Source organism: Nothoprocta perdicaria, unplaced genomic scaffold, assembly GCF_003342845.1.
Source record: "Nothoprocta perdicaria isolate Ctin4 unplaced genomic scaffold, notPer1 scaffold_55, whole genome shotgun sequence".
Lineage (NCBI taxonomy): Eukaryota > Metazoa > Chordata > Aves > Tinamiformes > Tinamidae > Nothoprocta > Nothoprocta perdicaria.
Window position 1 is genome coordinate 2,806,444 of NW_020455810.1, and position 70,023 is coordinate 2,876,466.

At 39.8% G+C, this 70,023-nt stretch overlaps 2 protein-coding genes across 2 annotated transcripts in view; both read right to left on the reverse strand.

Annotated features, from left to right (window-relative positions):
* ROPN1L (rhophilin associated tail protein 1 like) overlaps nucleotides 1-4,359 on the reverse strand; it is a 4,452-nt gene extending 93 nt beyond the window's left edge. The window contains exons 1-6 of the mRNA XM_026048548.1: nucleotides 4,300-4,359; nucleotides 3,963-4,129; nucleotides 2,205-2,328; nucleotides 1,873-2,034; nucleotides 733-908; nucleotides 1-16 (exon numbers count right to left, since the gene is read on the reverse strand). The exon at nucleotides 1-16 is cut by the window's left edge and continues 93 nt beyond it. Of these exons, the coding sequence (XP_025904333.1) occupies nucleotides 1-16; nucleotides 733-908; nucleotides 1,873-2,034; nucleotides 2,205-2,328; nucleotides 3,963-4,093 (609 nt within the window). The 5' untranslated portion in view covers nucleotides 4,094-4,129; nucleotides 4,300-4,359. The remainder of the gene's footprint in view (nucleotides 17-732; nucleotides 909-1,872; nucleotides 2,035-2,204; nucleotides 2,329-3,962; nucleotides 4,130-4,299) is intronic.
* Nucleotides 4,360-9,371: 5,012 nt separating this feature from the next.
* On the reverse strand, nucleotides 9,372-50,714 carry MARCH6 (membrane associated ring-CH-type finger 6). The gene is made up of 26 exons (XM_026048537.1): nucleotides 50,666-50,714; nucleotides 46,183-46,279; nucleotides 45,378-45,451; nucleotides 38,651-38,794; nucleotides 36,321-36,393; nucleotides 34,206-34,374; nucleotides 32,818-33,004; nucleotides 32,442-32,503; nucleotides 30,525-30,557; nucleotides 29,135-29,186; nucleotides 28,125-28,183; nucleotides 27,477-27,557; nucleotides 26,241-26,309; nucleotides 26,058-26,132; nucleotides 25,369-25,503; nucleotides 24,782-24,901; nucleotides 23,964-24,064; nucleotides 23,371-23,508; nucleotides 22,038-22,239; nucleotides 19,089-19,158; nucleotides 17,744-17,925; nucleotides 16,292-16,426; nucleotides 14,914-15,003; nucleotides 13,987-14,119; nucleotides 12,813-12,948; nucleotides 9,372-10,365 (listed from the first exon to the last, which is right to left on the reverse strand). Exons 1-26 carry the CDS (start codon nucleotides 50,682-50,684, stop codon nucleotides 10,275-10,277), a joined length of 2,727 nt encoding a protein of 908 aa, XP_025904322.1. The 5' UTR covers nucleotides 50,685-50,714; the 3' UTR covers nucleotides 9,372-10,274.
* Nucleotides 50,715-70,023: the final 19,309 nt, after the last annotated feature.

Genomic DNA, 70,023 nt, shown 5'->3' on the forward strand with positions numbered 1-70,023 from the left:
GCCCTCCTGCCGGTCCCTGCGCGCGGCACGGCCAGGGCTGGGCACCGCGCTGCACCAGCCTCCCCCAGCCCTTCCCCAACAGGGCAGCAGAAGCTGCTCCCCCAGGCAGTGCCTCCTTGCTGGCAGGAGGGCTGGGAAATACCCAGTTTTCCACCACCCTTGAAACTACTCCCTGCTACTGCTTCCACCAGGCCAGCCTCGTTACAGAAGTAAACTTTGGTAAACCTTCAAGTGACTCTCTAAAATACAACATACTCCAAAGGAGTATATTGGTATCAACTAAAAGTGGACTAAAAGCACAGATTCAGTATAAAATAAATGTTGACTGTTTGGAAACTTGTCCTAACCCCTCCATCCACCTCCAAGCAGGGTAACCTCATAACTGTGCCCCAGGCTTCAGGGACAGCTTGGTGATCAATCCCCCAAGCCATCTGCCCCTTAAACTACTAGCAACTCTGTGATACCATATTAGAATAATGACCTTGCAAGCAAGGTAAAAGCAAACACGCTGGAAATATCCTGATCACTCCTCAATGAGGTTGAGTTACATCAATAAAGGAGGAGCTGTCAAGGTCAGTTAATGTCCAGCCTTTGTCCCTTACACCAAAGGCCACCAAACACCAACACCATGCCAGAAAGGTGAATATACTATAGGTAATGCCACCAAACTTGAAGGGATGTAGAATTTAGTGATCTACCTATTAAAAAAAAGATGTCTAATTTTGTACTTACGCGTGTTCCTTAATGGTGGCAAGGAAAGCTTCAATCTTGTCCTCGGGTATATCCCCATCTATGCCAGCCAAATACGAGTAGAGGAAGGAGAAGGTCTCGAATGCGATGCGAGCGGGGCCACCGTCAGGGTCCACTGTTAAGATCTCGCAGGCGTATTTCATGGAGCTCAGCAAGGACTGCACGGAGAGAAACAGCATCAGGGCCCTGAGCAGCACAGGAGAAAACCAGCATCAGAGCCCTGAGCACCTTCTAGAAATCAGCACAAAACAGAGACTTGTAGCTACTCAAAACTGGTGCGGATGGAATGAAGGTTTTACTCCAAATTTACCCCCAAGTGCAGGTCCAGGGATGGGAACAATCAGGAAGTTCTACTAGAGATCAGAGTAAAAACAAGCTGAATCCTACACTATTTACAGACTGCAAGGGCTAGTCCAAGTGCCATCTCCAACACAGCTCCACTGCGATTTGTACACTATTGTTTGATCTTCAGGAATGCTGATATTTACCACCTTCCCCACCTGAAGTTAAGTTCCATTTTAGCAGTTAGCAGAAAAAGCACTGTGGGAGTGGGTGGTAGAATTGAGAAATTGGTAGTTTAAATGGATAAAAACAAACAAATGCAGTGATTACACTGCCAGGCTGGCCCCACATTTGGGATACCAAAGATTCTCAGTACAATATTTAACGTATATTTTTGTCTCCTTACTCCTTTTTTCCCCCCACTGTAAAAGTCACAAAAACCGTTATTTCACATTTGTACGAACATCGGCTTAGTGTAAGAATATTGTAGAAGTTCTCATTCTGTAGTAAAACTGCTCTCTTGCAACTTTATTGCTCTCACTAAAAGAAGAAAACATAGATTTAGTAACTAACTGCTTCTATGAGAACGTGGTCAGCTAAACAGTCAATTAATACTCGATGCTTTCATTTCTCACTCAGTTCTTCTCCACAGGCGCATCGATGCCATGAGCATCACTCCATCGTGATGAGGACATCATGAGAGCACAAGGCAGCCAAACACAGACATGAATTCACCTCTACACTACCTGACCTCAAGCTCCCTTTCTGTTAATTATTCTGTGGTCTATTAAATACAAGGTCTTTTACTTCTGTAAATGGGGGCCGCTGGTGTGGACATACCCCACCGAGAACACTGCACCCGAGCGCCAGGATTTTCATCCATTCCACCTCGTCGCTGAAGTCGTCCAGCTGCAGAATGGTGCCCAGCTGCTCCTCGGGCAAGCACAAGCGCTTCCATTTCTCCTTGAGCTCTGCAATGTTCACCAAGACTTTTGGTGCAAGCTTTGAATAAAATCACAGGGCCATGTTCAGAACCTTGAGAACCAGAATGAAGCTTAATACACAGCCCTTCTCCCAAATATATCAGATACCCGACAGACAGCGCTTGGGACCCAAGGATGTTTTTTGTCTAAGAAAAGCAACAATAGCTCTTGATAAAGGCTGCTTTGTACCTGTTTGTGTAAGACTTTAAGGAGTCCTAGGGTCAAACCCGTGTCTGTTTTCTGCGTTGCTACAGGCATCTCAATCCTCTCCTTCACGGGAAGGGGTTCGCCCTTTGACAACGCTGAGAAGTAACTAAGTAAAAGGAAACAGCCACACACGTCAGTGCCCACGGTAATTTGAGCTGCACAGAAGCCCTTACAATCCTATAAGCAAAGCTGTGTGCTCCTGAACAGAAGCAGCAGCAGCACATCTGCTTGCTGGAGTTCCCATCCCACCCTGTGCCTAAATCTCATGCTTTAGTGGAAACCAAAATCTTTAAGTTTTACCTTTTTCCGATACTTCAGTAACTCTTAAGGTACTGAACTTGCATTGTGCACGACACTCTCTTCCTTGGCAAAGCCAGAGGGTGATTTATTAACACTGGAGCGTGCGTGGAAAGGTAAAGGGCAAACTTTTCCCAGGACACTGCCCAGCACCCCGAGGCTGACAAACACGGCACCCACAAGCTGCCTGAAAAGCACAACCTCAGTTGTGCACTTTTTGAGAAGTGTAGGTAACAACTTACACTTCAGCACTTGCGTAAATATTTTTGGTATTGCTTTCCACAGTAAAATAAAATCTAACAAACACAGAAGAACTGGACTTGGAACCGCATCCTTTTAACTACAGGGCTCTCTACCATCTCTGTCATAGTCAGCAATAATCTGAAATTGAATGACTGAGGCAGATAAAGGAGGAAAAGAGGAGAAAAACCAGAAAATTGCAAGTAAAACTTGGCTTTCATTCAGCCAAAGGCAGGCCTGGCTTCAATCCCATACTGTGCAAATAGGACCAGGAAACAGCACTGCAGAACTTAAGTATATATATAAAAAAACACATGATGTATATGCAGCTGTATGAATCCTGGGCTGGTTTTTCAGCCTGACCACTTTCCTGGTCTCATTACTCTCATTGCCAAACGCCACAGCATGAGACCCAACCAAGCCGCTTAGGCAGCACTAACAAGGCCCATGAAACCACAACCTCCTCCCACTTTATCTGGTTCCCAAACCCAGGCCTTAGGAAAGAGCATCTGAGGCAGAATGAGTTCCAGAAGGAGGAGGGCACAAGGAGCAAGAGTCACCCATGGACCTGCTGAGGGCATACTGGAAATCTTGCCTGCTTTAACCTGTTGCTCATGCCGTGCTCGAGCCAAAAAGCTCATCCACGGCTCCCTCGGCCACGCAAACTGCACGACGAGGAAAACTGAGTGCGAGCAGTGCAGGCAAAACCAACACATCAGTGGGTAAGAGACATACAGGGTCTTAAAACAGCTGCCTCATCTACCCGGGGATATTCTTCCTTGTGGATGCCATCTAAAAGCCGTAACGGGCTCTTTTTCCATTTCATTGACGTTTCAGGAGAGTGTTCCAGGGAGCAAACAAACCCCCAAAGTTTTCTAATTCTTAACGCCTGCTAGCTCATCTCCACCACTTTCTTTAAATTCTGAGAAATTTCACATGAGGAAAAAAAAATGCTCTTCAAGACAGTAATTAAAGAAAACTTCATGGAACTGAAACTGTGCACAGATATGCCAGATCTGAACCTCACTGGCAAGGCAAATCAAGTGTACTGTTTTTGACTTGCTAACAGGCTGCATTCATGCACAGAGCGGGTATGTGATATACGAATTTGTGGAACACCTCTGTCAGCTCAGCTGCACTACAGCCACAGGCAGCAAGGGGTTTTTGTGCCCATCCACATCCTTAGGAGAAGGCTACACTTACCCAGCTGCCCACTGCAAAACATCCCGAGGCTGAGTCCTAATGGCAGCTTTGGTAAATTGCTTCAAAATATCCGGTAGCTCGGGGGGGATTTTGATCTGCTGAGCACAAAACATGGTGTCTGGAAGAGGCATCGTCCTTTTGAGTTCGGTTACACTGACCTGCAGGAACTAACAGTAAAACAGCAGTTGATAGATGGAGAATGCAAATAAAGTTAAGGCTGTTTCTAAGATCCTCCCATATTCAACTACTGGGGCTAGTGAACACTTGGATAACCTCAGAAGGATGGACAGACAGACAGACAGACAGATAAGCTCTGAAGTTTAAGAGCCTAAAGTACCTTGCCCGGTGTTTCCACTAAGTGGAGCTGGACTCCAACAGTTGCTCTGAACAGGTGAACTAGGCTGGTTTTAGCTCCGGACTCAAAGATTTTCTGCACAGAAAATAGACAGGTAAAGGTGACCCCTTCTATGTAATGCAATACACCCTCATAACAAAACCACAGCAAGGGGACGCTTCACCTTCACAATTCCGTATTTACACATGCTGTAATCACGCTCACCTTGCTCATGAAGCTCTTTGGGAAAGTCTGACCTCTAACGTATTGGTTGCAAGGAATCCTTTTCCCCAAGGTGCAAAAGAAGGGGGATTATATCAGTGTGTCCGTTATCGTTCGGCCCTTATCCCACTGCAGCACCCAAGCGAGTGGGAATCCAAGCGCCTTCCTCGTGGCTTTGAGCGCAAACGGGAACCCTTTGGCTAAGGCTCTGCTCAAAGCACTGACAGTGATGATTCAAGGTCACAGCCTTAGCCAAAGGGCTGCAGCTGAAGGAGAGAAGTCGGGGTTTTAGGACAGCCTAGAGGGCGGAAAAAGCTTATAAAAAGAATATATGTAGATAAATATATTTATATATATATATACACATACATACACACAGATGTTTGTGGGTGCATGCACAGATGTGCATTTGGCATACTCAAAGCATATACAGATTTCATAAAGCACTCAAAGAATATAATCTAAAAATGAAGACAAAAGAAAGAGAGATCTTGGGTGCAGCAAGCACCAAGAAACTACGGAAACAGAAACCGGACAGGGTGCAGACCTGAAGCCGCCGAGCTGCGCGTGGGGCAGCGCAAATCCGCGCAAATCCCCGGAGCGCCCGGCAGGGCCGCTGGCACCGGCCTCGCAGCGCAGGGCGCCCGCGCCGCCAACGGCCTCTGGGGCACCGGCGCCGCCAACGGCCGCCGTGTCTCTGGGCAACATGTTGCCAACGGCCGTGGCCTCCAGGGCGCCGGCGCCGCCAACGGCCGCCGCGTCTCCGGGCAACAGGGCGCGCAACACAGCGCAGCGGAGCGGCTGAGGCGGCGCTGGTGCCATAGCCGGGAGCCGGGCCGGAGCGCGGGGCAGGCCGGCGCTCGCACCGTCCCGTGCGGACGGACAGCCCAAACCAGCCCGCTACCCCCACCTGCTCCACAGGCACCAGGCCTTCCCCGATGCGGAGCTCGAGGCCAAACAGTGCAAGGATCAGGCGTGTATAAAGCTGCCAGGCCATGACATGGGATACAGCAGCATGTAAGGGGAGATATTTTCTATGAATATTTCATTACAAACCATATTATTATTGAAGTGGGTTTAGATACACCAGGAATTGGGGATCTAAAGGCTAAAGCTGTCCTACAAGTATACAAAATAATTAGAAAACATACGACCAATTCATCACACGCAACTCCAGAACATTGCTTGGTCTATAGACGGGTCACTAAAGTAATCTTTTTGTAATTGCGTGTATTAAATAACACCCCCCTACAGCCCAGTCTCTCACAACCAACCGCCCAACTCTTTGCGGCCCCTCTCCTCCCTGCCCCAGGCTGGCGGAGGGTGATGCTTAACTCTGAGGCGGAATGGGACACGAACGACCAACAGATGCATTACCAAAGCTGCAGGCATCTTTACTGCTCTGCAACCTGAACCAGCTGCACGGGACTTCTTCTATAGGTCTCTTCTCTTTCTTGCCTATGCCTGCAATTATGCTGTTTTAAGGTTGGCATGCTGGGATATTGATATCTTGATATCAAGATATTGGTATCTTCTTCTACTTCAGGAAACAGTTATTTTTAGCTAAAAGTAAGATGCTCTCTTAGTGTGATTATATTAAAACATCTCCCTAAAGAGGACTATAACTCATGCATGTATAATGGAAAAGGGAGGAGAAAGACACCAAAATGTGTTTGAACAAGGAGTGCTCGAGTAAAACGACAGCAGTAGGCGGCAGCTGGGGCAGACGGCCTGGCTTCAAGGGCCGGTGGTGTGACAGGCGTTGTTAGGAATACACAGGTTAACGGCTGGTTGTTTAAGGAAACATGGGATTACTTTTCACTCTGTGGGTTCCAACATACAAGCTGTGTGTTCGTAATGAAATGCCGAGCTGTGCAGGGTCCCGTTCGGGAGCAACGAGGAAGTCTGTTCCCTTGAGGTAAAACTGAGACTGTTGTTTTTCCAGGAATGGAATCCTTCCTGGAAAACTAAGTAAATTAGCACAAATCACAGGAACAAGGCTTAGCCTACTCCATCTCTTATCTGATGTCAAACATCTCTAAACAGACAAAATTTCTCATACAGAAAAAAAGCCCGGCTTGTGCAGCTTTAACATCAGCCACTACTCAACAGGTAGGTGACAACAGCATGTAAGCTTTTAAATAGAAAAACTAATACATATGCATTTGTGCCATAAGCTTCTAACTACTCCATCCCTCAGCATTACAAGGAATTTAAAACATTCACTTTAATCTGGACTAATATTTGATAGTTAGAAATATCTCCCTCTGAAAGTTTCCTTTAAGTAAACCTTGATGACAACATATTATTTCTCAATTTATGGTAACTTCTAAACACAGAATTAAAATCAGAAACATTGCATGTATTCAGCTTTTTAGTTACAGCAAACGGAATTAAGAACTATAGTAGCAGAACTGAGAACTCAAACTTACCTCATCTATTTCAGAAGAGCTTCCATTCTTGTTTCCAAAATCACCTAACACTACCAAGATTCAGTTGCCTGTTTAATGTGTTTATTGCTTGTACCATGGTTTCCCCTGCGAGCCCCAGTCCCTGCAAAAGCACCGACTCAGTGGGAGAGAAGCTGCAGTCCCAACGTGTCTGTGGTGAGGTACAAGGGAACAAAACGATGGTGACCAGCAGCTGAGGCCATGGAGGCAGCAAACCACTGCCAATTCTTTGGAGGCAAGGAACCCTCCAAATGTGGTTCTGTGATTCTGTGAACCCGTACAGTTGCCTGGTGAATACTGCAGTTTGTGCAGGTTTTTATGAGGATCTTTGCTCAAACTTAGAGGAGGAACCAAAGAAATGCGCTCAGCTGAAAAATGATGCCAATACCACAGCTGATGTTGGAGTTGGCATCTTACTGTGGAAGTCAGTGACAGAAATTACTCACAAGCTCTTGAAGGACCCGCAGCAATGAGAACAAATAACTTAGACTTGACCCAATGGAGAAGGGGGAGTCAGAAGAACACAGAATTTTAACTCTTTTTAATCAACATAAAGTATTTGTGTAAGAACCAACAGGATTAGATATGCTGCGAAGAGGATCCCTCTCCAAGATCTACGGTTAGCACCGATATCAGTAAAAGCCACCTAGGGCATTTCCCCTCCTTTGAGGAGCAGCATGGAGCCACTGCAGGCTGCATCACTCCGGCACACACGGGTACCAAGGAGCGGGTCAGCTGCCTTAAGACACATTTGCCGTGGAGTTCCCATGCCAGAGGCCACACAGCACAACAACGCAGGCTATTCCAGTTTAAAACAATAAAAAGCAGCATTCGTTCATTCTTGTTCTATACATCCTTCAGCTTCTTTTTGAGACAAGCTTACCAGTTAGGAGATGAGGAGAGGGGATTTTTACAGTGGATAGTTCAGCAGCAAACTTAACTTCATCTGGGATCTGTAAAACAAGTGCAAAGGTAAGTACAACGGTTTATCTCTCCTCTAATAATGAGAACTGGTTTCAAATCAATGGAACGTGAACCTCAGTTCTTTTAACATAGCTTAGGTGATCTAACCCCAATCAGTTTCGTTCTATGTTACGATTTGTAAACTAACAGTAATAAGAAACAGCACGATGGCTTTTTCTTAATAAATTTTAATATTAAGACCAGTTTGTTTGGATAAAAACACAAAGTTACAAGAAAATGCACTACTGCAAATTCTACATGAAGCAAGGTAGTGCTGGGCAATATCTGAGGGTAAGACTGTTTTGGACTATATATTTTTTTTTAAATCAAAGATGTATGTAGAGGACAGAATCTTGGTATAAATAAGGATGTTTTATCAATGAACTTAAATCTTGTGAAAAAATATTTGTCCCACAATATACAGCACTATAAATATTCAAATGCAAAATATATGCACATCAAAAATATCAGGTGTGAATTCTCAATTTAGCCTTTAGCCAGTAACAGTGAGCTAGAGAGAAACATTTTGGCTATTCTTCCATGACTTCATTTTCGCGGAAGTTTCCTATGGATTACTCCAAAGCATCGCATTTATAGCTGAAAACGCTCAGGAAACCAGCAGTTCCGTAAAACGGCAGTTTCCAGCCTCCTGAGAGCGATGGTCCCGTCCTCCTGCCACTGATTCCGAGTGCGTTTGGGAGGTGCTCATTGCCCAGGAACGCGGGAGAGGAGCCAGGGAAGCACACGGCCCCGGCCACGGCCGCGCGGGCCGGACCCTCGGCTACCGAGCCGTGTATGGGACGTGCAGGGCAGGAGAGCGCCCTGAGCAGCAGCAAGGCCGGGGGCAGCTCCATCTGGCTGCTCATGACTCCAAAGGATACTCTGGATACTCTACTTGGATACTCATAGTTCCCCCATGCAATCCTAGGGGACGTAATGCATGCTAAGCATACGGTTTGACCTCCTTAAAGCCCTGTGTTACTGCCATGTATTTTTCTTAAAATACGTCTACATTAAAAAAAAACCAAAAAGAAATCTATCTACATATCAAAATATTACAATTTATTTAGCTTGATTTGGTGGCTCTTCTTGGACTGCATCAGTGAAAATGGATCGTCAAATATTTCCTTTCTTGTTTAATAGCATATAGAGATTTCCTTTCCCCCTTCCACAAGCAAATACATGCCCCGCTTAACTTTTTCAGGGTTACTTACATTAAAAAAAAAAAAAAAAAAAAAAACCACCATGGTAACTTGTTTTGAAAGAAATCGGCATTTTGTTGTTCTTTAACATAACTGTGTAATATAAAATTTATATAATAATTTGAAGCTTTGGTAACAAAGAAAAAAAAAAAAACCTTCCAGCTCTTGAGTTAGGGAACGGGTCATGAAATATGACTTAAAATCTGCTTTGTTTCTGTGTAGACACATCATCCTGTCCACTGAAGCCCTGAAAAATTCTACTTTAGATCGGAAATGGGCTATACTTTAAGTTGAGAACCTGTTCAACCTTTCTCGGCCTGCCTCGATCCTTGCTACGCTTCCATCACGGACCATTAGCCAGTTTTCACTTATGTTTTAGTATAGGAACTCCTGAGTCCCAGAGCCACAAACCCCCTCCCAAACAAGCAAAAAAACCAACTGGGCCTCCACAAGTACAGTCTGAATTCTCGGAAGAGGAAATATTTCTTGATTTAACAGTAACTGTACAGTATTACAAACTCAGACACATGAAAAACAATCAGGCAATAGAAAATGTACAACAGCTTTGGTGTTATACAAAATAATAAAAAAGACTTGACAGCAAGATACATAATTCATTATGTTCTTACCACAGCCACTTCACTGCGTACTGTCAGACAGTTATTTCTGACTTAGATTCTCTGCGTGGCCTTTCTACTCAAGAAAAATCATACTGTATTACTGTAATAAGAACTGTTATGAACACCATAAAGTAATCTCCAATTTTTATAAAAACATCTCGCCTCTTTGCACTATTGCTTTGTGGCACATTGTCAACAGAACAGCAGTCCAAAATAAAGTGACAACTAGATTTAATAAATTAATATACTTTTTTAAAGATGTACAATGCACATTCTTTTTAATCCAAGGTTTTAGGATGTCAGGATACTTCTATTTACACATATACAGACCTCAGAGAGCATCGATAACATCAGAAATCGCAGATAAAGGAACAGAGCCTTAACTGCTCTCTGGATGCTACAAAGAGAAGCCAAAAACACTGCCGAGAGTATTATTGGGAGATATCCAAAGACTGACGACAAGTCTATGAAAAAGGAGATGTAAAGGCAAAGGAAAGGTCGAGATGTTTCCCACGACCATTCTATTCTTGCGAGGCCTGCGGAGGGGCCGGCGCCGGGCCCTGTTTGCCAGCCTTGCGCTCGTAATTCACCAGGCGCTGCCCAACGAGATACCTGCGGGGACAGCAGAAACAGCCAGCGATGAGCAAAGCCACTGCAACCCTGCAGCACAAAGCCACCCTACTCTCCCTCTATGGCATGGGCAGCTTTTGCATTTCATTAAAACTTGTTAATCTACATATGAGGCACTTAAAGATGATTGTCTTCAACTACCTTATTTATTTATCTATTTATTTATATTTTCCTCTACTTCTAAGCAGCTCAGAATGAAATAAGAGGCATTGCAAGTTTACGTCTACAATCTTAGCTCCAGGGTCATGCAATGCAGATACATGTAACAGGAATAAAAATACGAAAAATGAATGGGCACGTTCACATATCTGTATTTGCACTTCCAGCTCCTGATTTGGGAAAACGTCCCTACAAAAGCACCACCTTAGGCTGAAGGGATTTTCAATGCTGATGGCAACATTGTTACATTAAGACAGATACATTCAGACTAAAACAAGAAAAGAGCCATTTAACTGTTCTCCAAAGAATATGTCACCTGAAACCTATTTCCTTTAGGTATTTCTTTACCACCACTCATTTTTTCACTTTATTGTGACCGAAACAGCTGTTACATATTTTGGTACATTTTGACTGTCACAGAACTCATACAAACTTTTGATGTTTTGAGATCTGATACATGAACAATATAATTAAGTATATTTTTTTAGACAATATATCTAGACTAGGCAGCACAACTGTGTTTACTTGCTCACTGCAATGACTATTAACTTACATTATAAGGTACAAACATCATTATAAAGATACAATAATCTTTAATAACTTCATTTAATATCAAAGTAAATTTCATCTATGAAATACACACACACAAAAACCACAGCTCTATTTATAATTTAAAAGCTGTACTTTACACAAGAAAAAACTCTGAAATATTAATGGCAGAGCAATTCAAGCTACACCCCACCTGAAAGATACTGACATTTAAGCTCAGCAGCCCCTTGCAAAGATAAGGACCAGCTACACTTACTATGGCATGTACAGAGTATTTTATAAAGGCAGGAGGGGAACAGCATTTAAATCAACTGAGAGTAAAAGGTGCTGAAATACCAAATGTGGTAGTTAGGTTGTAATTTTAGTCACAAATCCAGTATTTCTGAGTTCTCCAAGTTGCTCTATTTGCACACATTTAATTTATTGATACCTTTCTAGCATTAAAGGCAGGTAGAAGAAAGACTAAGAGGAGCCAACCTTAGGGTTAAGGTTTGATTCCTTTCAGATACCATAAAGAAAAACCATCCTAGGGTGGCTCAGGGTATGAATGCAACATATTCCTTTCCGATGGAAAAGGAATACTAGCAGCTGGCGTTTGAGGTGAGCTTTCCCAAAGAAGCCCCACAGCAGGGCATCTGTGCACTGCAATATAGAGGAAGAAGCATAAAAGGCAGCAGTAAAAAAGCCCTCTGTAATGTATTAAAATATGAGAAGTATGAGAATTCATAGTTCCTGTATTAGCAAATTGAGCCACCTGGGCTTGCTGAAGCATCTGAAACATTGAAGCTCTTGCTGTTTTCAGCTTTGAAAAACATTCATATAACCAGATGCATTTAAAAAACAAAAAGCAAACACAGATGCATAGAGAGGAGTAAGATAAGAATCTGGCAAAGGGCTTTTTTTTCCAGAATAAGGGAGAGAAAAAACATATTGAGTAGTTTAATCAGTTTGCTGCATTCATACCTAAAAGACTAAGTCTCATGTATTCCGGCATGCTTTGGGATATCTGAAACAGGATAAACTTCAAGCAGCAAAGCCTTTGTTTTACAGGGTTGGGAAACAGCAAGCATAACCCCCTACCACACACCCCACCTTAGGGACTAATCACCATAACCAGAAAAACACCAGGAAAACAAACACTTCTCAGGGAGCACATCTGAAAAAATGCAGACTAATAATTATTAAAAACAAAGAAAATGGTTACAAATATAGAAATGACAAGTCAGACCTATTCAACTGGCCCATGCCTCCCCTCCTCCCCGCCCTGCCTTTTTAAGAGGTCTATGAAAGCAGAATTTGGAAAAAAAAATATACAGAGAAGGCTGTATAATCGAAGATGAACAGCAGATCAACATGAGATTTTACCTTCCAATATGTAACATGTTGTTATATTCACTTGTCCTTCAAGACTATAGAACAGGGGGGACAAAAGGGTAACCAGCTTCACTTGTGGCAGAGGTTTAAGTCAGGCATAAGCAAAAATCTACCACCTATAAAGACAGCTGGTCCTTGTGCTTATCTGCCTGAGCAGACAAACCAAGTGTCCGCCCAAAACGGTTTATAGCTGCCTCTAACGGTCACTTGTCCAGCAAGCTTCTTACACTCCCTTTCAGTGCTAAGTCTATAGCACCTGAATCACTCAACCTGTGGGGCTGTTACCAGAATTTGTAAGTTAAAAAAAAAAAAAGTATATAAAAAAGTATATATATGTACACACTCACTTGTCATTCTTAATATGTTCATAAAGGCGCTTGAACTGGCGGACTTGGAAGGAAAGGATGCCCATCAAAACCACCACCATGAGCAGGAAAGGGTAAATCCGACGCTGAACGAGGTTTTGCATTTCAGCAGTAACTCCTGCAAAACAGGACAGGACTATCGTATAACCTAAAAGCATTAACAACAGCACATGCATTTCTGCTTCTGCCCCTTCCAGCTTTTACAATACTGTATTCGCAGTAGCAGGGCAGTTAAGTTTATATATTTATGTAATTCCAATCAACATGACAGCTGTTTCTTTTTTGCACCTTGAGCATTAGAGCTCAAAGCCTTCCATTAACACAGTGAAAATCCACACTGCCTCTCAGCTCTGCTTGCTTATGCACTCCGGGTCACAAAAGGTGGACACTAGAGGTCTGCATTCAGGTGGGAGGCTGGGGAATGAAAAGGAACTTACTAAACACCCTATCAGGACTAAAAGGTTCATCAAAAAAAAGCTGTTAACAGCCTAGCACAGCTGTACTCCTTCTGATAGAATTCCAGGAATTAATACCATTTTTATTTCATTCAATTATGAGGCAACAGAAAAGCAAAAATAAAGTCTGTAACTGAATGTTTACAATTCAACTTTTTAGAAAAATACATACAATCTATATTTATATACTATAAAAACATATATCTATAATATATAACAATATAACATATAATATCTATAATATATAAAATAAAAATATAAATCATATATAAATGGAAATATTTTTAATACTGAATGAAAATCACAAATTAGAGCTAATGTTTTCACCTGATCTAAGCCTCCTTTAAAGTTTGACAAGTCAAAAAATAATCCTCAGCTTAACATACCTCTTACAGAATGAAGTTAAAGGTTGACTGAGGAACCTAACCACACATACTTAGCTTCTGCTGTTAAATATTATTCTGTCCTATATTTTTGTTTTTATTCTGCACTTCAATTTATTAGATACCCCATTAGAACAACATCCGCACTTCTCACCCTCAATGTTTAAGAAACACTAATTTTTTAAACTTACTTGCAGAACAGTGTTCCTTTTTCTAATACCCTAGAACATTTAAGTTGTATTTAAATACATTTATATTTACATACACAAATATATTTACACTGCTCTAAAGCATGAGTTCTTCCATGTGTTTACGTACCCAGCAGAGGCACCACCCCAGAGGCTATGATGTAGGGTACACACAGGGAAAGCAACAGAACAGAGATGACGGGCGCCGCCAGCTTGCGGATTATGAAGTGCAAGTCGATGTTACGAATCCCATTCGCATAGACCTGCCAAGTTGGAAGTAGAAAGGACTGCTCAGGAAAAGCTTGTGCTTACAGGAATCACTGCAGAGGCTCATATAACTCTCCTCCTAATGTTTCTCTCCCTTAACTTGATGAAAGCCATAAAGGCCACACTCCATAGGGAAATCTTTCAGCACTGTTCTGTGTTGTGATGCTACCCAGAAAATCATGTCACATTTGGAATAGTCTGGGATTTGGAAGTCGTAGTGTAAGAGTAGCTGAAAGGACATTAGGCTGTGGGTGATAGTTTTGCTGGTGACATGGGATTGCTCTCCTGCATTAGCTTGCTGAAGACTGGCTGAAAGAGGATCTCGTGGATGCTGCTGGAACAAATTATTTGGTAACACTTATAGAAAACAGAAACTTATAGAATCTAAAGTATTCTCAGATATCCTTGGGCTGCGCAGACCAGAGCTTCTCTATGTGGGTCTGTGGCTGAGGTCAAGGACTCTACAATTTCTGAGTTTCTGCAGTTGCTCCCAGGACCTGGGAGGTCTCAACGTGGCCGGACTAATTATGTCCGGCCCAGTTTCCAGCGGCTGGCACCTCCTGCTGGAGAAAGGCCTCTGACCCACAGCTCTAAGGATGGCTCAGAATGTGAGCTTTATTTTTGTGTTAATGTTGAAGTGGAGCTTAATGGATTAGGTTTTATAATTTAAAAGGATTCCCTATAGCTGTGCTAATACTACAACAGGAAGACTGTTTTCTATCTTGTTAAAAAACAAAGAATTCATACAAATGCATTATACAGATAATTCATGTGGCAATTTTTTCCTTACCTGCTCAATAACAGTCTTCAACCACCACTGAGGACCCATCAGAGTTATGGCAGCGATTATTTTGGCATGCAGAACTCCAAGAGCCCAGTCCTAGGGTAAGCAGACATAAGTTATTTTAATTCAAAAATTAAAAGAAAAAAAGAAGGAAAATGAGGAAGAGAAACAAGATATAAAGATCCTCACACAAGTAGGAAAGCAAGATGGGTTTTTTTTCCCTTTTATATTTTAGTTGTTCACAAAAATCTACCCGAGGTGAGCTCTGCTAAACACAGTCTAGTAATGTTGTTTACAGAAGGATATCAGACAATTCAGTGAAAAGTATACTGTAACATATAGAGCAATCATTATTACATGCATTCTTTTTTTAAGGTGACAGAAGAGCAACTAGGGGTCTGTAGTAAAGACTGCACAAAATCAGTCATTTCTATTAATGGGTGTAACTCATCCAGAAAGAAGGGTCTTTATAAAAGCAAACAAGCAAAACAGTATAAATCAAGAAGGCAGAATGACTAGCTATGATAAAACCTGAGATATGAGAGTAAACAACTTCATTAAACTGCTGGAAAGGCATACTTTCTTTTAATTTAAGTATTTGAAATGTTTGTTACCACTTGTGTAAAAATGTAAAACCTTACCATTACAGAAAAGGTGTTAAAGTTGCCTCATAGAACCTGTTAGTTTTGCTGGAGCAAAACAAGCTTTCTAGAACTCAAAAAAATCTCTCCTGTGACAAAAGGAAATCATCTTCCATTTCAGTAACTCCCTTTTAATTTAGAACAAGCCTGCACCCTCTATATTAAGATATTTTCAGGAAACTCAATCACATGAAAACAAGTCCTTCCATTCTATTTAATTCCAAACTTCTACAGAAATAAAATGGACAAGATTTTATTATTAAATCCCCTTCGGTTTAATAACAATTGTATCCATATTGTCTTTTCTCTATTATATGGAAACACAGTGGTGGCCAGTGACAGGACAAGGGGCAATGGGTGTAAGTTGCAACACAGGCAGTTCCATCTCCATGTGAGGAGGAACTTCTTTGCTGTGAGGGTGCCAGAGCCCTGGCACAGGCTGCCCAGGGAGGCTGTGGAGTCTCCTCCTCCGGAGATCTTCCAAACCCGCCTGGATGCCGCCCTGTGCCCCATGCTCCGGGTGTCCCTGCTGGAGCAGGGGGTTGGACTGGATGATCTCTAGAGGTTCCTGCCAACTTAAACCATTCCGTGATTCTGTGAAACACGTATTTTGAAAATGCTTGAGGCCCTGAATCAACGAGAAACCAGAACTCTGCAGCCCTCTTACCCTTGCATAAAGAAATGCATCAAGAGCGGAACAAGAACACTGACAAGTCTGACCTACCAACCACTGAGTAACTGACCTGCCAGGGATAGAAGAGGGGTGTCTGATCCAGAGGAACTCTCAGCGGTGCGACAATCACCAGCTCAAACAGAAGACCAAGCAGAAGTGGAACCACACCTGCCAGCAGCACAGCTACTATCAGTGTCTTCATTATCTAAAAAGATGCCAAACACATTATTAAATTTTTACATTTAAACAAAAGAATCATCTAAGAAATGCGTTAAAGCACACCAATAGGCAACTGTAGGAAAACAAAAACCCCACCACCTATCCAGATTTTCAATTCATATTCTTATCTCTGAAAATTATGTTCAACATACACTAGTTCTGCCACTGAAATCCTCAAGGTTGTGTCTATGCTGCCCCGGCCTCAAAAGCACCACATACCTAACTGAGCCTTACACTGAGTATGGTTTTTGTATGTTGTAAAAGTATAGGAAAATCTTTTTCCAGTTCTATCCAAATATTTAAATCCACTCATTACGGAGTGTTTCAGATTTTTCATTCTGAACGGAAGGACAGAGTTAAAGTATTATGCCTGAATCCTTCTTTTTTTTTGAATTAGTTTAAATCCATTAATCAAAAATCAGACACAAAAGTAACATAATCTAGTAACCTGACAGGGACAAGGACACGTATTACGGTTTAACTCTGAATTTCCTCTAGGCAAGCTTAAGATTTCAAAAGTGAAAATGGAGAACAAGATACTCAAGGAAGAATAAAACATGGAATCACACACACACATTGCTCTGTTATATTTCATAAAAAGCTATCACAAGCATGCCTGTCATAAGGTGCTATTTATGCCATGAGCATTTAAAACTACTCTATATATTCAAGAAAAGTCACTACAGAAACCATCAAAACTCAAGTCTAAATAAAAGAATCAAATGAGTTCTAATTTTCACCATGACAGCAAAATTATAGTAAGATTTTTCTTCCATCAAAAAAAGTTGAACAACACATACCTGATAAATCACTTTGTTTTTTTGAGAATATGCTATTTTTATAGACTTCTTTTGCATGATTTCTCAACATTTACTTGATAATGTCAAGTTACTAACCAAGTTACTAACCAAGTAACAGTTTATTTCCCAGGTTTATATGAAAATGTAAATATATTTGAGACCATAATATAATGTTACATATTGACTTTTAAAGAAGCAGAGAAAAACATACATACATGTAACATACATATAAACACATATACAAAAGCTTTTTTTTTTTTTAAAACATTGATGGCTTTATAAACATATATTCACAAGTTTTTTTAAACCATTTGCTTAACATTTTGCTAAATGGTCTCCAAAAGCATAGCTAGTCTATGGGACAGGCCCATACATGGCATAAACTTCAAACTGGGCTGAAAAGGAAACTGCAACATATGTTACAGGATAGAAACTGAGAGCAAAGAGAAAGCGATTTTTCGAGGTATTTTTTAACACTTTGATAATAGTATCTGACGACTCACCATGAGAGACCATTCCTTGACCTTCTGGAAGATGACTCTGCGGCCCTGGGGCATCCAGGCCACGAGCACTGTGACTGCTCGAATGCTCAGCCAGCAGACGTAGAGACCACAGGCGGCCGTGTAGAGCTCGTGGATCTTGGCCGCCCCCGTCCAAAACGACATCAACCACCGACCTGCAAATACTGAAAACACAGACACGGTTAAACAGAGCAACGGCTTTCGACTTACTAAGGAAGGAAGCCCACAAAAACTTTATATTATAATTATTAATGCACAAATATTATTCAACATAAACCAGTGCTTTGGTACAGTGCCCATAAGACATGGATTTATGGGGCTCTAAATAAATAGTTCCACAGACAATGCCAATATGCCTATAGAGTATTTGTTCTAAAAATTCTTTATACTATAATGATGTGATCTTAATTACTACAAAGCAAACAAAAAGTCTAAATATTCATCTTCAGAACTTACATTTTAACGGTTATGCTTGAGTAATTTCACTGTTTCACACTATGCTTTAAGATTCATTGATGGAGTTTCTGAAGCTCTGTCACTCATTTGCTATATTTAATTTTCTAATACATTGTTTCTGCTCAATAAAACTTTAGTGCAATACCTGTATATGTCCTAAATTAAAGCTATCATGAGATTCAGATCTATTATTGACTTTCGGAACACTAATAATATGAGGTAAAAATGACCTGGTCTTGTAGTTGCCACATGTCAGAATTTCTTAGCTGACAGGATTCTAACAAATTTACTCACATTAATCTGTTACTTTAATTGAAAAATATTTACAAAGCGCTCTCCCCTCAGTTAAAGTACTTGCTCGTGCATGTTTGGAGAGTGGCATATATATCAATACTCCATCAGATCTAGAGTCTATGCTAGAAATGTTCTAGGGAGGTGTCATGATGAACAATTTCAGAAGTATTCAATTAAGGAAAACGCAGTGTAGATGATCTGGAGTACCTATGTGTCCTGCTCTAAGCAGCAAGACAGGTGCAAGAACACCCACTCACTTTCTCTCAATATAGAGATTCCCTCAAAACTTTCCCTTAAGAAAAAAATATCCTCAACAAAACAAAGGAAACGTCAACCTCTTCTCTACAGAGCTGTAAATTAGGTGCAGGTAGTATGTCCAGCTTTGATAAAGATTATTCTGTCATTTAAGGTTTAAGCTACTACACTACAAAGACGTTCCACTGAACAAGAAACACTACTTCCTTTTTTTCTTTAAGCTCTAAGGTAAGATTTTAAAACATCTATTATCACAGAGCCTGTGTTTGTTTCCATTTTTCTTTTTTTTTTTCAGGCTATGGTGCTTCAGTAACAGACTCACCTGGTAATGTAAGGCAGATGAGACTAGCAATCAGTAACGTTATGCACATGAAAACAATCAGAAGAAATATCTGAAAGAAAAGGGCAGGGGAGGGAAGAAGAGGTACAATTTATAGGAAAAAGTTACTAACTAAGGCCCAAAAATATATAAACAGATTTATCATCCTGGAAAGTAGAATACAAGGTAGCTAAAACCAGAACATTTTCATACTTTCCTGTTCAAACATCAACGGGTATTTCATTGGATAAACAATCATCACATAAAATATCCACAATGCATGTGGCAAATATAAAAAGTGCTGTGTGCTTCTATTAAGAATTTTCTTCAGTTGTCATAATAATAAAAATTAACATCTGAATCCAGAAAAAAAACCACTCCTTAATTAAAAAACAAACAAACAACAAAACAAAAGCAACTCTTCATTGCTGCACTGATAAGCAAGATGAGAGGTGGTTTTGCAACAAGGAAAACCTTGCTGAGAAGCTTCTCAAATCTGCCTTCAGGTCTACAGGACCAGCAGTTGGATCTAAACCTGATGGTTCCTCAGTCAGGTTTCCAGCTGTTTCTAGTGTTCTCATGTACTTCACAGCTTTATGCACCCCCATAACCACACCATACTAAGCTTATCTTCCCAGAAGCCACAACAGGAACAGTTGGCTACCATGTATCCTTGGGGAGGAAGACAGAGGGAAGTTATGAAAAGCCCTGCATGTTTAAAAGATAGACCAAAAAGTAACAAAACCCAAGAAGAAAGTTACAAAGAGCAGCCTGAATAAATAAAGACTATGTGAGGAGAACGCACAGGAATAAGCAACTGTATCTACACCACACACTCCTAAATCGGTGTTAGAAATGCTCCAGTAGGATGAAGGAAATGCCAGGGTGAGAAAGGGCCCTGACATTGCACGTACGTGAGAAACTTGGAGCGAAGAGGGCCATGAGGAGCACTAAGAGCAGAGGGCAGAATTGGGACGGGGGATGACACAGGCTGTGCTAGCGTGAAGACAGGCCACACGTTAGCAAAAGTGTCCCCAGGCTGGTGACCAGGCAGCTCGTATGGTAAGAAACCCTCACGGTGAGGCCTGGCAGGCCGAGGCACAGAGGGACGGCCCCAGCAGCAGCGCTACCTGCTCCACTGTGCGCCTGTTCAGGACGACAACGGTGACCTGAAGCAGCCTAGAGGAGATGGGGAAGCGAGGGCAGAAAACTGACACTAACTGGAGAGGTCAGAGCTCCATAATAGCAGGGACTAAAGCTGATGCAGTTTTTAAAGGCCTACTGCTGCTTTTTGGACCAGTAAAGTGGAGAAAGTACCAGAGAAGAGTAAGTCTTGACTTGGAGCCAAGCAACACCCAAGGCACCAAAGAATCACTTCCATGGTGAGCCCAACTGCCATGAGTGAAATAACTCACTCTCACGGTGAGCCCATGAGCTCACTGACTCCTTATTGAATATATGAAACAAGTGGAACTAAGGACATGGCATCACACCCGTGAAGCCACTGTATTTTTTAGATGTTGTCATCAAAAGATACAAGGGCCACTTCACCAATGAAAAGAAATTCAGTTACATCTGACACTTTAAAAAACAACCACAGAAAAAAACCACCACTACTTCAAGGCCAGCCCCCTGAAAGCTTCTACTTCGCAGCAGCTTAACTGAGAGGGGGAGATGATTTCAGTCCACGGCCAGAGCACATCTCTTCCTGGAAAGCAGGACCTCCATGTTACAGGTGTTATATACTGCCAGCTCACAGTAAACGGGATTGCCCTTTAATTGCCTCCTTGGCAGCCAAACAGCAAATGAACTTCAATCAACCTGTCCTTCCAGCAGCTTCATACAAACATGACTCAGTTTTGCTGAAGGCACCACCAACACGAAATGTTCTTTATCAACAAAGCCAGGTCTTTGCCAGACCTTCAAACACCTCTAGCCAAAGCCCTGTGCATATCAGATGAGGGAGCCAGCTCAGCACACACCTCTTGCAGCACTGGTATTACTGCTAAAAACGAGAGAAAGCAGCAGCTGCTGCAGAAGGATGAATGTGACCATCCCTTTCAATAGACCTGCAGATCTCTGCTAAGCCACAGAGCCCTACCATGCTCTGACTTCTTGTTTGGACTAAGCTGATGCAGCAGCAGCCCCTGCAAGGGGGGAAAATTCATTCATTTACCTCATCTCTTCAGTCCTGAGCTACTTCCTCCCAGTGCTTCCTCTGCAACAGTGTCATGCTCGTGTTCTCCTGTTGTGAGCCGTTTCAGGGAGTTAAAATGGCAGGGGCCACTACTTGGCCACAAGAAGTATGACTTCTACTACTGCATGAGTTCCACTAAGTTTATATAGGATTAACTCAAAGTTCTAATAATGACAAAATAGACAATTTATCTAGGCTGACACAAATTATTCTAGGAACTTAAGTACTTGCCAATAAGCATTTTATTTCTTATTGTAAAGATCTAGAACTTTCAAGTAGGAATACATTTACACTTTTCTGCACTTAATATAACCACAGTATGTGTTCCTCACTTAAGATTAAAATGAGAAAAAAGCCTTAGAACTCCATCTACATGACCAACATGACAGAAAGACATGCCTTGTTAGAGATCCTCCTGTATTATCTGTTTGCTAGGAGGTTCTTATATTTCTTTTGACTACCAATCATTATAAAAAGTGGACATGAATTTATTATAGATAATATACCACAGCATGTATGGAACATATGAAAAATAAAACACAGTTATTAAAGATTCAGAAGGTACCATCTGAAAAAAGCTACACATGCAAATAAATTAGAAATGTACTTCCTAAGAATATGACAAGTGTAAAACACAAAACAGTGTGAAACACCACTTGACTTCTCCCATAGGCCATCAGATCTTTCTTGCATGAAAATCGTACCCGTTTTCCAAATGTCTTTCACTTTTCTCTCAACACATTAAATATACCTACCCTGAGTGGGAATTTTAAGGGCCTACGATAAGGCTGGAAACCCACAGGTCCTCCCTGTTGAAGTATGGCTTGGTGGGCTGCGTGAAGACCTTCTCCCACGACTGGGATGGCGTTATTGTTGCGAGCGTGCTGGTTGTTCGGCTGCTGGTTGGCATTGTTTTCATTCTCCTCCTGGTCACCAAGGAGGTAAGAATGGAGATCCCTGTAACAATGGGCAAAATTCAGTTGTTTAATATGGATAATAATAGAGGTATGTTAAAGGCTTACTCAGAAGAAATGCAGAGGAAGTTTCAGAATTTTGAAGAAGTAAAATAAGCAATTCTTTGATAACATCCATTTTTAAGCATAATGACTTCTTAGCCATAGAAGTCAGAAGAATAATGCTAGCATGGATGCAGATATTAACAGCGGAAATGCAGTCACAAATAAGCATCACTGATCTGCTTAACTGCTCTACAGCAACACCCACTATTAGCATGGTGCATATAAAAGGAAATTGCATCAGTATTTTAGCTTGTGTAAGCACACAGCTCAACTGACAGCTTTTATTTTACTCATACTAAACTCTACTGGAAATAATTGCTGTCAAAGCTGCACTGTACAGGCACGGTACTGTGCTGCTCTAGACACAGCATCACAAATAAGACAAAGTCTTTCATGGAGATCCTAAATCATTCAAAATCTATTCACAACTAACATAAGTCTTAGAAATTTTTAGTCAAGAAAAAAAAAATTTCTTGACTAATTGGGAAATGACATATGAACTCAAAAATTATTGCAAGTGCAGTAACACTGCCTTGCAATCAAAATTTAAGAAATTCTGTTTATATTCTTACTTATTTTGTGGAACAAATTCCCTGTTTCACTCATCTTTAAAGACTGACCTCTAAAATTTCAAATTACTATTTTTTTCAGCTTCATGTTCTGAATAGTTTTTCTAGTAATTTGTTCTTTTTGCAAATTATAAGCAAGAAATGCAACATGTGCATATAAATTTCACTCCAGTGACACAGAGAAATGCTCTCTTGATTCTTCCATCTCCATGTATAATAGAAACCATTAGCCATTTATAGGATTTTTACCAGGTCAACATTGGAATAGTGTAGCAAAAGGATTTATCGTCAAAGACAATAAATTGTGTCCAGAGACAAAATTAATACTTAGAGAAGGTTCTTCTACAGGAAATAACTGCATTTTTTTGGGGGGGGGACACAGCTATCTATGAATTATAGTTACTCTTAACTAAATCTCTTGAAAGCATGTTGCTTTCTTCACGAAGGGTTAAGTGAGGCTGCAATAGGGCTTGCGGTTGACTCTGACTTTCTGCACTTACAGTAAGTATCCAGCAGTAACAGTCCAAGCTCGCACCAGACCTTTCAGCCACTGTCTTGTATGTCCTTGTTCTAGCAGAGCTGGAAGCACCACCTGAAGCAAAAGGAGCTCGAGGGAAAGTTCACTGACTGGAGCATCGCTAGGAACAATGGGATAAGCAGGGAGTCAAACACAAGGAATATTCAAATAGTAAGCTACTACACTGAATTGTATCAACAACACAAAAAAAGCTATAATGGATGTCAACAGATACAGTTACAGGCTATTTTATTCTTGAAACAGAGATCATCAGGACACAATATGAAAACAAACATCAGAATGACTTCCTTCACAAAGGGAAAGACATTTTGGAGACATATAGAAATTAAACAAGTTTTCACTATTTCACTATTTTATTTAGTTTTTTTTTGGCGAATTGTAGTGTGTATCCACATGCTCTACTACTCTACTCTTCTAGAACAGACACCAAAGTTTGGCTGAAAAGGAATTAAACAATATACCAAATATAATGTCAATTAACACTGTACAGATTACATTTTTTTTTCTATTTACATGGAAATTGAAAAAGCATCTTGTTGGAAAAAAAGTGCTTACCTGTAGAGCATAACATTATATGGAAGGAAGCTGGGCAGGAGATATTTAATAATGCGTATGGGAAGCCAAAGCATGAGCAATACGATTGATCCAAAAACAATCTGCAACAAGGAAGTTTAATTAGTTTGTGAAGAGCAGACTCAACAAAAGCCAGTTTTCCCACAGCACGCTGACATGTTTTCCTAGAACACCCTCCGCAGGCAGGACTGTGGATGCTTATGTGGCCATCTGGCAGTTGCAATGATGTCGAGCAGCTTTACTTTCCTCCTGAGGAGCTTTTGCTGCCTAATGGGTGTCAGGAAGGTGAACCCAGAACAATCTAACGTTTCTGGCATAACCAGGCTTCACAGTTCACGTGGCAGCAATGCCACAGGCACCCCCTTTAAGTCATTCCTTCACCGCCTGCTAGACAAACAAGCTGAAGAAAGTCACAAAAACTCTGTCATTTCCAGTGCTCTACAGCACGTGGAAGCAGCTGCCACGGACTAAACCGGCAGAACCAACCCAAAACACACCAGAAGGCTCCTGCACCCTTCTGCACTGCTCTAACAGCATTGGATCCGGAACGTTTCCTGCACTAAGAGCAGGACAAAACTGAGAGACAACACCCACGATAATGAACAAGTCTTGCCTGACTACCCAGCTGAGTTCTGAAAAGATGAGAGTTCTGCAAATTCTCTTGGCAGTCTGTTCCAGTGTCTGCCCACTTTGTGGTGATTTTTTTCCCTTATATATGCAGTAGTGTATATGGGCACTAACATAGTGAGATTTTGTTTTTGTTGTTGTTCACATGAAGATATATGATAAGAAGCTCTTACCACGGATAATATAAACCTCCTGAGATGTCTATAAATGGGAAGGTGAATCATTTCCTGCACTGGATTAAAGTCTGGATCATTCAAATTCCTGAGAAACCATAAGACACCAGGTCTCAACACCTGAAATAGAAAGCAGAAAACAATTTATGAAGAAAAACTATTTTTGCATCTCGTTTTGCATTTTGCAGGACAACACTGCAGCCAGAAATGTTTTAAACATAACAGGGGCATAAAATATAACGAGGTGCAACAAGCGTGCAAAACTGCATGAGGAAAGCATTACCAAGGAGCACTAGAGAAGCAATAGCCAATTAAAGCTTAACTTTCTAGCATTAATCACTGTTCAACAGCTAATATGTATTCAGATTCACTGGAAGGCAGCTCCCAGGGTAACTCTTGGTAAACTCAAGGAAAACATTACTCTAAATCATCATTTTCAACTACAGCAGTTCCCACGTGGCTATTTATACATAATGCAAAAGCACAAAACACAAGCAGAAGAGTAACAGCAGTGCCCAGATGTAAAATATCAGTCCCACAGGCAAGCTGCTCTATGCCACACAGCGAGTGTATTCTCACAGACTTACCTCTCTCAGTAAGAGAATGAAGGATGCAAAATAAAAGACATAGACCATTCCCACCAGCCAGTGCAGAAACATCGTGGTACCTGGGGCAGACTGAAAGCTCAGTTCTCTGTCTTTCAAAGTGGCATCAAACATTTCCTAGAATATAAGACATGTGAACAAATGTGAACAAATTTTGACAAATCTCTGCACTTACCCATTTTATTTAGTCTAGTTCACAAATGCTACTTGGCAATGTATTTAAAAATGTCTACCTCATGCTAAGCCATAAATATATAAACATAGCATTTAATTAGGTAGAAAATGAGTAATGGCAATATTTACACTAGGAACAGCAAATAAAGATCATTTTTTGATCCAGGTAATTTAGAGAACAAAAACCAAAAATCAATTCAAATATTAACATGCACTCTGCAAGCTATAAGTCAAAACAAAGTGGTTCTATGGCACAAAAAAAAGCAAAATGGTGTTTCTATTAAGTCTAGAAGAAATCAATTTTCTCCACTTAAAAATAAAAGTCCTTAAAGCATACCAAACTGTCATCCTCACTTACAGGCAAGCATAACATGAATCTTTTCAAGCATGCTCATGTTCAGCTTCTACCAACAATTCTCCTTTCATCAGAACTCTTTTTTCCTTTGAATATAAGCACTGTTAAAATGATTATTATTGTCATTAATTTCTATTCTTACCAGAGAGCATATATCCAACCACCAGCCACAGATGAGAGGAAACACACCAATTTCCACTACCACTAGCAAGGAAACCTTTCGGAAAAAAAATATAAAAAAAATTAAATAGTTCAACAGAAATCGCTAACAAAACTATAATTGAAGAAATTAAAAACCACTCACACACACAGAGTTTTGGATTACCTTGACAACGATGTAACAAACGCCTAATAAACGACGTGATCGCTGGAACTTAACAAGGGCTGCCAAGCCCTACATGGCTTCGTTAAGGAAATAATACTGAAAAATATGCTGTAACAAGCCCAGAAGATCACGGTAGTTGATCATTATGAAACATTATTTGGTTTTTAACAATAGCAAATTTATATGAAAAGGTGAAAGTGAGAGAGGGCTCCATTTTCAAAATTGACTCTTACCCTGAGTGACAAACTCATGTGCTGGATTAACCCCCTAAAGTGGGAAATATATTTCTATAAATAAGTATCTGTGCTAAACATGCATCTGCTAAAATAAAACCTTCTTGAATTAGGCATTCAAAAAAACTCCAAAACCAAATAAACAACCTCTCAAGAAATAAGCAGTTCCCCTTGAAAATGAATGCCAGAAATACGACTGCTAAACTAAGTTTTAAACTAAAGGTCTATCTTAAATTGCAGCTTTCCTTTTCAAGCACTCAAACACCTCTCCCAAAAAAAGCTGAAAGGTTTTTCTTTTAGCAGACTCCCATGCTGTCAACTGCCTTAGCACATTTGCACTGAACCTCGCACGGTGTGGTCTAAACTTGACGTTACCTTTGTGCACTCCTGAACAGAAACTGCTAATAAATGTCTCTTCTTTCAAACTGAAGCCAGGGTTAAACGTACAGAGCTGGAGCACAGAAATCTTGCTCGAGACCCAGTCTTGCCAGTTCTCAGGACTCTGCTGTTACTACAATCACTCCTTTCTCTGTAATAATGATGGTTACCTACTCAAAAACAACACTTTCTGCAAACTGTGGTTCAGAGACTACAGAAACGACAACAACCTGCACACTGAAGGCCTAACAGGATCCAAAAGACCTCAGTGAAGTTCCCATCATACCCTAAGTCTTTGGATTTCTTTTAGCTGCATCTACATAACCCACAGCAAGAAAACGGCTCTTCACACTTGGCTAACTGAAATCAAGCTAGAAGCTTTCAAGAATGCTTCTAAACTTTCCTAACACCTTGTGAGTTCATGCTGCTGAACATGTCTGAGTGTGCTGAGGAATGAAGTCCCACTGACAATTTTTGAAGACCTTTTCTCCTAATTTCACCAAAAGAACAGAGCAAAACAGTAAATTAGTTGCATCTGCATCATTTCTGAGCCTCCTCTGCAAAATGCAGCCAGGAAGATTAATATGTAAAATCTGAGTCAGGTAACTACGGACAAAAAGGATACGTGACAAACAATCAGAGTCACTGCTAGCAGCACATATCCAACTATAGTTGTAATCAGGCCTTCAAAGTGAGATGCTTGAACCTGAAAAAAAAACCCCAAAACATATATATCTATATATACACATACACACACCCCACTCTTCAAAGTGACTATAGCTTCTTTTCATGTAGTGCCCAAATCTCAGCATGTCAAGAATGACAACTTGCTTTAGTTTTTACATTATTTTAACAGACCAGTTCTTTGGTATCTCTAACAAGAGCAGAAGTCCTTTGCTTTTGCAGAAGAGAATGATGGCATACTTTAAATATGTTATGACCTCTGTAGATGAAACAAAAAGCTTCTCTTACACCACCTCCTACTCTTCATTACCTGTTATCGTCAGCTATGAAAATTACGCAGTACACAAATTAAAAATGCCTTTTCTTTTGTAAAAGGAACAGAGGTTACTGGAAGTTTAAATAATAGACGAGGTGAGAGAGAAAAAAAATAAACTTATTTTTTAATTTGTGTTTAAGATAAAAAAAAAAAAGAAAAAAGACTTTATCTAGGTTACTTCTGTGATCAAGAGTGAAAGGATCTTCCAGAAATAGCTTTAATTATACAAATATTAGCAGTGTTTATATTTTGAAATTATAAACAAGTACTTACATATTCCTCAAAACCCAGGCCGACAATGGAGAAGTGACCAATGTGGTAAGGACAGAAAGCTGCACAACATAAGTGCAAAGACGGTTAAAAAAAGCCATGAAAATTGTTCACTGCAACCTTACTGGCAGGACGTGCATTATAACAAAGCAATTAATTATTTTACTCCTCAACAGTTCTTACGCAATTAGTTGCAAGTATTACACTTCTATTACCTTACAAACATGGAAAGTCAAATCAGAACCTACATGGAAACATAACAAACTGAAGCTACCCATAGTAAGAAGAGTCTTTTCCTTCTCTGCTCATCTTGTTGAGCACAAAGCAATTCCACCACCCTTTGTTTCTTATGAGGTTGGTTTCAGTCATACAGTCCCTGTAGGCGATACAGTCTAAGCCTAAGCCCCTTCCAAGGGATCTGCAATTACTGGGGAGGAGGAAAAAAAAAAAAAGAGGAAAAATGATGGGGGGGGACCCTGAGCTCTTCATGCCCAGGAAAAACAAGAGAAAGTCTTGGAATTTGAACTCTTTTCCTCCCAGAATAATTGCAGGGGGCTAAGGAGGTAGGGAGAGCAAAGGAAGCAACAACCTTCTTGCTTAAGAACAAAGAAAACCACACAAGCACAACTCCTACAGAGAGCAAACTCATCTAAACAGCTGCATCTTCCTTAACTAGGAGATTAAAATGAAGATGAGCTTTTTTCTAAATACATTTCTCAAAAGAAGAGACCTTTTCAGAGAAAACTGTAAGGCCACTAACCGATACCTAAAAATACTATAATTGTTCACAAATGAAATTCCAGGAGTTTTATCCTTTGGTATTATTCCAAAAGTATGATGTCAGCCTGGCATTTTTTAAAGGCATTAAAAAAGTCACAGTAGATCTGTGGTTCGGTTTTAAAAAAGTCTGAAACCCACTGACTGCGAGATAAATGAAAACACCCTTAAAATGAACCTGCATTTTACCTTCTCAAAGACAGGCAACTTTAAAACTAGGAGCAAAACATACTTACCAAACACAAGGATGAACAATGTATTCAGAGATACCACCCAAAAGACATGTTCCTGCAAGAGCATGAGAGGGAGAGGATGAAGATAAGGAAGCAGTACATAAATATCAATCATTTAAGTACAGTGACTTCACTTCTGTATCTAATTTCAACTGCATAGTATTCCCATAATTATTTTAATAACAATTTTTAATTTTAATACTTCAAACAGTATTAATCATAACATGGGAATTCTTATAATTATTATTATTCCCATATTCCCACTTGCATATCTAATTTCAGAGCTGTGAAACTCATATAATTAAAACAAAGCACACATGAGATATTATGCAGGTCTCTGCATTCACGGGCACTCTGCTAGGTAAGAGCATGTAAATTTGCATTGCCATTCTTGTTTTGTATTCTAAACTAAAAAATTTGTTTCTAAACAATCACATGAAATGTAGATGAATGTTTGTTCTATGAATGAGAAATATTCTTCTGAACTTTTAAAAAGAAGGCTTTGTGGCACGAAACGTGTTTAAAAATGACACAGTTCACTTTTTTTATTTCCTTTACCTAAACTGATGAACCCATCCCACAAGTACTCTGGAGTTTTAATTCCTTTCACTAATAAGAATGGCAGTTACTAATGACAGACTAGACTATTTTCAATACAAAAAATTACATGAAACATTATTTCAAACATGTGCATCTAACCACGTGGGTAGCTGGCACACCCATGAACATCTCCTGAAAGAGACCGGTTCTTTCACAAATCAAACAAAGCCAAAATTATAGAGCTGCAGGAGAGCACAAATCCCTTTGAAAGAGAAGTGACTTCTATTTTTCAAAACAAAAGACAGATGCTTTCTGCTGAAGGCAGCTGTGATGGGTCAAAGTTTCCCTGTCATCAGCCTTTTGTGATCTCCAACCAGCAGGTACTAAGGGGCAGCAGGAAGGGCCTTCCCAGCACTTCCCTAAGCCCACGAGCTGCTGTCACGATACATGGGAGCTTGTCAGGGAGACGCTCAGTGTGGATTCAGGCAATGGGCTTTGGAGGAGAGCTTTGCTCAGACATCCTAACCAAAAAGATTTTGAAGCCAGGTAAAAGTGATACGTATTCCACTGCTGTGGAGACTTTCAAAAACAAAAAAAAAAAAAAAAACCAAAAACAAACAAACAAAAAAACTGCATTAAAAGAATATGCAAGAGGGGAAAGAATTCTAGGGAGTACTACAGTGTACCACTAGGAGCTCCTAAAGTAAAGACGACTTAATTGAACACGATACATTCAGAGGAAAATCTCTTTAAATATTATTAAAGTAAGAATTTCAAATAGGAAAAGCTCCTTATTTTTTTTTTCTTAAGAATAAGCCCACTACGAAATTCTTAAAACGTACATTTCACTTACCAAAAATACCAGAGAGCCATCAAGCCCAAGCATCTAGGGGAAGAAGAAATTTAAGCTTATTCTCTCAGCAGGAGAAGCTAAGTAACACAGATAGAAAAGAAGCCCCACAGAAGTTCCACTCAGACCTTTAATGTCCAATATAGTCACACTTTTTTTATTGCTTACCCAGACTTCAGACACTTTTTTTTTTTTTTTAAAGATACAAGTAGGAACTAGCTCTCATCCTACGCAGCCAACTCAGTTAATCAAAGGCAATGATATACACACAGAATATTTTAATCTATAAGAATTCAACTCAAATACGAAATGAATTAATTTATATGCTATTTCTCTCAAGGACTTTGAGGAATCTAACCAACAGATTTTTACATTAGCAGATTTTGGTGACTAACCTGCTATTTCCAGACACTAATAAAACAATTCTGTATTACAAAATCAGAAGAAACATTTTGCTGTTCTACAAACATCATTTCATGTTTTCCTGAGACAAGTGGAAGATTAAAATTTTAACTTGAATGAAGAAAGGCAACTAATAATTTGGTAATGGTTTTAAGTTTAGAACAGAAATTGGTTTACAGCTAGGGAAGACAGGAAACAAATCTTCTGTTGCTAACAGCCATTACTGAAAGCATATCAAGAATAGTCAAAAATAGAAAATATATTCCAAAAACTCTCTCCTCTCTTCAAGGACTTTCCATTATGCCAACTCAACCATATATTTTATAACATTAATCATGGATTATATAAGGTTCAAGCTTATCTTTTACCAGCGTTTTGTCCTCAGGTTCCAAGATACTAAAAGGGTACCAATTTTGCCAAGTACAATATGAAGCAAGTGTATCTGAAAATTCAGGAAGCTTGCAATGTTCTCGTCACAAAGTGGCCTAACTAAAAAGCCTTTTCCGCTTTTGACAGTGAACATCAACTGAATGTCTGTTGTCTGTACCAGCACACAGAATCAGAAATTGTTATGAGTGTTTACTAGAAGTGATTTCTATATTCATGGAGTAGCATCCAAACATTTTAAATTGAGAATACATCCACATTTCCCAGCACACAAATTAGTTCAAAGATATAACACTCCTCAAGATTCACAACTTGGATTCAGAAACTTCAAATTATGTATTTTTTTTTTTCACTAAATGCCTTTCAAAATAAATTAGAGAGTACTGGGTATGAAAGATCACAACGATCTGCATGAATTCTATGTCTCTACACTCAGTCAAGGCTACGACTGCATCACAGACTAAGAACAAAAGGACTAGATTTGTAACTGTCTGTCTCAGGCACTAGTGATTATGATCAATCATATGAAGCTGCTGCATCTACTTCCAGGGAGATTTTGCATCATGCAATGAGTTTTGAACTCATATTTATTGCTTTCTGTACCCTCTTGTTTGAAAAGTATCTTTCCACTATTTGCTACAATTACAGTGTACACACATCTCTAGTTATAACCATGGAAAATGTGATCCACACAAACAGAAGCAATGTTACACTGGAATCTTTTGGTAAAAATACATGATTTTTTGATTTTCTTTCTTTTAGTTTGATGGAAACTTCCACAGAAACTATTTATCACTCAACACTGGTGTGCTCCTGCTCTGGAACTGCATTCCCAGTGCAAGCTGCAATTTACTTTCTAACTTGACCAACTTGAAGCCATAAGAAAGATCTCTACCGAAAGATGCCTTAAGCTGTTACTGTATCCCAAATGTAAATTTTTTTTTCTAAACTTTTTAAGTAACATTGTAATATTTTGATGACTTCAGGTCAGTAAGGCCTCTCACTGCCAGTTTTCACATTGTACAACAGTATCAGAATCTATCCCAGGTAGATTTCAATACATTAACACTACAAATCAAGTAGAAGCCTGAGAGAAAGCTCAAGTAATTTGAGAAAGTGATTCTTACTCACTCGCTCCCAAGTAAGCTCTTCTGCTGCACGATCCCATTCCAAAGCATTCCAATTCATGTCATCTGAGGAGAGAAGGACCATTTTTAGGGCTGTCAGACTCACCCAAGGATGTAAGGGATGTAAATTCTCCACGCCATATTTTAAACAAGCCTAAGTGCATGACATTCAACTCATTACTGTTCATAGTTTTCAGCAAGCAAATGCTTCTGTACTTGAAACAAATACATGCCCTTTGGAAAACCAAAGCTGGTAAGTTAAGTTGAACAGGAAACACAATGCAGGAAAACTGTTTTGAGTATGATGGCTATTTTCAACAACTGTTCCAGGTATATTCAGAAAAAAATTAGAAGAACATTAGTTTTGAGTCACCTGTTACCTTGTGCTCCATTGTTTGCATCCGCCGCATCTTCTACTACAGCATCTTCCTCATCTTCGTTATCCTCTTCCTCTTCATCTACCTGCTCCTCCTGGACATCAGGGTTCTCGCCTACAACATTCTCCGCAGCTGGATTAGCAGGTTGATCGAGCACAGCGTTTTCTACACCATTTGCAACAGCCTGAGCCTGTAGAAACAAGAGACAGTATTCAGTTACACTGCTTAGACTCTTGCTGTACCCACTGCTGCCAGAAATAACATGGAATTTTTTAGGTAAGCATTAAATTTGGCCGAATAAGTCTCTCTAAACAGTAACAGAAGTGTTCAGGCTTCTTTATGGAATCACAGAATAGCGGTGGATCTGAAAGACCTCTAGAGATAGTGTAGTCCAACACTACACTCCTTCACTCCTACCCTGGAACAGGTTGTTCAGGGCAAGTCAAGTTTTCAGTATATCCAACAGTGAAGACTCCGAGACCTCCCTGGGCAGCCTGTTCCAGTGTTCTATCAGCCTCAACCCTTTTTGTTATGTTTGAGTGAAACTCCTCCATGTTAATTTGTGCCCACTGCCTCTTGTCCTGGCACTCACCACCATGGAGAAGAGTCAGGCTCCATCTCCTTTACACCCTCCCTCCAGCTAGTTATGCACACTGCCAAGACCCCACTTCCCCCGAGCCTTCTCTTCTCCAGACTAAACAATCCCAGCTCTCTCAGCCTCTCCTCAGCATGTCACAAGTTATAATCCCTTAATCATCTTTATGGCCCTTTGCTGGCCTTGCTCCCGTATGCCTGTCTCATGCTGTAACAAGAGACGATTCAAACTGTCTTAAACCATGGATGGAATGCATCAGAAATCCTGCAGGCACTGCAGACACTGATGTAGACTATTACACAGAAGGGTTTTTAGTTTAAATGCTTTCATGATGTAATGTACCGTACAACTGCTACTCCATGTGTAGATGTTCCACAGAACTTCCGACTGTTCCTAGAGCACCGACCTGTTACTTCACAAGCTACTGAAATACTTGTGAAAACGACAAAATAAAACCACCACATATCTTCATTTACCACAGCTGACAATTCAGTTTAATGTATAAATTTCTCCTCAAAATGTGTAGATACAAGCCTGTAATACTCCCAGTGCTTTACACAATTTGAAAGTTATTTGCTACAAATTATTTTAAGCAAATCTATTAACATTCCTTTCTAAAGAACTTCCAAGAATGTATAAGTACAAAGCACTGATGTTACTGATTTTATACAGAAATACTTTCAACTTCTGTCAATACACAATGCAATTAATGATACTAATAGTGGATCGGATAAATTTCAGAAAAGCTGTGCATGGAAATAAATGTATTATTCTCAGTAACTGAGTTAACTTTTACCTCATTTTGCTGGCCAACCCCATTGAGTGGCTGTTGCTGGTTTTGTTCTAGCCACTGCGGAGCTCCGCCGTGGACAATCTGTTCACGCAACCAAACAAGGCTGATAAAAGCACAGAGAGTGCACGTCACAACAAAACAACCCTGCAAACAGTCAGCCAGTAAGTTCTCCCTGTTAAAAGAGGGGAAAGAAAAAAAATATAATAAAAAAAAAAAATCAATGATATTTCGCTTATTCAAACCAATCTCAGTCACAGTTAGTTACAATGAATGTTGTTCTCCCGACTCCGCAGTTCAATAAATAAAATAGCATTTGAGTGAAAAGCTACATTTATCTACCTGCCTAGGAGAAGAAAGTACGTGTATGTAATTTTTATTTCTTGTAGAATAGCTGTAAATGTGTGCGTCAGAATGGTATGAAGCACCAATATAAACACTCATTTATAAGAGGCTTTATTCCTCTCCAGTGCAGTTTGTGAAATTAATACTGTTTAAAGAGAAATATTCCTGTAAAAACAGGATCTGACTCATTGTGAAGAAAAAGGTTCAAGAGTACTACAGGAAAAACATCCTTCAAGAGTAGGAAAGCCAGAATGACGGTCACTAAGTAAATAAAATAGCTACGCTGAACAAACTGCTGGTTCTTCTGGGAACCAAATTCAGATTTGATTCACTATAAAGCTTGTTCTAAAGCATTAACTTTTCTTTCAAGTAACAACCACTTACAGTGACTTAACCTACTGCCACACAACTTGACATTCCTTTGAAAAATAAAAAAAAAAGAAAACAAAACATTAAAATATTAAGTGATGGTGTAAAAAATCCCAACTCTTCAAGATTTAATGAAGAGACCGATGGAAAATAACCTATGAAGTGCAGAGCAAAATGTAAAATAAAGTGGCCAAAAAAATGAACTGGCTAGAGTAAGCTTTTAAAATAAATAAGAAATTCCATGCCAACCCCCCAAATCACAGGAATGCCGCATGGACAAGAACAGAGCCCAAGGGAGAGACAGGCACGGAGGCCAGGATACCAGCACTGTCAAAGACAGGTCTGTCGAGGTAAAGCTTCCTGTGCTAGGAATTAGGCACATATCGAAGTCCTTTATTTATTTTCCAAGCACAGATAGCAATTTAGTAGTCAGCAGTAAATGGGAGATAAGGTGTTTTAAGATCAGCTGCAAAATTCTGGATTCTAAGACAGCTACAGATTTCAAATCTGTATTTACTGGCAGATCATAGGAAAAATACAGTTATTAGCCTCCAGCAATCATCTCTTTCCCACATAATAAACGTTAATAAAATGTAATGTGACCTGTCTAAAAGAGAGAGCAGAGGGGAGAGAAAAAAAAAAAAAAAGGCCCAAACCAGGTACTTCAAACAAAAACTAACTTGATTTAGCTGAAAAGTATGAGACAATTGTTCAACATGTTTGTCTTGTAAATGATTCTAATTAATTTCAGTCCCTTGAGTCCAAAAGGATGAAAAATTAAAAAAACAGTTTCAAACAGTATTGCATTAGTATTTACTAATTCTATAAAATATATTAAAAGACAAAACGGGTGATATTCACAGCAGTATGTGGCAGCTGTGGCATTAAAATACAAATGTGAAACAAGATTCACATTTTTGATGTGAATCAACAGATCTCATCAACTAAGCGACCCATCATGGACAGAACTAAATTAAAGAAGAAAATGTTACAGTATCACATAGACATACAATCAACATTAATGTTCTACTATGAGGCATCAGCTATAAAGAGTTGAACAACATTTCAGAACAGTTTAAAGGAATTTAAAATGATTAATGCAAATTCTAATACATAAAATTTCTTGACTTCAAATACAAATCTTTCATGGGATTATTCACCAGGACTATTAACCAATTAACCATGGCCCACTTCATATATTTATCCTAGAGGACTTCAAAGTGAAATCACTTGCACTGTAAACCAGATGGCCAGACTTCCTGCTATGCCCAGGGAAATGGGCAGCAGTTAGTTTAAGACCAGAGAAGACAAAATGCAGAACTGGAAGAGGTGTTAACTTCCAGAGCAGTCATTTTCCTGGGTAACTGACTGCAAAGACCCCACGCATGGTGCTAGCCAGGTACTTACGTCGACAGCATATCTAACGGCAGTGTCAGTAGTGAGCTCACAGAGCCAGTAAACAAGCACTTGTAGATGCGGCCTGCATAAAGAAACAGAAAGCTGGTAAAACCCCTGGTTTCATTGTATCCTCTTTTGTAAAGAGCTGCAAGTGCTCCCCTTTTCTTAGGTTTCTTAAATAACCTTATCACACGGAAAAAATCTTGGCTTTCAGTGAAATGAGGGATATGTGAAGAGAGAGCTGAAAATCCTGTATCCTGGAAACAGGCAACTAAAAGCATTGTAAGAAAAACTCCAAGTTCCTCTGCTGCAGTACCTTAATGTTAACTAATCCTTGATGGATTTTTCTTCCCTTAATTTGTCCATCTGCATTCTGAACTTGCATAAACTCCTAGTATCATGATATTCTGTAGCAAGGACATGACCATTTCACATTGTATGGCATCACTTTATAGATTAATATCTGATGCATATTAATGCCAGCTTTACTACCATTCTTCAATCATGATCTTTTTTAAGAAAACAGGCTATCACACAATCTACTTGAGGCTTATAGTCGACTTCAGGAAGTTAGTCAGACCCAAAGGACAATGATATAGGTGCCCAAAATAGGATATAAGAAGAATTAGAGGGACCTTATACTAGAAATTCAATTGTTAAGACTCTCGCCTCATCCTTTAGGCAGATGTATGTACCAAACATATACCTACATGCTATCATGAAAAAAAATGACAGTATTGCAAAAACCTTCACCTTGCCATAATTCATTTCAATAACTAGAACATTTAGATAGAGTATTTTTTTAGACTGCAGTAACATTCAGAATGACTCCTGATTCTCAAAGACAGAACAAAGTGCCTAAATCAAAAGTTAGAAACAGATAATAAAAAAGGCAGAGGTAACAACCAGGTTAAACTTAGTCAATCCAAAAAAACTGACAGCAAGGACAGGCTACAGAAATGGGTTTACTCATTTATAGCTAGTGTCACTTAGGGGCTACACTCTAACTAACCCAGCACCAGCTGCAACTGAAAGGACAGAACACATTGAGAAACTGCGGAGGGAGATGATGCATTTACTGGTTTCCTGTTCTGTTCAAGGTATATTTTTAAAGATGCAGTTCCAGTCATTTTCTTGGCTGAACACTGTATCTGTTTTTTTTCCTTCTCTTTTTTTTTTCCTGTATTTTCAGCTGTTGGAATCAATAGTTCTCTTTCCTTTTGCATATGAAAAGTGAATTTCAGCCTGGATACTACAGTAACTTACACACATGCTCTTTCCCTATATTCAGCGTACAGAATGAAATAAAACTCAGGTAAAGATGAGTTATGCCTTTATTTTCTTTATTCCTTTCTCACCCATTCATTTCGGTTTTTCATATTTTAGGGGCAGCACCAACTAAATGTAAATAGAGTGTGCAACTACAGTCTAGGTCACCTAAAGCTCCGAAGACATTTTTAGCTTTTTTTTTTCCTAAAGAGCTAAGAAATAGTGGAAGGCTTGAATTATTTTGAAGTATCATAACTTCATAACATAAGGATCTTCCATTCTGCAGGTACCACTAAATAGTCAACATTCAAAAAAGTAGCATTTTAGTCACTGCTGAACAAGACAGTTGCTAGACAGTGGCAGAAACACAGTTTTGACTCTGTAGGAACGTTGGTGATCCTGGAAGCAAACTGCTACAACCATATTCCTTTGCATATACTGCCTGGGGAACATTATAGATAATTAATGTAGAATACTATCAATCTGTGTTTCTTCTACATGTGAAGACTGTTGAAGAATTGGGTAAAGTTCTGCTTTCTGAATAGTCTTACAACTGAATCCAACACGTCAAAGACGAGTTTAAAAAATTCCTGTGCTACTTACAGGCCTATTTTAGCTTTAAGTGCAATTTTATTGCTTAATTTATGAGTAACTACAAAGGATTTTAGCTTTTCGTACTGAGAAGAGTAGACTTGCACTTCCATTTCCTACATAGTTAGGAAAATAGGACTATATTCCTCTAGACTAAAATTAGTAAGTAAAACGAAATAAAAAAGTCATAAAGATTGAGCAACATATCCGAAAGCAGGCACTCCACAACAAGAACTTTAAAAGCCATTTAAAAGCCCTTTATTCTAACTCTTAACATCTTCCTCCATTGTAGTACTGGCTACTAAGTCAAACTGCTTATTTAAGAAAGTAACAACAGCTAGAATTTTCTGAAAAAGATATCTCAATAGAGCAATTTTTTTTTTTTTTATAGTACACCAACATGTCTGTCATACTGTCACAGGAAGCAAAATATTTTTCCTGTATATACATGTATTAGAAGACAGAAAGTTCATACTTACATGCTGTAAGAGGTACTACTCCCAACCATGCAAAGGCCACAAGTGTATAGTGAAACCAGTATCGTATTGCTGTGCCAATACTCGTAACCAGTCCAGCAAAGATGTCTTGGATGGGAAGCCGTGAAGGCATATCTGGAGAATAGACTGTGGAGAAAAAGCACTTATGAAACTGTTCTCATGCACGTCCCTTCAAAGGGCACTCATGGAGAAGTCCTGCCAACTGCAAAGCATTTCTATTTCACAAGGGCTTCCTATAAGAACAAACACATTCTACAGCTGTCCAGCAAAACAAAGCTGCCCAAACAAACAACAAAAACATATTCACACCACACATTCCTTCTATTGTGTACTGAGTGTTACAGGAAAAAAAACACTCCACACTAGTTTAAAGCTTTTTTCTCTGATGTTTTCTTTTTATTATTATTATTATAAGCTTTATTATACCAACTATATAGTCTGGCTATCTCAAAAGAATCTAAGCATGCAAACTCTAAATTCAGGAGTCCTCTCATTCAGAACTACCTAAAAGGCAGCCTTGCTATAAAACTGTAGTTTGAGGAAAGAGCACAAGCTAAAAGAGAGGCTGACTATGCATATTGTTGATACATTTGTGTTAAATAACTCATCACTTGTTAACCAGCAGCACACAATTCAGCAAACAAATTATAAAATAGATCAGAGGATTGAAAGGTGCTAATCAAGTATCCACATAAGTTAAAATTTACACAGAAATACTTTTAAATGACATTTCATATCAAAGAAGGCTTCTACTAAGTTTGTGCCTATTACAGAACATAAAGCACATCTCTCAGCACATACACATCTTCAGAATAACATTTTTTTCTTATTTTTCATATTACACATGCCTTATCGAAAATTCTCATTAACCAAAGTAGAAAAAGTTTTCTTCTGCATTCACTCTCTCCCACACCCTCTGGTAATAAAAAAGCTACATAATAGCTGATTAATCTTTGAGTTTGATTTCCCTTTTGCCACATTATCTAGCCCCACTGAAACCTCTATGTGCAACCTACCTTCCCCAAATGCTACTAAAATATGGGACCATGTCATTTTGATTATAGATACCAATTACAAAATGTTTTCATTGAACAATTAGAAGACATCTATTTCTAACAATTTTACTGCATTTAATTAACTACTGCTCATTAGCATGGATGCCAAAAATTGATTATGCAACATCAATATCAGCTTCGAAATGACTGAACTATGGCTGGGAGTTGCATAAGAAACACTGCTTCCTGAACACACAGCTTCTGCCACTGCTTGTTACCTCATTCTCACTTTCCTGCCCCTTGAGACAGACAGGCAGAAAGCTGCAATGAACAGGTCAGGATTGTGAGACTCTGTAGGTCTACAGATTCTGTAGTAGGATCTATTCTATATGCTAATACACATAGCATGAAGGAGGTGGGAAAAAAAAAAAAAAAAAAAAAAAAACCCCAAGAACCATGGTAAGATAAAGCTCTTCGACTTCCAGCAACGCTAGGCTGGGTAAAAATGTTAAGAGACAGCATAACAAGAAGCCCTGGTATGCAAATGCACTGCAGTATTAAAGGCTGCTGACCGCGATTTTCCCAACACTCCGACTAGTGTCTCCCTGCACTAGTTTTTACCTCCTCCTCAATACCAGCGTGAGCTTGAGACTCTCACCCTTCCCAGGATACGAGGTTGTGGAATCTCCTTCTCTGGAGATCTTCAAAGCCTGCCTGGATGCCACCCTGTGCTCTGGGTGCCTCTGCTTGAGCAGGCTGGGTGGGTTGGACTAGATGATCTCGAGAGGTCCCTTCCAACCTCAACCATTCTGGGATTCTGTGACACATTCTCCTTACCCCCTTTCTTGCACTTCTCCTCATCTCTCAATTTCAAGCCCAACCATTTTTCCTAAAATAGTCTGAGAAGTCTATTTCCTCCAAACACCAGCCTCTGTTTCTTGGAGGATAACCGAAGCACTTGCTTTTCTGCTACATCACCAAATTCAAACCAGACATTGGCAGATGAATTTCAGCAGCTTTAGTGCAGCCTTTTGAGTTGTCCTGGTCATGTAAAAACTACCAAAAACCTTTTAATAAACAAACTTAGTTCACACTTGTTCCTTTATCTGCTATTTTACTTCTGAATACCAATTTTGTCTTTCTTCTCCTGTAAGCCCAAATTTTTCAGGGACATTAGTGGTAACTTTGCTTTTCTAAAATAGACAGTTCATGCCAAAAATCTTGTAACAGATGGTTATGGTTACTCTGATACAAACAAGAAGGTAGGAAAAGCACTAGACGGTTTTAAAAAGAATTCCATTCTCACAGCAAAATTAAGGAAGAAAGCAGAAAAAAAAGATTAGTAGCCTCTAGGGAAAGTTACTCAATAAATCTGAGCTTGCAAAACCTCTCAGTGTACCAAATCAGGAAAGAGTGTTTAAAAAAAAAAAAAAAAAAAAAAAAAGTTATTCCCAAAGCTCTAGCCTGCCACCGTTACACCTTCGAGTTTCTTGCAAGAAACAACTGTCATCCCCAGGCCCTCCTCATAGGTTTCTCTATGCAAGCAGCACACAGCAGTGTTTCAGCAAGCAATAAGCTGAACCTGAATATAGGACATCTACAAAGCTCACCATGAAATAAAACAAGCACACACTTTCATTTTAACCTCTCCTTCATAATCTTTTTTTCTAAATACTAAAATGCAGTCCGGTTGAAAAGTATGCCCACCCAAATTTCACTTGCAAGGAAGTATGAGGGATATTAGTCCTGATGTGGGCAGTGAAGAAAGGCACCCACATCCCAGCAACAGCTGATCTAGAAAAGGACATACAGGTGCTCCATATAAACCTGTCACGAGAAATCACTACGAACACCTATACATACAATCATTAAAAATATTAGCAAAATGAAGCTAATATTATTTAAATTATTATTATATTATTATTATTTAAATTATTATATTATTATTATAAAATTATTAGCAAAATGAAGCTAATAACAGAAGTGAAGCTAATTTCCAGCTTCACTTCTGTTGCTTAGTTTTTCACTAGGATGAGTGCATCCAGCTTGTACTGAGCTGTGCTTGCTCCAAGACAAGATGGTGGTGGTGGAAAAAGACCGAAGCAGCACCATCAGGAACAGTTACACTCCCTCTTGCTGCATAATAAAAAATGATAACTAAAGGCTAAAGAACAGACTACTTGACCACAAAGCTCTCATGGTCTGTGCCCTGCCCTGGCAGTACAACCCCTGCACAAATTCACCTTCACACAGAAGCATCAATAACTTGTACCTTGTCTCAAAGCAACTGCCTAAGGAACCCCTTGTCTCCTGAAGGTTTAGTCCCACCAAAGGAGAATAGACTTTGCAGGTTCAAGTGTGTTACAAATACGTTCTTCTCTCTTGATTAAGGAAGTAGAACAATTGTGGGGGTTTTTTGTTTGGTTTCCTAGTTAACACTATAGCTGCAAATCTGATCTCTCCCACGAGTCCCTACCGATAATACATCTCTTACTTTCCAAGTGGGGAAGCAGAGCTGCAGAAAGACACTAGAAAGGCAACATCCTTTTGATGTATGCTCTACCAAAACTCAGTTTGATATATGACAATGGCTCAAATTTCTAAGTGTTTATTTTTCTCCAAAGCTATCACTTCAACTATCCTATTTCAATTCTCACTTTTTCCCCATCCAAGTTACCCTACTTGTCTCTTTATAGCCTAAATAAACACACATATGACCAAAGAGGAAGAATGTAAAACATCTTGCTTTGCTTAAGAAAACTGTCATTTAGCCTGCTCCACAGAATCTCCTATTAAAGCTGTTTTATGCATCATTTCCATTTACAATTGACCTTAGTCATCCTTGTGTGCTGACCATGAAAGAGTCTACGTGCCTATTTTTACGAACAGACTATGTTTTACTCTCGAGACATATAAGGAGTTTCTTTTCTAAACTCTTAAAAAGCAAAATAGACAAACCGTCACTTTTCTCAGACAAGCCTAATAAAGCACTAATAAAACACATGAAACTACTTCCACACGCATCTAAAATGTATGTTTACTCTGAACCCTGGAGCTGGTAGCACACATAGTGTAGTATTTTGTTTTGCATTTTACCAAAGCAAACATCCTAGAGGTTTAACATATGTGCTACCGTGTTCAAGTGTGTTAAACGAATAGATAATTTGTCCATTGCATCCTTCAAAGAAATCTTGATTACTTTGACTCATGAGCTCAAAAAAATGGATTGCTCACTTCAGTACAATCATGTGCCTTTTTACAGAGCATTCTGAATAAAATTAGTCTAAAGTTCCAAAAGTCTGGAACTTTTGTTCAGTACTACTACAAACAACATTCAGTAACTAAGTGATGTAATTAAGCAAATTCAGAATATGAACAGGCACTTAGATATTATAAAAACATGCCAGAGTAATGTTCCCTTTTCTTTGTCCTCAAATGTACGAACAGCGTTTCAGAAGATCCAGGTGTACCCAAACCTTGAATTTGGAAGAACTCATGCATAAAGCAAAAGCTTATTTCGGAAAATAATGACTTACAAATTGAAGAGCAACTTCCTCACATGACTCCCTCGCATTTTACAAGCTTAACCTTTAGTAACCTTCACATTCAGCATTCATCAGCACCGCAGCTACTTAGGGAGCAGGGGGCGCAACTCACCTCACATACCAGTCTAAGATTAGATGAGTCCATTTCCCTATCTGTCTTTTGTGAAAATATTTATATCAATGCCAACTCTAAGGAAAAGAGAGGTTCTGAATACCACCTACTCATGATAAAAGCCTCACTTCTTTTATGGGTCAGTGTTTAGCATGACACTGAAATGCATCATAACACCTCAAGCAAAAGGAAGGATGTCACCAGGAGAAGAATGCAAAGCAGCTGCTATATAAAGACTCAGACAGAAAAGATACAAGCTACAAGTTAACAAATACCTTTACATAATTTAAAAAAAGAGGTTAAAGCTAGTGAGTTCATCTTTGTTAACACCTGCACGCATAGTTTAAAGATGAGGAATTGATTTTAAAATACATTAAATTCAGCTTTAGCATGAGTATTTGAAAACCAAGCCATTTGTCTGCATGACTAAACATTTCAGAGAATTGTGCTAATATTCCAAAGAAAAAAAAGTTCCTTTGTAATGCTGCCAAAATGGAAGTTGAACTTTCTACTTCTTCCTTCCAAACAGTAACTAATCTAGTAACTCAGCTGCTAAAGAGGTCACAAGATACTATGAAAGTTAAAGAGACGACAAGTTTAAGGAATAATTCCACTCAAAATATTTTATGAAAAACCCACATGCTTGGTCCACAAAAAAATTATACTAACAAAGGACCATTTTCTTTTTGGACTGAATGATAGCGACAGCCTTGCAGGCAAAACGACCTGAAGAGCTGCTGGTATTACTCCAGCCTGTCACTTGAACCACGGATACTGATTACAGGCATGCATTTATTCCCCCCCATCACATGAGTAACTTGACAGGAAGGGCTTTCAAGCTGCATGCTTACAGCCCACTTCATTTTGGATGACTAGCAGACACATTAAGCTCATCTCCAATTCCATCTCTGCTTTGCCATCCTCTCTCCAATACATATATTTTCTGCAACTCCTGCCTAGCTTTCCTTCTGCTCCCACAAGGAGCTTCAATCTCCATACTGGAGTTTCAGAGGATCTTCACAAAAAGGAATGAGAAAACCTGAGGAAATCCTACTTTCCATAAGTATTGGGTTGGAGGGAAAAGTGAGACAAGACAGGCCAGAAAGAGACTAGAGGGGGAATGTGTGCTAGTGTGTACAAGTTATTATTGGCTGCAGTGTGGTAGAAATGAAACCCTGAGCAATGGGGAATGCCCAACACCACCACACATGAGAATGTCTGCCCAACACCACCAAATGAGAATGCTACGTATGGAGGGTGGCCAGTGGGTGACAGAGGAGAATATACAAACCCTTTTCACAGGCCACACAGGGAGGAAGTGCTCTACAGCACAGGGAAGAAACTTCTTAACAATTCCAAGTCTCAGATAATAATTTGTTAACCCCTCGAGTAATTCAATAATGTTTCCTTACATGCCAATTAGCTGCCCTTATGTTACCCTATGTTACAAGCCATACCAGTGACAGCTATGTCAGCCAAGAATTAAACTTCTGCAGGAATCACTCTGTTGATAAAGACAAGGAAGAATTTTCTAGTATCAGTGCTAACTAATATAAAGGGCAATTTATATTTACTTTTGTTCTAAACCTTTAACAACAATAACGCCACACACTTGTCTGTTTTCCAACACAACCTATGTAGTGTTCTCTCTTTTTAGCAACCAGTAAATCTGGCTTACTTAATAATTAAGTAACTGTAGGCTTCTTGTCTTGCACACTTAACTTTTACTGAGGACCTAGTAGCAGAATATAATTTTGAATGTAGTTAATTAGGCTTTAGAGAACAGCAAAACCAAGACCACTGCTAGTCTGAAAATCTTCTAAGTCAAGGTAATCTAACACCTTTTGCAAAAAGCTTAACAAATAAAACCCGGAAGCTGATTATAGCTCTCAGGGAACTATATAAAGATACAATCATTCTTGATCATAAAGTGCCTAGGTTAGTTTAATCCAAGGTAACAGATAATGTAATACTGGGTAGTTACCGTCTCAACAAATACTAAGAAATGAAAAAAAAAAAAATGACAAAAACACATAACAGCAGTAAAACATACTTACTTGGTGTGAAAGCAAATCTGTGCTTACATAGTTCACAGTATTCTTTTCTGCTGTGTTTAAGCCACTGAACTAAGCTGCAATAAGAAGTAATAATATTAATAGATGCTATTACAACTCTTCCTCATCTCACTGCATTAATAAAAATATATCTCACTACTTGCCAGCAGAAAGCAGTAGCTTGGTTCTATAGCAAGGGGATTTAAATCTGTATGCTTATTAAATTTTAGTCCATACATTAAGTTTCAAAAAATGAAAAAGGTAAACAGGCTCTTCAAATGCATCTCTTACATGACTGATAAAGTACATTCTTCGTATATGTTACTAAGAGGGCTAATCCCTCAAAACACATTCTTGTATGAACACTGGCTTGTGAAATCAATTCTTAAAAACATTCTACGTTATGATACAAAACTGTTGTACTTGTGAAAGCAATACCAAAATGCCATCAAAATGAATGTGCTACAGACCAGAATTAGTTTTCACTACAGTATTTCCTTGATCAAGTATATACCTCAAGGAAAAAGAAAGGAAAAAAAAAAACTAATTTCTTTCTTTCTGTTTACTGTTTCCACAAAGTTGACACACAAGCAGAACTGTAGTCCTAAGTACATACAATTAGTAATTCCTTGCTCTTCTTATACACTTACTAAATTCTTTGTAAAATGCAATGACCTGCCAGGCAAGAAACACCAAAACCTCTAATATGCTGCTTCTGAAAACTGGCTTTACCTACTACTTCACCTGAAGACCTAGGAAATACAATTTTTAAAAATAAGTTATTGTCTTTCATTAGATTTAGACTTACCATTCTTGATGTATAAATTTAATACTGCCAGTACACACACACGGATGATAGAGGGGTTTCTCAGGTGTTCCTTCAGACCGACAGACCCGGCATATATCTGCTGAGCAGAGCGTAAAGTTATTACACCTTTGCTTGAAGAACTGGCATTTACAAGACAGGTCAGACAATTATACTCTAGAAACTCTGTCATATAACAAAATGGGCTCACAATAATTTAAACTGAAAGACAACAAAGGCTGAAACACTAATTCTGCCTGAGGGAAGATAGGAAGACTCAGAGACCAGTAGAAGAAAACAAGAATGTTATCTTTGTGTTCATGTCAGAACATATGTTAAAATGACACTTTGTGGTTTCAAATGCTTAGCATAAATGCACACTAAAAAATATATGCAGAAGTATTCTTCAGGAAAAAAAAAATACCTAAGAAAAAGATTGTTAAGGTCCCTAAGCTCCCTGAACGTAGCTCTAAACTCTCAGATGGAATAATTGTATTCCATGAGAGCATTGCACAAGCTAGACAGAAGCCTAGCAGAAGAGATTTAGCAATGGCCAACAATGACTTGAGCATTTTTTGCTCTCTCATTTAAGAAGTTTTCTCCTTGGTGCTTCTTAGGAACGGAGGAAAAATTACCGTCATCATCAGGAATTTGGAGAGGGCTGATACTTACAGAGAATAATGTCACCATTTAGTATTATACAGGCAACTCGCAAAAGGAAAGACATTATCTACTTCTTGTTTCATAGGAATCCAGCACCTTTTTTAACGCTTTTTTCATTTTATCACAACTCAAGACTGCAAGATATTTTACGGGCAAAGTGAATGTAAACTTCTCCTTGTAAAGAACAGAAGTCTATTCTAATATGAGCTGATTACCCAGAGTACTTAAATACAACCAAATCTAAATAAAAATATTTTATGTGCTTATTTATAGATGTGTGCTGTCTTTCCTTTACTCCTCTTTTCAGGTTCTTGCACTTTTACTTACATTATTAGTGTAGTTTTGGAATAATACTGAAGATAAGTAATTTCAAGTTATAATCACGCCTATGTGGGCGTGATTGGTACCTTGGTACCTACAAGACTGAAATTTCTTCAAACAAAATTCTCATGGGCAGAGAGTCTAAAATTAATTCAGGAACCACAGTTCATCAATGATGGTATATACACAGAAATATAAAAAACACTTCCATGACAGTCATAGTGAGCAACAAGGTATCACTGCAAACATCAAGAACCCTCAGAGGACAAGAAAATCCAAAGCCATCACTTTAGGCAGTAAGGGATTTAATTTTTTTTTTTTTTATCATAGAGAATATTTCCAGAAGAAGGCACAAAACAAACGTCTTCAACTTACAGCCTGGATCTAAGAGTTAGCTGCTGCATCCCAACCTTTACTGGGCAGTCTTTGCCCAGAAAAATCTTTGCTCAGATTATTATCTGAGCCATTTCACCACAAAAAGCAGTCAACAGCTCTGTGTGCTGGAACAGTCTCATCAAGCCAGACAAGCTCTATAGCCAGCACAAGAGACAGGAAAGATGCAGGAAAGAGTAGTTATATTAGCTTAAACTGATGTTAAATTGTTGCTGTAAGAATACTCATTGACAGAAAAGAAAGCAAGTTACATGCATAACTTTATCTGTAGGAACCTCATAGAGCTCTCTGCACATTCATTAATGGTCCACACGCTTTTAGGGCTGCCTATTCACTCATTCTCAAGACTGCTGGGAAAAAAACAGAATTTGCTCTACTGACAGCAAAGGAATTCTGTATTTAGGAAAGAATTTGCTCCTTCTGGCTGCTAAGATAATTTAAACCTTAGTTTAGTGATCAGAATTTCCAGATATTCCCTCTTGTTTTACACATCCAAACAAACAAGAGAAGAGCTTCAAATCAACAAACCACCTTATGGGTCAACATTTGAAATCTGCACCATATAACCTGTGTTGTTGTCCTGTTCAAAAGGAAATTCCACTGTGTAACGGTTACTATGTTCAACGTGTGCACACACTTTGCATACTGTTCTTCATGCATGTATCCTGGAAATAACAATCTTGCATAATGCATTTCTTTGGTCCCCCAGAGATACGTCTGCCTATTACTTCTAATCAAGTGTCTTCATCATTGCAATATCTAAAGGGATTGCCTTATTTAGCAATAGATTGATTTAGCTAGAAAGCAAAAGAGTTCTATCCCATAAAAATAGCTATCTGAAAGACTGCACTACCTCTACTTAGTGGTTTTCATAAATACTATATTCATACGTGGCTGTAGTTTTCTAGTGATGAAGAAATAGTTGGAAAACTTTATCTCAAGAAGTACTTCTTGAATAGTTATCCATCTTGTGTGAGGGATCAGAATTAAATACACATATAAGTCCATAGGCATGTCCTAAGAACACATTCCACTTACTTTGCAAGACGTAGCAGATACTGGACAGCAGATACTGGAGACAGGCAATGCCTGTGAGGCTCTGATAAGCTCTGTCTTTACCCGTCGCAGAAATAAACTACTTCCTCAGGTGCTACAGAGAAGTTGGACCTCTCCCCTCCAGCCTAAGGCCACTTACTGTCCTTACCCACTTCTGCACGTTACTTCCCTGACCTACTAACCCAGCCTACAGACTTCTTTATTTGAACTCTCACCATCCAGCTAGTCTCCTAACTCCACCACACACTCAGACATCTGCCAACTCTACCAGAAATGAAAAGGCTACAATGTCACTACGAACAGCCAGGAAAAGTCCTTTCGACGTTTTACATCTCTGTAATAATTCAATATCCTAATACTGTGATGGAATTTTGAGACTGCAGGAAGAGTTATAATGCTTTAGTGCCAGTTGCAGAAGGTGATTCTGTAGACTAGTTACTTTCAATAACAACACTCAGACCTTTTGATGGCAACACTGATAAGGCTATTACATATTATATGAGACATATGGGCATAAATACATAAGAAAGTCTAAATTCCAAGAGCAATGTAGGAGACTAAAGTTCAATTAAGGCCATGAGCGAATGCCCCGAGATATCATTAACAACCTCCTCCTCCCTTTTGTGGTCTCTCTTCAGGAGACTAAACCCTTTAAGAGCCTGTAAAATCAACTGCTATCACTTCTACCACATTTATGCTTATATAACTCAAAGTGTATTCTGCAACAAATACTCAGTTTTGCTTTTCAGATTAAACCCACTGATATGGGGTTTGCAACTACCAGAGTGTTGAGGTCTCAACTGGTGATTTCTGAGACTCCACTTCACAGTTTGCTAAAAGCCAACTCTTCTGGGCGACTAGATGTCAAATCAAAGTCACTTTGCTCACGTGATCAGTTTGGGTAACTGCAGGTCTACTGAAGCATGACAATTAGAGTTGCAGCAAAAAATTCTCAAGCTCATTAGATTTTAAAGCCTCTAATGTTTTGCTAAACCATGACATTTCCACTAGCCAAAAGAAATTTCTACACAGATGTCTACTTCATCCATTGCTTTGTATTTTGCCTTTTTTTTTTTTTTCCTCTTTTTAATCTTCTCAAACTAGAAAAATAATATCAAGTGCCACTGGATGGAAAGTTACATTTGCAATGATGCATAAGTAAGAAAAGCCAAGACACTTAAATTATTCCTTCTAGCTGCCTTGCTGTTGCAATACACATTTGTAGTTGTTGCTTAAGAGACGGCAAACAAGGCTCAAATACCGCAGGGAATATTAAAACAGCAGACACTTATTTACATGCTACAATATCGAGTGAAATGCACGACTATGAGAGCTCTGCATTATCAGCTGGCACTGTTGGGCTCTGCACTATCCAAAGTGAACTAGTAGCTGCAAAGGCTGGGGCAACACCGCCGCGTGACATTTCAACTCGAGAAATACCCTTAAAATTAAAAACTACACATCGAAAATACCGAATCTCCATGATAAGGTTATGATAAGGTTATTTTTGTGCTTTTTTTTTTTTTTTTTTTTTTTTTTAAACACACGTTAAATGAGTCGCAGAAGAAGGAGGCCGGGAAGTGCGGCGGCTCCCACGCGACTTTCCCGTGTCAGCTCTCCGGAATACGCAGCAAGCCCAACGCCTGCACAAAAGCGGCGCAGGCTGCAGATACTGTTGTTATTATTATTATTATTATTATTATTATTATTATTACTGGGCAAGGCGGGAAGCCGAGAAGCCCCCAAGCTGCAGGGGAGGCTCCGGCGACGCCGGCGAGCCCCTTCCTCGCTGCCGCTACCCCGGCGGGCCCCGGCACGGCGAGGCCGCGGCGGCAAGGCGGCATTAACGTCCCTAACGGCCGCAACCGCCGCTCGCAGCGCGCGGCGCCCAACGGCCGCGGTTATGTAAGCGGCGTCCGCCATGGCGCGCGCGGCCCCGCTGCCCGCGCCGGGCCCGGCCCGCGGGGGGGGCCCCCGGGCGGGGGGCCCCCCCCCGCCCCGCGGCGGCGCTGGCGGCCCCGTCCCGCCGGCGGGGAGCGCGGCCGGCCCCTACCTTCCTCGGCGGTCTCCATCTTGCGCGGGTGACGCAGCGCCGGGCGAGCGGGTGGCGTGAGCGCGCGCGCGGGGCGGCGCCATAGAGACGGCCCCGGGGCGCGGAGCCCAGCACCGCCCCGCCCGCCCGTGCGCGCGTGCGCCCCCTGCGGCCGGAGGCCGCGCCGCCCGTTTTAACCCGTGTGGTGCCCCGACGGGCCTTTGTACCCAACCGATGGCTAAATCCTTTCCGTTAACTGTGACGTTGTTGGCAGTGGTGAAGCGTGGCACATATCTTTTCTTCCACCCAAAATACTTGCTGTAAATAGTTTCCTCAACATTGACTACCCCCTTCATCAACAGCTCCCTCAACATCTGCTCCCTTCAAGGTGTTACTTTCCAAGTGCCAGGGCTGCTGAGGGGATACACAATAGCAACCTGTGTAAATAAAAACAAAAAAAAAACCCAAAACAAAACAAAAAACAAAAAACAAAAAACAAAAAACAAAAAACAAAAAACAAAACAAAAAAAAAACATAAAATAATAAAATAATAAAATAATAAAATAATAAAATAATAAAATAAATGCATTTTAAGGACCTTACCACTCTCTACAACTACCTTAAAGGAGTTTATAGTGAGTTGAGGGTCAGTCTCTTCTCCAGAATAACTGCCCATAGGACAAGAGGAAATGGCCTCAAATTGTCCCAGAGGGAGTTCACGTTGGATATTCAGGCTGGATATTAGGGAAAATTTCTACACATGCCTGGCGGTGTTCAAGAAACATGTAGATGAGGCACTTAAGGACATGGTTTAGCAGCCAGGGTAGGGATGGGTTTGCCGTTGGACTTGATGATCTTGAAGGTCTTTTCCAACCATAACGATTCTAGGATTCTATGAAACATTTTAACATTTTAAGGAAGATGGTGGAGCCTTGGTATGGCTCTGCAGCAGCTATATAATTACAGAAAAGTGCTACAGTAAAAATCATGTGGGCTACTTTATCATATTCAGCTCTTCTGTATCATCCCTTGCCAAAATGTGAGGTATAAAAATCTCCTACTTATCACTGCTTAGAAAATCAGAGATTATTTTAAAAGCAAGCTCATTTTCATCCTGACCACTTATCCTGGCATATTAGAAGAGGAAGCACTGGTAGCATTGCAGATGTGCAATGCCTCAATACTAAATTCATCTAATAACAACAGATGAAAAACAACAGATGAATAATCAAGAAATGGGGCAGTTCAGTTTCTTCATACACTTGTAATGACTTTCTGTCTCACAAACACGTACCTGTTGCTGTGATAGTGTTGCAATTAATAGAAAATAAATGTCTAATAAAAAGCCTCTAAATTATCACTGAAAGACCATGGCACTATTAATTCTCCCACTTCAGTCTTTCATGGTAGGCATTCTTAAATCAAATTAAAACTTTTGATATGAATAGCAGTTTACTGCCAGTGAATACGTACACATCAAAATCTATCTACTGACCTACTTAAACCACCTAAAAAGCATGGCATTTATATCATCTACTCAGCATTTGGAGAGAATTAATCCCCAAATTCTGTTCTTTACACAGCGTTTCAATAGGCGCTACACAATGGCCTACTGGCAAACATGCTTTGAGCAGGCAATTATCATTTCAACAGAAAAGAGAAAGAACTGAGTATTTATTTTGACTATATCTCTCTATTTCAGCCTTCTTTGTATTTTTGATAAAAACATATCCTTGTGTAGATGGTAATATGCAAGATATTCTTCATCTGAAAAATATCTAGGAATTGAGTTTTTGGTTTCTGATACAGAGGAGGAGATTAGCAGAGTGTTGTTTGCTTCTGACTGTCACTTAAGGCCAAGAATTAGTGACAACAGGCACAGAACAAACATACTGAAAATTATTTCTGATCCAAACAAGTTGTAGTCTCAATACCAGAAGAAATGGGGAAGTTTAACAGATGGAAACCTGAGACAATGACAGAGAAGAACAACAATCTGACTCCAAATCACACAAGGTTATGGCAAAACCAGAGACACATTTTGAATGGGTAGGAAACTGGGGAAAACATAGGATTCTTTTGACCATGATATTTTGTTAAAATAGTCAGGCTTTGTAACATTTAAAATGCTTGAAAAATATAAAAACTTTTTGCTAACTAAAAGAATGCTTAAAATCGAAACTGTACAGAATTTGTAATAGAATATTTCTTTTTTTTAAGTTTAAAATGTCATAAACATGATTTCCTTTCCTCCAATTTTATTTTAAAAATGTGGACATTTAAACAGATCTTTTTTAGACTTTTATTCTTTAGCTATATATTTTTGATTGTTTACTCTCTTAAGTATTTTTTTATTATTATTTTGGAATTACCTCCACCAATTCTGATTTAAATTATAGCTACGCTCACTGAAGGAGGTCACCTGATGTTGGTAGCGCTAATTCTTTTCTTCAACTGCCCACCAAACCACCACTGCAAAAATGGCTCTGTTGGTCATAAATAGCAAGTTGTAACAATATAGAAAACAGAATGGATTTTATTAGGAAAAATCGAAATGAACATCAGCTTATCTTAATAAATCAGGAAGTATTTGGGGTGAATGTGTGTCTTCCTAAGCAACTGATTCACCAGTGCTAGGGAAATTTAGAAGGAGTCTCCATGGCAGGAGAAGAGCTTTTAAGTAGAAGTAGAGCGAACATTGTGGCGTGTAGTACAAAGTTCACCTTACAAAAAATTAACACATGACAATTAGAAAGTACTAAGTTCTGTGAACTATAAAAACACATGGTCAACAGAATTGCTACCATGGATCTTCCTGAACTTCTCATGAAGTTCAACAAAGGGAAGAACAAAGTTCTGTCCATGATAGGAATAACAACCTATATCAGTACAGACTGGTGCCACTGAGCAGCTGGAAAGCAGCTTTGCAGGGCAGGACCTAGAACTTCTGGCTGACCTTGTGTTGTGAACGAGTTGACCATGAGCCAGCAGTATGGCCATGTGGCAAAGGCAGCCAATAATATCTGCCTTAGGCTGCATTAGGCAGAGCATTGCCAGCAAATCAAGGAAGCTAATCCTTCCTCCCTGCTCAGGCCTTGTGAGGCCCCACCTGGAGTACAGTTCTGGGCTCTGCAGGGCAGGAGAAATATGGAGCTAGTGGAGGGAGTTCAGGGAAGGGCCACCATGATAGTGAAGCATGGTGGCCCTTCTGGCACCTTCTGGACTGGAGCATCTGTCATATGAGGAGAGCCAGAGAGAGCTGGGACTACTCAGTCTGTAGAAGTTATGACTGAGGGGAGATTTTGTCAGTAAGTATAAATATCTGAGAAGAGTCAGACAGACTGTTCTCAGTGGTGTCCAGTGACAGGACGAGGGGTAATAAGCACAAACTGAAACACAGGAAATTCTATCTGCCCATAGGAAAACACTTCACTCTGAGAGCAGTAGGACACTGGGACAGGCTGTCCACAGAGATTTTGGAATCTGCATCCTTGGAGATGGTCAGAACTCAGCTGTTGTTGCTGGTTGGTGACTGACTTTAAATGACCCAGCTTGAGCAGAGGTTTTGACCAGGTGTTGACCAGAGCGCTCATCCAACCTCAGTTATTTTCTGATTCTGTGTTATTTCAAGTAGGTGGCCCAGACTCCTGAATTAATGCTAAGTATTAGCTCTGAAGCCTCTGTATTGACTCATCTAATTCCTTCCAGCTGGCATTTACTTCTTACTGAATCTAGGCTATGATTATTAGCTGTGTAAGAAATTAAACTTCCTAAATGCTCAAATGTGTTTGATCATGTTGCATACTTATTGATTTCTATAAAATGCATAGCAGGACTGCTCTGAGATGCTGGGATGTACCTATTGGCCCAGCATCATCAGGCATAGCTGGAATGGAGGCTCTGGATCCGCTTCTTATAAGGAATATTTCTGAAGAGATACTTGGCAATGTATTGTGTAGGTTCAGTGCATTAAAATTACAATTAAGATGGCTCGGAAGAAACTTTGCCTCTTAAAATTTTCAGATGAGATTTTGCAGGAATGTGGAAAAAAAAAGCCTAACATTACAGAAGAAATAAAATCTTTTGACTAAGTCTGACAGAGAAGAAAAACACAGGATATTCATTCGTGCGTAGATTTTCAGGAATCAGTTAATATTAGCGTGTTTGATAGATATCCATTTCCATGTATGGAAAAAATATTTGCAGAACCTCTTGACTCTTCTCAGCACACGCAGAATGTGTATCACCAAGTTGTATTGCTTAAGTGTGGCAGAGATCTAACAGCATGTATTACAGTGGATTTTCCATGTAAGACATATGTAACCGGTCAATTTGATTATAATCCCATTGTCACACTTAGCATGGAGCCTGTGATGCCTTTTAATCTTCTTGGCATTCTGGATTGTGCGGTTTGGCCATGGCACTGGGAAAGAGTCCTAGATTCAACAATGACGACGACAACGACAACATCTGTATTTGTCTTCAGGAAGGAAAAACCCTAACAACTGTACTATCATTTAAGGCAAATTAATTCACTGACCATTTTATATTCCTAGATATTTGTCATTAGATTTGTCATTAGATTAGATTTGTCATTAGATTAGATCTTTTTTTTTTCCTTTTGCCTATTTAGCATTGTTTCGTTTGGTAATAGGGGGCATGGGGTGAAATGAGAGTTACAAGACTTAAATGACTACTCATAAGTCCTTCTGAGGACATGCTTTTTTAAAAAATGTCATGATATCATTACAGACAGCAGTGGTTAGGAATTATCCTCAGTATTCAGCAGGAACAAGGCTTTTTATTGAGAGTTTTTTTATAGATCTTCTTGAGCAGATTTTATTGGAGGTTATACCTATTAACCAAAGTAAATTGAACTTCTCAGGGCAGAGTTCAGTTCTACTTCATTTCAGGCTGTGGATGTTGCCAAAAAGAGAATGTGTCTATAATGGAGAATGATCTTCATTTTATCCCCATGGTCACTATACATACTTCTTGTGAAGGCACCTATAATGCTGCTCCTGCTTCTTCTGCACTAACTCAGAGCAGAGTATGGAAGGACTTAGATATCAAATGATTTGCCATTAATTTTTCTCAAAAGTTTGCAGCAACAGGAAACAGTATTAGACTTGTCTTGGCCAGGAAAAAAATAGCAATATTCTAAATATCAGTGATATTACAGGTTGTTGGTCAGTGTCAAGCTCTGCTTATGAGCTTGCCTGGTTGATGTAGTTCCTGTACTACCTCCACTGTAGCTTGCACACTGAGAATGTGTTTATAAATCCTAAATTTTGTTTGTTTCCATATGGTAAGAGAATCAAACTGAAATTTGGGTCTAAATATTTGTAATCATGTTTCAAAGTGTAATGTCAAACAATTTTTTTAATCTTACTGACATCAAAATATCTTTCCACTTTTGAAAATGACAGCTGCAATAATGTTAGCAACCACCTTCATGACAGCTCCAAAAAACATGATTTGCTAATTTGGGATTTATAGTGAGAGGAGAAGATGAAGCATCTTTGTGTTCTGGAAGCTACTTGGAACCCTAAAAGCTGAGTAATTCAGAGGAGGCATAATGCACTGTGCAATTTAAATGTGATTTAAAGGGTGGGTGGGTATAGTGATGGCTTGCTTTTCTTAATTTGTATAATAGTTCTGGAAAGTAGGATATAGAGATAAAGGTAGGTGGAAAGAATTCCAGTTAGCAAGCACTAGCTTGCAACTGCAAGCTTGCAACTTGCAAGTAACTTGCAAGTAGAAAATTTATTTTGCTCCGAATTATATATTGCTGCAATCCTGGCAACGTACTTGGTGGTCTGTATATCAGTAGGTATTTTTTTTTGTCAGTTTTGATTAATGTGTCTTCAGTAATTGTGTAGCTTAGTTATCTAAGTCCAAACAGTCCAAGCCTTGATAAATCTTCATCTAGATCAAGTTAAATCTAACCACAAAGACTGAAATATCAAGCGGCTCCTCCCTTTTTTTTTTCCTTTTTGGAACCATTTTTCATATCTTATGTACAGTTACCTTGAACTTTTCTTATCTACTCTTCCCTGCAGTGTCAGATGAGAATTTTACCGTCTTTTGTTGTTGGGAAGACTTAGGGCCATGATAAGGCTCTCCTTTCACTTCTCATATCTGCATCAATTTGTCACCACCTACTTTGAAATTTGCCTTAGTGAATACCTAACTCAGACTGAAAATCCTTGGATAACAATTGCCAAATGTTGGAACTGACATTTTGCCCTTATAAAATAAGTCTGGTCTTTTCCCATGGAATGCTTTTGTGCTCCCAAGCCTTGCACTGGGACTCACAGTGGGCAGAGAGAAGGTGCTATGACCAGCTGTGGGAAAAGAAACAGCCTAACTGGTCATACTGGATGTCTTCATAGAACAACACTTGGCACCCGTATGCTAGAACAGTGGTATCCTGTCTGCTCCTCGCACACTTTAAGGCTCAGACCACAGCCTAGGACCCGAATGCTCCCCGCAGATGCAGACAACAGAAGTTGTTAATTTCAGAGAGAAGTATGAATAAAAACTTCTTGCTGAGGATGAGAAAAGGGCAGTGGATGTGTTTATCTTGACATTAGGAAAGGCTTCATCATGGTCTCTCATGATGTCCGTGGAGCAACCTGTGCACTGCAGGATGGTTGGGTGGAAGTTGGGAACTGCTGAGCGGGAAGAGCTGCCATGCTGATAACAGTGAATTCAGCTGGCAGCCACTTTCTGGTGCCATCCCTCAGAGACCAACTCAGAGTCCAATACTGCTCAGTATCAGTAATAACCTTGGCAATAAGAGAGAATACACCCCTTGAAAGTTTAGGAGTAATACTGAAAGGTGATATACTGGAGGGTTCAGCTACTGTTTGGAGGAATGAACGTACTGAGAAATGGACTGACAGGAGTCTCATGAACTTCATCAAAGGCAAATGCAAAGGTCTACATCTGGGATGGACTAACCGACATCATTTCACACATGCTATCAGAGGAACTGCTGATGGGCTTAGCACTCTACTTCATTCCCTTACACCTTATAATGTGGTGGCCCTGTCACTTCTGCCCCAGGCCCAGCCATCCTCTGAGTAACTGCAGCCCAGTGCAAAGCCAGTGCACCAGAACTGGCTGTGGAGGCAGCTTTGGGCAGCTCTGCTCTTCTGGATGGCCTAGATGTGTGCAGTTAAATCTCTTTGCAGAAGCTGAAACTTGGAGAGCAGCACATGGGCAGATGGAAGGAGGTGAAGGCGCTTTTGTGTGCCACAAGAGGGCACTTCTGGTCCAGCCGCAGGACGTGGTTAGGAGTGGACTTTGGAGAAGGTCTGACTGAGGAGGAAAGGGAGCATTTCTGGGAGCAGGCAGGCACCACAGTGCCCCTTCCCCACAACTCATCCCTGGTGAGGCCACACTGGAATGCCAGTTCTGGACTCCCCAGTACGAGAGAGACATGGAACCACTGGAGTGAGTTCAGCGAATGGTCACCAAGATGACTGAGGGACTGGAGCATCTCTCATGCAAGGAAGGCTGAGGGAGTTGGGACTGCTCAGTCTAAAGAAGAGAAGAGAGGGATCTTATAAGTATATATTAATATCTGAAAGGAGAATGTGAAGATGGAGCCAGATTCTTCAGTGATGCCTAATGACAGGAGAAGTGGCAAACTAAAACACAAGAAGTGCAAAATATTTCCTGGTAAAATATTCTCATGGCTGTATCAAGCTCTCTAAAGTCAGGAAGAAGGAGAAAGACTGTAGTTCCCTATGGAGATTTAGAACCTTCACACATAGAGGTGCCTGAGGACTCCAACACCGACACACTGAATGTGTCAAACATTCCAGGGGCCTGTTGTGAGTTTAGCCCTCAGGGATCAAAGCTAATCTGGCATCTTATTAGCCCTCAGGGATCAAAGCTAATCTGCAGCATATTGGCACAGCTCTCCATAGCAGCCTGCATGTGGGAATTGATGTGTTCTCACTAACTGCATTTATCTTGCAGTTACAGGAGGAAATAGAAGAAGTAGATCAAGACAGAGAGGATCCAGAGCTATCTATTTGGTCCCTTTGGAAAACGCATATTTTTAAAATGAAGAGCAACAAAAAATTTATTAAAATATAATTACAGTTTAGCAAGTTGTATTTCTACCATTTACACTTTCTTTACCTACCATATTCTAAATGTTGTGTTAATTCATCTGTCTGCTCCTTGAAAGTATGTAATGTTCTGCACTTTAGTGTCACATATAATCACAGATACTCAGTAAGATTCTTTGCCTGTTCTTTTCCGCTAATTTAGTATAATTATCTTTTAATCAATGTTGGAAGTTGCAAATGAAAATACTCACCTGTATGTCTCTGCTAAACTAGATTCAATTTTCAGATTGTAATCAGTGTTGATTTGTCCATGTACAAGTCAAAATCTCTTATGGAGTTCAGGGGAAAAAAATGATTTGTACATTGAATAAAGTAGACCCCATTGTAGACTGGGGCTTGTGCTGGCTTGCCTCTTCTGAGCTTAGCTTGAGTTTGGATTCTTCACCAACTCGGTTGTGGCCTTTTTAAAATATGGAGACAGCAAGAAGCTGGCCTGCCACTATCAATAAAAAAACAAAAAGCAAAAGAAAAAATTATTTTGTCCTTTGCATAAGAGGAATGGAGAAATACTTAGTACAAGAAATAGGAAGACTATGATTTGACAGTGAGATTATAATGATGGCTTTCAGCTGCTTTGGGGAGATATGCATAAAGAACAGTTTTTCAAAGATGCCTTATCTAGAGAATATAAGGAATTCCCAACAGTATTTCAAGCCTGCAGACCTGCAGGTGAAATGGGCAGAATCTACTTTGTATTTAGGGAAAACAGTTGTTTTCCAGCCTTCACAAAACCTTTTGCATCCCATCAAAGTAAGAAAGTTACAGCAGGCCTTGCTACAAAAGTATCATTTGTGGTAATAATAGCCTTGATTGCAAATGTAAGGGCAAGATGTTTAATTTCTTTAATTTCTTCTAAACTTTCCATTTGCATTATTCACAGGTTCACTGAAGACTGTGCAGCCTCATTGCTGTTTTTCTGACTCATGCCATGCTTACTGTTTGCTCTCAGCTCACATGCATATGTAGTTGTCCTGAGGAATTTGTTTAGCCCTCAGAGTTTCAAGCCTGAAAACATTGCCATTTAAGTCTTTTCTTAGAGGAAAGCACTTACTATTGTATGAAATGTGGAAATGGCTGTCCTTGGCTATACCATAAGGTTTAACTCTGAGGAACAGATATGCACTATGATTTTTTTTCAAATAAATATCTATTACCAGAAAAATTAACTTAATCAAAATTAAGTTGAGTATTGATGACACTTTTGAAGAAATTTCAGGATTAGGGGCCAGCAGCAGTCACTCATTTCTTCTTAAAACCAGAGAGCGAGTGTTGTAATAGTTATTATAAAGAGTCTGAGTAGAACGAGAGGAACCACATCTCTGATTCCCATTTTAATAAAAATGTATATGGCTACACAGATGCAAGTTCTCTTGGAGCCACGGCAGTAACAAGTAGCTAACAGAATAAGACCTTCCTCCCTGGCTTCAGGTGAGGCAGTCCCTGCAAGAGTGTGAGTAGGGGAATAGAGGCTTCAACATGGATCACTGAACTGGTTTGTGTATGCTCATTCTGAAAGACCATTCTGGAACATGTATCCTGAGTAGAAAGAGTTGGATCCTTCTGTCAGGACCAGCCCATCCAAGACTCCTCCCACATAGTTATTCCTATTTTTAGTGTGAATATTCAGGAAAAAATGTATATCTCATGAATGACAGTCTATCAGGCTGTCATGAGGGTACAATATTATAAACAAACTGTGAATTCCTTTTGGGAAGAAGGTAGCTGTTTTCTCTTTTTCTGACTCCTACAAGAGTGTTTAACTAGGCTGAAGATCATCCACACCCTGGAGAACTTGCTGACTCTGTGTGGCTGGGCTTATGGGAATGTCTGCACAAGCAAGAATGGAAACCTGCTGAGGGCTGGCTTTGGAGAAATTAGCAGGGATTTCATTTGAAAAGGTGTCTCTCAGCTCCCGAAGCAAATCTAGAGGCAAGCAGAGTGCTCTGGGGAAGCTTGAGTGTTGTGATGAATACTGTTGGTCTCTTTGAAGGCAAGTGACTGGGGATTTAATTCCAGCTTAGTGGTGAAGAGTTTTAGGCTTGGGCTTGGTTTTCCTTCTGAACCAGGAGAACGGGCTATAATGAGCAAATGGGCTTGGCTTGAGGATGGAGCCGCCGTAACAAGGCTCTGGAAGAGGCCTGCCTCAGTGTAGCCGCACAGACAAGCCACTCTCTGTATACTTCCCTGGGGGAAAAAGGGAAAATCAAAGGATCTGACAGTGGGACCTTGCACATGACTCAATAAGACCCTAAGCTCTTTGCCTCACAGCCCATTACTTGCTAATTTTCTGAGGCCTCTCCCTGGGTCAGTCAGGGAACAGAGAAGTTCCCAAGATTGGTGGTTATAATACCAGCCCTCTAAGATCAAATCTGAGACAACCTTGATGTTTCCTGCTCAAACCCATACTTTTCTTCGTGCTGAAACCTCTGATTTGAAACTTGTTAGTTCACAAGCAGCCTATGAATTTACTCTTCTTTGGCACAGCAGCTTCCCAGTAGAAATAAGCTTTAGGGGAAGGTTTATCTTCAAGGTTGGGCAGTGGGGAATAACTCCTTCCACACAATAAGGTTTGATGTCCCATGCAGTAGATGTTCTCTGTGAACTAGACAGGATGGAGAATGACTGAAGACTCTCTGGGCTCTTCGGCTCTAGTGTTCCCTTTCATATGTGATATACCTCGCCTATATGTGTGTGGAGCAGACGGGGGAGCAGGAAAACCACAGTGGGCAGGTCCCTGAAGGGCCGGGGTTCTTCCTCCTGAGATCTTCTCTTACATGTTTACTTTAGCTCAAGCTAAGAGTCTGTGAAAAATTGGTTTTCTTAAGCTGTTACAGACTGTAGAATAAGTACCCACACTCTCATCACAGGTTCGGCACTTTGTAGGATTACACTGAGATGTCTTTTCTTGTCATTTTTTTTTCTAGGCTAGGCCAAAGCTCATAATTTCACTATAGAGGTAAGGGTATGAGCATGTACTCTTTGCAAGTGCATTTAATAAAGTATCTTGATTGCTCTGAACTGATTTTCTGTACGGTAATGTAATTAGAAGCTCTCATATTCACTTTGTTTAAACTTGCTTCATTGATGTTAGACTTGGGCATCTTTGTGGGACACAGTCCACAGCTGCCTGGATTCAGTCCAAGATTACTGATGTGAAGATGTGTTTGCAAAACAGCTTTACAAGATGAGCAAACATAGGAAGAAGGTCTTTTACCTGTAAATCTTTTTTAAAACTTTGGACTTTGAAACCCTGATTTAATATAAGTGTTTTTGTCAGACATCAGTTTTCTACTCATGAATGTTGCCTCTTCTGACAAGTAGAATAAAGTCTAACAGCACAAAGTGTGGCTTTTTTGGCTAAGACCATTCATTTATAATGAAAACTAAAATCATGTCTATATGTCAGACCAAGCAGGCCCTCAAGTGCAAGCAGAGTGACCTACCTTTTAGCTGATTAATCCCAGAAGGTTCCAAAAATATAAAATGGGCATTAGTTGTGCATTGATTAAGGAGACAACACAGACCAAAAAAAAAAAAAAAATCCTAGAAAGAAAAAACAGGACTTGAGGACTTGTGCTTTGGAACAAAACAGACCAAGCATATGAACTTTTAAAGCTTTATATGCAGAGATTCTTTCAGTAACTGAATATGTGGAATAAAATCATCTTTGAAGGAAATAGTTTAAAAACAAGATAACTGAACGGACCTTTTTTTCTAATTTCTTGTAGCTTTAGAGAAAGAGGCAGCATTCTTGTTAAGGAATAAGTAAAATATCATGCAAAAAAAAAAAAAGAGATGTTCAGTTTTATAGATAAGGAGACTAAAAATATGCATCACATCAGTTCTGTAGATAAGCGCTTACTCTGTAATTATCCATATCTATGTAATCTTAATTCTGCTGACTTGCTCCTGACTGTATTTGTGTTCGGTGAATGCAAATGCTGCCTCTGATCTTCAGTGCCTATTAATATCATAAAGCTACTTCTCCTAAATTGTACCATTTTCCCCAGAATTTACTGTTAATATTCATTAGTATTTGGAACCATGAACCTTGTATTGAAATTTACATAGAAATCTTTTTTAAATAAGGTCACAAACTACTGAATAACTTAGAAAAACACCTGGACAGTGCAGGCAATTTTAACAAGCCTATTTGCACGTCACCCACACAATGTAAAAAGTTTGCCTTTTATTGCTTTAGTGTAATTAAATCTACACTCCACCCTTTTTCTATAAAGTTCACATAACACACGCTCTTAGATTCTCATAAAGTCTTTCAGCAAAAATAGGAAATTTGAGAATAAGCATTTATTTTAGGTAAAAATGAAGTCAAACCAGACAAGAGAAGCACAGAAGCCACTGGGTTGCCTTGCTTTACATGCCAACAATCACAGAATTAGCAGAGGAGGCAGATAAGATGAGGGATTTCTGAACTTTTCCTCTTGGACACAGGAAAAGCATGGTAAGGAGTGGGATATGTTTTATTACCAACAAAATCAGAGAGAGATTTTTATAATGCTCCAGGAAAGGGCAACCATGACCATGTGAGGTGAATGGTAAAAATGAAATCCAAAGTGTGGCACTAGTTTTCCATGACAATGAAAGTATCTATGCATTCAGCCCTCCTACCAGGAGTCTCAATGACAAGAGTTGGTTGAATTTCCAAAGGTCTTTATTCAAACAGTGACCAGAGCCTCAAGCCAGAAACCTGGAAAACATAATCAGATTGCTAAACTGTGTTTCTTCACTCACAAGCAATGACTCAATAGATGAGTTTAGTTACACAGCATTTTACTGGATGGAGGGAAAAGAGTAAGATAGAAACAAGGCGCACACACACATCTCCAAATTACAAGACTACCTACCACTACAAAGTGCTGTCAACAGCAATAACCTTTTTGCAAGGATGCTATTGCCCGCAAAATCACGGCAAACTCTTGTTACAGGTAGGAAGGAACCTCGCTCTCCCTTTTCCCTTGTCTGTAGCATCTGTAGGCTGAGGCTGCAAGCACAGCATCACTCATCGGGTTGCTCTGAACAGGTTTTTCACAATATAAATACAGCATTTGTTATGGTTTCAACTTTCTGACAAGTTGCTACCAGCAATACTCCAAATACTGTACTAGGTGAAGGTAAATGAGACTTGTTTAAGCCTGTCCCTTGGTCTCTACCATTGGACTCCTTCCCTTTTGTGATAGACACCAGAAGTGCACTCCTGTCTTTCGGGGTTTCTGTCTATAATAGTAGTTTGCCTGGAAGAGAATACCCTTCTATTTTGCCTCAGGCCAGAGGGTTGCATGTCCTATGATTCCTATGATCTTGATTCTTATGTTAACATAGAGCTCAAAATGCTGCCAACACCCGGGAGAACTTACTATACCACACCCACTTCGGTAAAAAACAGGAGGAGTGGAGGAGTGCTTGTATTGGTGCTAACCTTCAGGAAAAGAAAACAGACAAGCAGCTGTTTTCCAGGTAAAGGAGCAATGTAACTGTTTTCTATTTATCTGTTTGAACAAGCGAGTCTGCTGTGCTCATTACAAACTCCAGTTTTTGTTTTCTTTTTCTTTTCTTTTTTCCCCCTAAACCATAAAAATAGAGAAGTTCACCACAGGCTTAAAAGATAAATGTATTAGTTGCCTGTAGGAAGTGTTTGTGTGCAGTCAGCTACAAATTCCAGAGTCCATTGTAAGGATGATTCTGTCATATGGGGAAGGCAAGAGTCTCTCAAATATGAGAGACATAAATGATTTAGGGCTTACAGGTCAGATGCAATCAGTGTGCAGGTAAAGGCATGCATTACATCAGACCTCATCCTTTGCTCTCCTTTCACCCTAACCACCTCTAAAGTGGTACAAAAACAGGTTTACGTTCACAGTTACATACGTCACATCAGATACCTAACTTTGCTGGCACATTCCATTCCACATGGAATTGCAACTTGCATGGACCCAAATCTTGCTGGTCATAATCAGAAAATAGTGCTTTAGTCTTCTGAATCTGACTACAGGATGCCCACTTAGATGGGATTAGACTGAACTCAAGCCATTAAATCAAAGTATAAAATGGATGTTTTCCATGATGTCTCCCCTCTACCTCCCTTGCATGAAAAGCAATACTTTTAAAGGTTTCTTAAGCTCCTACATGCAAGATATGATAGGACATAAAAAATGTTCTGTTTCTAGTCATGACAAACCTTAATTCTCAGTAGCAGGTAGTTCCCACAGCAACACAGAGGTGGGACTCAGCTTGCTTTGTCAATGATGCGCAGTTTAGTAACCTACATCTGCACTAGGTGGGTAGGCTGACATTGAAATCACTGATCAGTACAGTCGGAAGCATCTAGGGAATTATCCATTTCATCCTACAGAACACGCCTATGGCATGTGAATCATACCCTCAATCCCAGTGACAACTGTGGGACTGTAGACATGTAGCTGATGTATAGACATCCACATAGTGCATGTCTAAAGTTTTATTGAACTAAATCCAGCCATCTCCCCTACCACATGGTTCTCAACTGCAAAGTGGTCACTACCACAAAACTAACAGATCTACAGAGCCATTCTGCGACTTGGGATTGGATAAAAAAAAAAAACTCTAAAAACTCTTTTTTTTTTTTTTAATAGCATTGTCATTTTCTTTGATCTCTTTTGTCTCTTTCATTTCTCCCTCCCAACATCTATGCACACACAGGTACACTCACAAGCACATACACTCACACATACACAAAGAAAATTAAACACATACTTTCATCCAAAGACTAAGATAATGGTCTTTGCATTACAAGGCCATTTACAGAGATGGGAATGGGAAAAATCAGCAAATCACCATTAGTAACAACCAGCACAGAGTCAGATGTTTCTAACTTGTTGAAAGCAAGTCTAGTCAAAAGTTACCTGGAACACTTTTAGACTTGTTGGGAATACTTGTGGGTGTGGTTGAAATAGGTTTAATCTGTGTGCTGGGGAGACTTCTCTAAAATTTTTAGGCTCTGAGTTTGCCAGGACAGATTCATTTTAATTCAGCACAAACTCTATTGAAGACAATTATTTTGGCAGTCAAAGTGCATGGACATACTGTAAGAAAATGCATCTTCGAACTTAACATTGCAGTGGGAAATCCATGGCTGATTCTAGATGTCTCAGCTATAAATGCTGAGTACCAAAGTTTCTCCAGTATCTTAAATAGCTATATCACATACATCTTTTGCTTTGTATTGCACAGGACCGGAAGGGAAATTTTACTAGAAAACTGAGGTGGGTTGCTAGGAAGACTCAGCAGTCTTCCTTTCAAATTGTCCATACTGTTTTGTTAGGATTTATACCTTTTTAAATGCACGAAAACCTAGGTGCAATGTAGCAAATATCAGTGTGCATCTTGCTTTCTAAGCTCTTGAAATAATAAATAATAAAAGGTGGTGCATAAGGCAACTGATTTGGAGTCTACCGAACCCTGCCTCTCTACATGGTCTGTCTCCACCCCTTCCTGTCTGGATGACTGGAGCACTCCTCCTCAAATCCCAATTCCAAATTCTGCAGAAGAGTTTGACAGCATCTGAGAACTGGATGGGCAACAGCAGCAGCAGCAGCAGCAGGAGCAGCAGGAGCAACGCTGTCAGCAGAACTGGTTTGCTTCCTTTTCTGTTTAAGAGAAACCTAGCTGGTATCTCACTGAACAGAAGCAACGAGCTGGGCTAAAACAGAATCCACTGCTCCAGGTACGTGATGGCAAACAGATCCACAAAGTGAGAGCTGGCAGTAGAGAAAGTACTTTGTGTTGAATAAGAGAAATCTGAAATTGCTAGGCAATTAGAAATACCTTTCTGAAAATGCTATAAATACTGCAGAGAAAGAAAAGAGCACTGTTAAAGAAAGACTTTTATTTTGGTTTCAGTAAACAGCTGCACAAAGACAAGTGTTAAGGAGTGGATAAGGAGTGGAAAAAGGATGTCAACTTAGGGAAAGGCTGGATTTCATTCTAAATGAGATCCAACCGAGAGCTGAAGCACAGTAGCAGTTGTGAGGACATCTCATGATTCCCAGTATATTTTCCATCGTGTGCACACAGGTCCATGGTTTGGTTTAAATCTGAAATAGTTATTTTTTTTTATCCTAGGTATCCTTTATTTATTAGGATAATGATGCCATCTGTTGTCTTCATCCAGCATCACTGGAAGGAAACAATACTCAGCCTTGGGAACACAACTATTTCCACGTGTTGTTTCTCTCTTCTTTCCCTCTCTGATCCTTTTTGACATTGATTCTCTACTTTATTTTTTCTGACAGCTAATCCTGTGTTTCAAGGCATATTTTTTCATTCTAAATGTGATTATACATCAGTACAAATAAGCAGGAGTGATAGACGTTCACTTGGAACTGTCAACTCAAGACTTTTTGACTTTGGGAGAGACATCCTATTTCAGTCATAGTTGGACACTTTCTATGTGAATTACTAGATAGCATTTTATGTCCGTTAGTAGCAAGATCAGGTTAGAAAACTATATATTTTTTTTTTCTTATAGGGATGAATCTTCATTCTTTTTCTTGTTTGGTTCATTGAAGCACATAAACCCAGCAGTATATTTTTAAGTGCTAAAATGTTATCACTGGTCACAGGAAAGAAGGCATAAATGTCACCTCATACTTACTTTCTGAGAAATGGGAATTACCTTTACCATTATCTTTTTTTCCCAGTTGTACATGGTTGATGTTACCTCATCCCTTTAGGTAAGAATTTCTTTTTTTTCCATTGAAAATTAAGATTCAGCAAGATTTAGCCATGTTGTTTGTTACTTCCTAAAATGAGTGGCTTAGGTCTGTCCTACAGCCCAAAGGAACCTATCTTTGTAAAAATCCTAAGTAACTCTCTTTAGCTCTTCTGTTACTTGCAGAATAGCTAAATGATATTGAGAAACGTAAAGAAGCAAGTTATGGTGGAAGCACTGGTGAGATGTGGAAACCATAGGAGCGTTTCTCTAACAAGCAGGGTAGCAGCTTGTGGATATCATTGGGTTTTTTTCCCCTGTTAGCAGCAGTTTGGCCTGCTCCTTGCTTTCTGCCAGGCCTCACATGTCTGCTGCATGAGAGCTCAATGATGAGAAGCAGAGTATAAAGCCAAAAAGGTTCTGCCTGCTTGGAATGGTGCCACAGGGAAAGCAGGAAAAGGAAAAGAGTAATGGGTAAGATTGCTGGGAAGAAGTAGTGAGGTGAGGCAGGAGAGGTAGGAAATATCCTGCACTGTTGCTTCTCCGTGACATGGTCTGTGTAACAAAGCAGGCGGGAACAAATCCTGTTTCTGACTAAACAGGATCCCATCAAAGACTTGCAAGCCGGTCAGGTGTGGCTGACTATTTACTATGCTCTTCACAGCCTGGTGCCTGGAGAAGAGCCAGCTGGCTAAGACTCAACCTATGTAGGCCAAAGAAATAATTTCTGTGAAGCAACCAAAATATATACAGTAGGTGATTTCACTACAGTTGCAAAGCTTAATGCCTCCTAAACACTACTTCGTTGAAGGGGACACTGCAGGTTGTACTCTTCCTAAGGAAAGATCTCAGGGAAGTACGAATCTGAAGTAAGAGCCGGTGGAGTTGGCTGTTTTGGAGAAGGTTTGTGAATTCCCCAAGCAGTCTCTTGATTACTTTCAGGTTAAAAGAAATCAGGTAGAAAGTACTTGTGCACAAACAAATGACTTGGTGTTTGCAGGCCTCTTAGGAAGGACCTGAACTAGGAAACACTGTCCCAGGCATGCTGCAACTTCCACATGCATAAGGTGATGAAACCATGGAGGTCTGAGTCCTGGAAATCAGGCTCCTTCATGCTTCCTAGCAGCCACCCTGACATTCAGATGTTGAGCAAGGTGGGAAAACAATTAACAAATGTAATCAGCTCTCAGTTACCTGCAGATAGTGCTCTGTAGATCATGAGATCACTCATCTCATGGATATTTCTGAAGCAGCTTAATTCCAGAATCAGTAGAGCTGCATCCACCCGTTTCTACTATCTCTACCCCATACTCCTACAGCCAGGAATTACGGGAATAATTAGGCATATTTGCTTAAGCTCAGTGCTAACCCTGCCAGACCTGATGCCAGCAGCCCCAGGGTTGGTGGAGGATGAGGAAGAACACTGCCTCTGCACTATACTTTGGGAAGGTTGATTACCTTGAATAGAAGGTAACGTAAATGCATAAGGAAACTTTGATGCTGTCATTAAGCCTAAGTGAATTATGCAAGCTGGGAAGCACTGGGTGGGCATGAGAAAACTGTGCTAAGTCTATGCAAGGTTGACTCCTTGTTCTTAAATTTGTGTACTCCGCAGTCACCAGTGTGTCCATATTATCTAGGCTTTCCTGTTGCTTGGTGAGACCCAGTTCTCTGCTGCTATGGTTAGTGAAGAGTTAATGAGAGTACGCACACTTTGATGACTGGTTAGAAAATTGGTTAGACATTTTTTCTCAAACTCATGTTACTATTCAAGCAGAGAAATAGGCTGTTATAGAAATGATGAAGTTGATAAAGTCATAATGTATATGCAGGTGTTGGTACATGTCCCCAAGAAATGTTGCAAGGTCAGCACACGGATAGAAAATGCTACAATTAACACTGTCCTTTCAGACTTAATTGTATTCGTTGTACAGATGCATTAACACCACTTTTAATTACAGGGTCATCTGTTCTATGTTCCACACACAGAAAGTGGGAATGGCTTTTGACTTCAATCTTTCTTGCTGTTTGTAACTGCTATTTTTGGATAAGGGACAAACCCAAAAGCTCCCTGAAAGCTCACATATTTTGTGTGACTTTTTGTGGTTTGTTGGTTTTCTTGCATTCTCTTTTGAGGACATATGGAAGGCCTTGTAATCTAATTTACAAAGTAGCATTGCAGCTGTTCACTGACTGCATCTGATATGTGGGGTCCCAGAACAGCTGTGATGATCTGTGGCTGCTACTGAATGCACATACAGCTTGTGGGGACCAGAAGTGAAAGAAGTGCTCAACATCATAGCAGTTGAATGCTGTAGTCCATTCTCATATCATCTCATAATTCAGAGCAACCAACATGTGAGCCTATACAAAGACACACACAGCTGGTCATTCTCTCCATATGTCTGGGGAGAAAATAAGATAGGAAGCAGCTGGTTCACACCAATGTTGACAGAGTTACACAACAGCAAAAGTGATATGAGAGTCAGCACCTACAGATGTATGATATTTGTGATTTTTTAACT

Bases quoted from the DNA above. Each gene is read 5' to 3' on its own strand.
- MARCH6 (XM_026048537.1), bottom strand. The intron at 27,558-28,124 runs GTAAGTACTTGT...TTTTTTTTTCAG, and splicing joins GCCTGGGTTTTGAGGAATAT to GTTCAAGCATCTCACTTTGA. The intron at 19,159-22,037 runs GTAGGTATATTT...CTTTTCTTTCAG, and splicing joins CCTTAAAATTCCCACTCAGG to ATATTTCTTCTGATTGTTTT.